Below are 65703 nucleotides of genomic sequence, written 5' to 3'. Positions count from 1 at the left end.
GAAAAATGGTTGCGTAGTTCTATAAACCCACGATATAAAAAAGTTTATAAGAATACTATAAGAACTGATGCTTTAAAAATTTTTTATTCATATAAACAAAATTTAGTTTCTTTGTTAGCAAATCTTAATTTTAAAGTTGCAATTACTTCGAATGTTCGGACATCCAAATTTAATATTAGTTGTATTTGTGTTACCTGCCATTTCATTTATGAAAATTGGCTTTTGAATAAAAGAATTTTTAAGTTTTACTAGGCTTGAATGGCCACATAGTAGCCTAGCTATAGCTACAAGTATTTTAAATACTTTGCATGCTTATAGAATAGAAAATAAATTATTTTCTATTAGTTTTGATAATGCTAGTAATAAAATCTCAATTAAGACCATGCTTAAATGGTAAATTATTTCATATTAAATGTGCATGCCACATCTTAAATTTATGTATTCAATATGTCTTGAATATTTCTACTCATATTTCAAAAATTAGAAATTGTACTATATATATAAAGTTCAGGGCAAGAAAACAAGAATTTAAATATTAATTTCAAAATTATGATGTAAAATATAAACATTTTATATTAGATGTAAAACATGGGTGGAATTCTACCTATGCTATGTTAGAAAGTTATATATCTCATAAACAAATTCTTTCTGATTTTTATAATTCAAAAATGCCTAATGATATGACATTTGAGGAAGACTGGGAAATGACAAAGAGATTTTTTAAAACATTTTTATGATGCAACTAATGAATTATCTATAATGTATTATCCAACTAGTTGTAATTTACTTTATCAATTAATGGTAATTAGTTATTGTTTTGCAAAATGTGTAAATAATCCACAATTTCAATGTATTATTGAAATAATGGAAAATAAATTTAAAAAATATTAGGAGAACATTTATCCCCTTTTATATTTAGCTACAATATTAGACCCTATGATTAGTAAAAATGGTTTAGATACTTTACTTTAATCATATTGTGAAAATATGAATATTGAGATAGGAAAGAAAAAAGAAGAAATTAATAATTTATTATTTGAAATGTACAATTTGTATGAATCTGAAGTTGTAAGAAATATTCCTACAACATGTTCATCATCTTCTTCTACCCGTAACCTTGAGCCCAGTAGTGGAAGAGAATAACTTTTTTATTTAATAAGTAGAAGGCAGAAATCTATTAGTTCTACAACAAGTTCATTTACTAAATTTAATTTTTATTAACAAGCAAATTTTTCTAATTTAGGTGAAGGCCTACTGTTTTTGAGAAATGTTTAAAAACTCCATTGTCGTTAATTTTCCATCACACTCTGTTCACATGTGGCATCACGTGAAAGTATTTTTTTTAATTCTTAAAATACCCTTACTATTCCTTATCTTCGCTCTAGCTTGCCCCAAACTACTCCCAATTGCCTTCCGCTGTTCTCCTTGGCTTGCCCCAAACCACTACTACAAAGGATTTTAAATCCAAGGAATTGAATGACTGAAGCCTCTTCTATCAATCCTCAACATATTCAGGGTAAAGGGACTCTTGCTCCCGCTTCCCAAATTCCATTGTTCATGGGGTACCTTTAATTAATCAAGTTTCAAGTTGGAACCCTCTCCTTGTGGCTAGTTGGTCTCCCAAAAATCGGAAAAAAAAATTAAGTCAGAGATTCAACCATGTTTCAAAGCAAACATTAATAAATATGACACAAAACATATTGGTTTACAAGGTCATTGAAACACTAAATATTATGATTTACAACCTATGCCTATGCTTCAACGCTTAATACCCTTTCTAGAGATGATCATGTTCAAAGATTACCTTGAAAAATTTACGACTATGCCCATACTTCAGTGCTTAAATATTAGGGTTTGCATTCACCATGGTGGCATTGGTAGATACAAAATGAGCAACACCTGGTTGCTTGATGGTAGGTGGGCCTACGGGTGTTACATCAGTGACAAAAGTGGACACAAGTGCCCTATTTGGGTCTACCGTTTCAACTAGATTGGATGCCTCTGATGCTACTGTCGGAAGGGGACAATTGTTCATCGAGGATTCAAGATGAGGTGGCACATGTGACAATGGGAGCTTGTAGTAGTAGGTAGGCAGCCTTCGGCGATCAATGAAGGAGAAGTTGGTATGGATTCCAATGAAGCCAAGAAGCTTAGGGTGGTCGACATTTCATCGGTTGGGTTTTATTTTGAAAATTTGAGGAATAGTGGAGGGCAAATTAGACATTCCATTTATTTTCATTAGCACTTACCGACAATGTCAATTGTTAGAAATAGTAAGGGTAATTTAAGACAATATGTAAACAGCAATGGTAGAGTTAGTTAATTAGCTAAACCATAAGGGTACTTCAAGAAATTTGCCCTTAATATTATAATGTATTTATAATGACAACTGAAGCAGCTTTTTCAAATTTCAATGTGTCACGTCACTTTAGTGATTCAAGAAACCCCTCCTTTCTCGAATCCCAGAGCTAATCATTGCAAAAATGTTATTTGAAAAATAGAATTGCCAAATGCGATTTTTTGTCGATTCCATTTAATTATTGATGTTACATGCATGACACATCAGCAAAAATGGAATGCTTGTGAAACATTTCGGTGTCAAACACTAGCCTAATGAGTTGAAATGCATAGTGATTTGGGATATGTTTGATTTCGTGGGCATTTATTGGAAAAACACCACCACTACATCAACACTACATAGGCGTTGGTGTTTATTGTTCATGAAACCACTATTTGATTTCAAAATTGATCAAATAATCAATGAAAAACAAAAATTCTTTAAGGCATTAGGAGAAACTTTAAATTATTGTTTCCCCCAATGCCCGTGCATTTATTGAAACTAAATGCTTACATGGCACACTTTAAGCTGAGGTGGAAAGTAACTTTATGGGATGTTACTGAAACACCCATAAAACGCCCAACCAAACAGCAAAAACAATAAGGGTAAAAGATTTAAACATACCTTGAGTTTTCATAAATTGACTTAAACATACCCTAAGTTTTTCAAAACGACTTAAATATACCTTGTGGGCTAATCCCACAGGACTTAAACAAACCCTCTATCATGAAAGGACTATTTAAAATTTTAAAAATCCTATTTTGCCCTTATAAGAAAAAAATGCCAATTAACCACAGAACCATCCCATGAAAATGAAGATGGAATATCTTCACTTATAAATTGATTGTTAATAAATGGCATTTCATAATCATCTCTCGCACAAGGTGGCACAGTAGCATTTTATGGAATAGAATTTAGGGGAAAACACGACAGTTTTAAGGAGTTATACCAAAACAACTAGGACAGACTTCATCAAATGGGATTAGAGGTGCCAACAAAGAATATAATGCTATATATGGTTTAATGATAAAGATTGGTGGAAAACTATTGTAGCAACAGCCGCAACTAAGACAACAACATTAATAGGTGGAGGAGGGGGATCGACGTGGCTAAGCAATGTAATTCTTCAATAGCAAAACAAGTATGATGATGGTAGTTGTTTACACTTACAAACCAATTCGGATTCGGTGACATTTGCCACTTTGAACCAATAGCAAAACAAGTACATTGGTTTTTGCCAGAATGCCTTCACAATACAAAACTAATATCTTGGATCAATACATCATCTGTGTATATTTTAAAATTTAAAAGTAAATGAAGGAGAAAAAAGTCATAAGGTATTTTTATGTATTTCTTTTAAATCCCATGGTATGTTTAAGCTAATTTATAAAAAACTCAAGATATGTTTAAATCTTTTACCCAAGCACTAAACATTTAAAGTAACATTTTTCAAATAAACATTTATGTAAGAGACACCCCTTCAATAAATGCTCACAGAACCAAACACATATTTGATCTCGAGATGCCATGAAAATCTACAAAATGTTATATAAATGGAAAGTTGTTTGCGATTTTCCTTTATTTAGAAATGAAAAATCATTTAGTATGGATAAATATTGAATAGGCATATAAGAAATTTTATATTGGAATCACATCTATAACATGCCACGTGATAGGCCAAGTAAGTGCCACATCATTTAAAATGCAACAGTTCCAATAGTTGTTGAAGGAAGCATTCATTTGATGTTTTCAACTGGTTTGCTTTTGTTGCATTGTAAGACTTGGCTCTTCTAACATCAAGCGGTCTAACTATAAGTGTTTAATTCACTTGAAAACGTGGAGCTAATAAGAACCCAAGAGAATCGCAATACCTTAATACAAAACATCCCCTAGTCAATGACCCAATGACCCAAAAGATGTATCTTAGACTCAAGGGTGCTAGTGGACCAGTTTTGGATTGAGTCTAATCCAAACCAAAGCTAGTCAAATCGGATTTGGATAGTCCAAAATATTGGCTCTTCTAACATCTAGTGGTCTAACTAAATGTGTTTTATTTCACTTGAAAACGTGGAGCTAATGTAAACCCAAGAGAATCGCAACACCTTAATACAAAATATCCCCTAATCAATGACCCAATGACCCAGAAGATGTATCTTAGACTCAAAGGTGCCAATGGACCAGTTTTGGATTGGGTATAATCCAAACGAAAGCTAGTCAAATCGGATTTGGATAGTCCAAAATAATTATTGAATTGGACCAAATTTAGTCCAACCCAACCTAAGTTTCAACATCTAGCATCCAAGCGGGTAGGTAGAAACCTGATCACATGGTTTAACATTAGATTACTCAATGATAATGGGCATAAACAAAATGAGAAAGAAGGGGAATGAGAATAAAAGAAACAATAACAACAAAGACAAGGTCTTTGGCATCAACAAAATGTTATGGGCACCTTTACACCCTAAAAACATGACAGTGAAATGAAAGTTATCAATTTATCAGTACATACTAGCCTATAAAGGAAAATGCTTGACAAAATCATACATAAGTAATTGAACAAAATATCATACATAAGCAAATAGAAGTTATTTCAATTTGATCCAATTTGTTGCATCATTTGCAAAGTTGCTTTAAACCTTAAAGAAGGGATAATACAAATACACAAACCAGTCTTAAGGGATATCTCTCATCTGCAAAGTGGTTAAAAGGCTAATAGGGATGTTAGGCTTGGATGATGATCATAATGACGATCAAGATGGTTTTCTAATATTCAAATTCTTGAGGATTTAGGGTTGTTTAGACAATAGTCATCAACAATCATTTCATTTCTAATATTACCAATGTAACAACTGTATGCTTTTTTTCTAGGGGAAAACTAATGAATTGTTAGTCAACCTCTAAGTATTGTGCCTAGTGGCGCCTATAAACTTTTTTTTTGTCACTCAATGTGTAGTTCTTAATCTTATCATAATGAAGTCAATTAATAGTGCAAGCCCACAAAAGTTGCATATTTGCATTGTAATTTTTATCATATCCTCAATTAATGAACATCTATTTAATATATCTCATGCTCATACATGTCTACTATCTTAGTGGGGATTTCCCAAGGTTGTTTCGAGCATCAAGATTATATTATCCTTATTTTAAGATGAACATTCAATTTCTTGTTTACAAACAATCTACTCTTTGAATTATTAAACTGCTCTCTAGGCAAATTGTTGTTTATTTTCAACTATCTGGTCTAATCAATTTTCATATTTCTGATTTTAACAATTAACCTCATATTGAAATTATTTACAAAGACCAGTTGCTTTGGACAACTTACAGATTCTTCCTTACTTTTGATTCTTATAGTCTTGATAGTGATGCTAAGTTTTAAATGTATTTGTGTTTTAGGCTTAAATTGGAATGAGTACAAATACATATATGTAGAGTGCAAAATTTGTATTTTGTATTACTTTGCATGTATTTGTATTGTACATATTTATATTTATACTCTTTCCAAATTGAGCCTTAAGGGTGAAATACACAAATGATGGGGCGTAAGCTTCTTTAATTGCTTGTGCAGAGAAGCGGAATTTATTAGTAGTTTTGTAACCTACTTATTCCATACTAGTAGTTTTGTGTTTTATATTTTCAGCAAAAGCTTATAAATATTGTGAAGCTTTCATATGATATATTTTTTTAAACTCAAAATGTTTTTTTCCAAATATATTAACAGGTTATAAGGTAACTATATTAGTAGTTATAGGTACTTGCACTTGTAACTTTGACCAAATTGCAGATATCACCCTTCAAATTAGGTAATTAATTTCCATCATTCCATAGAGAAACATAACAAATAAAAAGGACTGGTTGATGATGAACTTATATTTAAAGAAATAAACACACAAAGCCAAGACTTACAAAAAAAAATGATGATGATGTATAAACATGTTGGGTGGTGTTTGGGATTGATGTTGTTTCTCAAAAGGCATTTTCTCAAAAAAAAATGATGATGCATAAGCATGTTGTTTTCTTATAAAGCGTTTTCTATTTGGTACAAGTGTTGTTGTTGCCACATAGGCGTTTTTCAATGCCGCACCGACATTATTTCTAACAACAATAGAAAAAAATGGGAAAATACCAAAAAGGGCATTTCTCATACCATGCCTTTCCTAATTTCCAAAGCATGGTCTAAGAAAAAGTTTTATGGAAAAACAACTAACCAAATAGCAATTGTTTTCTCAGAAAACAGATTTCTTGTGTGGCATTGATGTGGCACTGTTTTCTGAGGAAATAACAAATATCCCAAACACCCACTTGAATGCTTGTCAAGTTCCTCACACATGTGTGCGTCTTACATGATGTGGTGATGAACTAATAATCGAAATAAAAAAAAAAGAAGAAGAAGAATTGCTAGTTGGCCAAACTTATCGAACCTCTAGTTGATTTGGTAATACCCTTAATTCATTCAAGGGTTGTGGTATGCACCAACGTTAGCCTTTGAGGCATATGGGGGTGCACCAATAAGTTACCATTCCTTGACGCATCCAATCTTTAAACACACAATGGTCTTCGCTAGTTGTTGCTTCATCATACTTGCACATGGCACTTCAACCTGGGCCCGATTCCTGATCTCATTATAATGAAAATTTGGTTATGAACTGTAATAAGTTTATGGTTTTGAAATTAGAGTTGCAACATTATGACTTAAGTAATAAATTGGATAATAGGAAATTGGATTGATAAAATATTGAATTAAAAGGGTTAAATGCCTATGTAATTGATGAAATTCTTATTCTCTCTCTCTGTATATATATATAAAGTTTAGCAAATGGACAAGAACTTACCCTAGTATTTGCTAAGGTACCCATATAGCTTCTAACAATGGACACAATCACCTTTTACCATCAACTCGCCGTTAATATCCTCCATCATGTGATTCCATGTGACACTTTTATTTTTCCAAAATGTTTAAACTATCATTTTATAGTCCAAATCCCCTTCAACCTTTGGTGACAATTTTTCTTCAAATACAAAAGGAGGAGAAGAAGAAAAAATCAAGCTTTGGAAGAGCAAAGGTTTGGCTTTTCAGTGAATTTCTCTACTCCAATTGTTATGGATACTCAGATCTATGGTGTTTCCAAGATATTCTACGGGCTTCTCCATTTCTTCATTTTTGGAGCCTTTACTACATTGCTGGAAAACCCCAATCGACTCAACTTTGAAGACCAATGTAAAAGGCTGCAACAAGATAATTGCCTTGTCGATTTGTTTTATGTTAAGGGTATTGTAGAAATCTTGAGTTTTTCCCCTTCTATTCTCAATAGTTAGTTGTAATTATATAGTTTAAAGGTAATATAAGATAATGGAGGAGCTAGAAGGTAGTAAGAGGTAGAGACTATATGCCACAAAAGGAGATGAATCTCAAAGCCTAGAAGGAGAAATACATAATTTGCTTAGTGGTTTACAAGATGATCTGCTTCACTATATCATGTCTTTCATGTCAATGAAAGTGATTATTCGGACTAGATTCTTTATCAATATGGTCAAGATACTTGTGGATAAATATCCCTTATTTGGATTTTATTATAAGGCCATCAAATGAAGAGGATAAACATACAAGAGAGTGTAGGGTTTTTTTTGTTAAAACTTTACTTTTCTGTCACAAGGGTTCCACAGTAAAAAATAATAATAATAATTGTGCACTAATGTAGATACTTACAACATCAACAAATCCCAAGTAGATTCATGGATTAATTATGCATTAGATGGTGATGCGGAAGAACTTGATCTAGATTTTTCTGATGAAGAATTTCAAGGAAATTATTTACCTTGAGATGAGTTATTATATGACTTACCTCCTATTATTTTTAGATGTGGAACATTGAAAAGGTAAAAATTGTACAGATTATGTACTACCACCTCATCCCAAAGTACCAGATGGAGGAGAGCATGTACAGTGTAGTGAAAAGATTCAGAGCCTTTGGAGGAAAAAAATGAAAACACATTATTCTTTACTTGTGGTCGTCGGGATTTGCAGCGGTCGGCGAAGATCTCATCAGGATTTGTAGTGGTCACCTTCTTTGGTGTGTTTTCTCTCTTCCAATGTGTTTCATAATCTTTACCACTTTATTTAACGGAAAGGCAACATGGTTATTTTATCTTTGTCAATATTTAATGATTTCATGCATTGTCAAAAACTATAGTGGTAGCTTAAGTATTTAATCTTGTGGGTTAGCAAATGGACAAAAACTTACCATACTATTTGAAAAATGACTTAAAAACCCTTAACTTTTTGACAATGGACAAAATCCTCTCCTACCATTATCATGTCGTTATAATTCACTCACATGTGAAGTCGTGCGACATATAATTTTTCTTAATTCCAAAACTTCACTTTGTGATTGATTTTGCTCTTTTATTGTTCTTTACATTTTTAAAACAAAACCTAACTTGCCGATGAATGAAAGAACCCTACAAAATTAGATTTTTTTTCCTTCTCTTTCTACTGTTTCCAATTGATTTCAAGTGAGAAACATAGGAAATTTGTGTTTCAAGTGAGAAGAGTCTTAAGAAATGCAAAAAAATTATGGTAATTTTAGATTTGGGCAGATCTGAAGTAGAAGTAGAGGATTTGGGCAGATCTAGTTTTTGGGACTTCGATCTAGAGTTGTTAGGGCAGATCTAGGTGGAGACCTGGTTAGCAATTATTTGACCGTGTAAGAGATAATAATATGAGAATAGAGTCGCAGATGTGTCAAACACGTTGGGATTTATACGAGATTGTCTTGTGTTATTATCTGATTGTTACTATCCCTTGTTATATGTTGTTATCTTTGATAAAGTCTATCTTATCTCTTATGTATCCTACTTCATGTCTAATTGTAATTACTTGATTATATAAATACATTTACCTAGGTCTCAATTACATATATGAGAACCTAGTATTTCATCCCATATCTATCTTCTTTCCTTCGTGTCCAATGGCTACCACCACTCAAACCAACTAAATCGAGCAGTCTAAAACCAAGCCTAGAATCCCATGAGTTCAAAAGATTCCATTCCATCTTTTCATACCACTACAATCACTACTATCCCAAATCACTCATTATCTTCCAGTAAAACTCAAGAGTGACAACTTTAACATATGGAGATCGCAACTCTTTTCGATCTTCAATACCCATGATCTCATGGGCCTAGTTAATGGTTCCATACCGTACTCACATTCCAAAATTCCAGATCCCGGAAATCCTACCAAGAAGATTGACAATCCTTTAGCAATCAATTAGCATAGGTTCGACCAACTTGTTTTAAGTTATTGGCTCATATTATTTTCGATCTTCAATACCCATGATATCATGGGCCTAGTTAATGGTTCCATATCGTGCTCACCTTCCAAAATTCCAGATCTCGAAAATCCTACCAAGAAGATTGACAATCCTTTAGCAATCAATTAGCATAGGTTCGACCAACTTGTTTTAAGTTATTGGCTCATATTATTTCATAGGTTGTGGGTCTTCCTACTTCAACAGCTGTGTGGCATGCTCTTGCCTAGTCATACGGTTCACCCTCTTGAGCTTGTATTCTTTAGCTTTGTTTGCAACTACAAACCATGAAGAAGGGTATCAACACGACAATGAATATGTCCAGAAGGCTAGAAGTGTATATGAATGCCTTGTTGTTGTGTCTAAACTAGTTCGGACAATGATATGTTTCTTTACATCTTGGTCGGTCTAGGACCAAAGTATGAATCGTTTGTTGCATTACATCACTCACAACCCGCATGGATATAGATATTGTTATTGTGGAGGATCTTCATGGACTACTCAGTCATGAGATCTGGCTTTATCAGCATTATCAGTCACCTCCTTTGGAGTCTTCCCCAATGGCTAATATGACACGTGTTGGCAACATATATTCTCAACAACTCGGTATTGGGAGTAGTGGTTCTCAATTTGGTGATCATGGGTCTAATAGAGGCAGAGGCCGTAGTTCCGGTATTGGGGGTCAAGGTAGAGGGAACTCATAGCACAACAGTGGACTTGTATGTCAACTTTGCAATCGTTTGGGTCATCCTATGTTAACATGTCGGCAACGATTTGATGCATCTTATCATGGAGAACCTCAGCCTAATAGCATGCAAGTTTATACAGCTAACAATACTTTCCCATAAGCAGCATCATATGGACACAACTTCAACCCCAATTGGTATTCTGACCCCAACACAATAAATCATATGACACCGGATGTCTCAAGCATTCACTCTCCGTCAGAATATTCAGGCAACAATCAAGTTCAAATCGGAAATGGTTCATGTTTGGTGATTAGTCATATTGGGCAGTCATCATTTGTTCATAATAATCGTTCTTTTTCTCCTTAAGAATTTTCTCAATGTTCCTTCACTCTCTAAAAATTTATTGTTTGTTTCTTAGTTCACACATGACAATAATCTTGTTTTTGAATTTCACTCATCTCATTTTGTTGTGAAGGATCCTACATCTGTGACGGTGGTTCTACAAGGGCCTAACATAAATGGTCTATATTGTTTTTCTCCTCTACCTATGTCTCAGTCATGTGTTATCCACACACCTCCTCAAGCTTTCAGCAGTGTTCGTGTCAATACCTCTTAGTGGCATATTTGGTTAGGTCACCCATCTCTTCAAGTAGTGTGTTGTGTTCTTGCTTCTATAAATCAACAAACAAGTACTAGTGATCTTGGCTCTCTTTGTTCTTTTTGTCAACATGCCAATAGTCACCGTTTACCATTTTCTTTTTCACAGTTTCAACCTTCTTCACCATTGGAATTAGTTAGTTCAGATGCATGGGGTCCTTTCGCTTACATGTCTAATAATGGGTATCATTATTATGTCATTTTTGTTGATCATTATACACGATTTACATGGATATTCCCTCTTGCCAATAAAGGTGATGTGTTCGATGTCTTTTTGAATTTTAAAAAAGAATGTTGAAAATGTATTTTCTTCCTCCATCAAATACTTTCAAAGTGATTGGGGAGGAGAATATCGACATCTCTCTCATTTTTTTCATGAGTGTGGTATCACCCATCGGTTGTCTTGTCCCAATACATCCCAACAAAATGGTACAACTGAGCGTAAACATCGTCACATTGTAGAGACGGCGTTGGCGCTCCTCAGTCATGCTTCTCTCCCTTTTCGTTTTTGGGATGATGTTGTATCATGCATCACTTTTCTTATTAATTGTCTCCCATCCCTAGACCTGTTCATGGGCCGGGCTTTTACTCATCATTAATGGAAATACGCTAGGCCCGAGCCCGAGCCTGGCCCGACCAACGGACCTATAACTTGGGCCCGAGCCCGGCCCTGATAAAAAGCCTGAAGTCCGAGCCCGAAGCCCGACCTAATAAAAAAAATTACAATTTTCCCTGTTCAAATTAGAATTAAAAATTTAGATGTTTTTTTTCCTATTTAAATGAACAATGAGCCTACAAGATGGTTTTTTCCCTTTCTTTTACGTTTTAAAACACAGTTTTACATTCTTAAATAAAAAAAATTATTCAAATGGACATAATCACATAACTCATTTTAAGTCTAATTTTAGGTCAGGTCGGGCCGGGCTATTTTGATAAAACCCGAGCCCGGCTCGAATTTATTGTGGGCTAGGCTTTTTGGCCTGAGTTTAAGCCCGCGGGCCTATAGCCTATAAACATATTCAAGCCCGTCCGGGGGCCGGGCCGGCCCATTGGGCCACCCAACCCATGAACAGGTCTACCCATCCCCTATTCTCAACGGTCTCTCCCCATTTGAAAAGCTTTTTAAACGCCCACCTGACTATGCCATGTTACGCACCTTTGGGTTTGCTTGTTACCCATAGTATGACCATACAACAAGCATAAGTTTCAATTCCAGACTAATCGTTGCATTTTTCTTGGTTATAGTGCTTCTCACAAAGGTTATAGATGCTTGGTACCATCTACTGGCAAGATAATCATCTCTTGTGATGTTCGGTTTGATGAGACATATTTTCCCTATACCGAAGTCTCTACACCATTAACTACTCCAAATTCAGGCACCTACATTACTGTGCCATTTTTTTCATAGCTTCCGATCATGAGCATCTCCTTCTATGGGATCATCCACTTCTGGGACGTTCCCTTTGCCTTTCGAACCTATTGTTCACAATAGTACTACTGTTGCCTCTTGCAGTTCTCCATATTTGCAAATTGGCCCAATTGGTCCCATTTGCAATAGGCATGCAATTACTGTTGATTTTGATGCAACTTCTATTGGTTCATTGAACCTAGGCCCACTAAACCTATTTCACATGTCTCAGATATAGATTTTGATGGTTCACCTCCACAGAAGGTCCTTCCCCTTGCTGATATCTTACAATAATCACTTGTAGTACCTACTCCACATTTTAGGCCACGTGGCAACCACTCACGCCATGCTCTTCTTGAAGCTCTCCTTGTTGAGGCTACCACCATCGAGCCAACTAGTTACTCCATTGCATCCAAGTTTCCAGAATGCTATGAGGCCATGCAATGAAAATATGATTTTCTCAAAAATGCCACATGGTCACTTGTTCCACCAACCTCCACAAGCAAATATTGTTGGTTGTAAATGGATCTTCAAATTAAAGAAGAATTTTGTTGGATCCTTGGTCCGTTACAAGGCCCATTTAGTAAAACAAGGTTTCACTCAAACTTATGGGCTTGACTATACTGAGACCTTTAGCCCAGTTGTTAACCCCGTCACAATACGAACAATACTCTCTCTTGTTGTGTCTCATCATTGGCCCATCAAACATTTGGAAGTTCATAATGCATTTCTCCATGGGTTTCTTTTTTAGAAGATTTATATGGCCCAACCGCTTCGTTTTGTGGACCCTTCTTGGCCTAAATTTGTCTACAAATTGGATAAGGCATTGTTTGGACTAAAAGAGGCCCTGCGGGCATGGTTCTATCGACTATATTCTCATCTCTTACACTTGGGCTTCCGTGTAGCTACATGTGATCCATCTCTATTCCTTTACACTTAAACTCAGGCCACTATTTACATATTGATTTACATTGATGACATCATCATCATTGGGAGTTGTGCCTCTTACATTGAGTCTATCATCTTCTCTCTCTCAAAGAGTTTTGCCATCAAGGACTTGGGGGGACCTAAACTTCTTCCTTAGAGTTCAAGTCTCACGTACACCCACATTCAACTTGTTGATGTCTTTACTAAATCCTTGCTTCCTCAGAGATTTCACCTGTTATGGGACAAGTTGAATGTGTTTACACCAGTTCAACTTGTGGGGGCATGTAAGAGACAACGATATGAGAATAGAGTCCCAAACGTGTCAAACATGTTGGGCTCTATATGGGATTATCTTGTGTTATTATCTGATTGTTACTATCCCTTGTTATCTGTTCTTATATTTGATGAACTCTATTTTATCTCTGATGTATCCTACTTCAAGTCCAACTGTAATTACTTGATTATATAAAAACATTTACATGGGTCTCAATTACATATACGAGAATCCAATATTTCATCCCATATCTATCATCTTTCTTTCTAATTACACTACCGCTGTATGAGGATGAATAAATTGCCAGTACTGAGAACACACTCAAGGGGTGTATGGCTCTCATTGATTTGGTATTGTTTAAAAACAATCTCTTTGGTGAAACTCTAGAATGTCTAATAGAGTTGTCATTGATTGCACTAGACATGCCACAGAGCAAATTTTTTTATTGTTTTCCTGAGAAGACTTGGTGCATTGTATATTTGCGAACTTGGGAGAAGAGGAAGCAAGAGAATCCCAGGAGTTTGCATACATGATAAGTACATATAAGGAGTGAGAAGGGTTGTAGAAGAGCGGATTTATCTTTAGTGAAGATCTCCATAAAACCACTGGTTGTGTACATCTCAGCAAGCTTGATTAGGTGAAGCTAGCATTGAGTTTATGAAGCTGCATATGGTTCTAATTTCTTTCCTCATTTCTATGGCCCACTAGTGTTCTATTCAAGTTGATACCTTACAAACGGGTTCGGCTATGATATGGAAAAGATATGATATCTGAAAAGCAATTGACCAATAAACTAGAATCATAAGCGTGATAGCGAATAAGGTATTATTTATCAAAATTCATGGGTGGGTTTTGATTGGTCAAAACTCTTCCCATATCATATATTTTCCGCATCATAGATTTTCCCCTTACAAAACCCTTTTATACCGCTTTCAAATTCGTTTATGTTGTTGAATTTCAAATACTTAAACTACCCTTACCGTTTAGCTAATTGACTACTCTACCCTTACTATTTACATATTGTCTTAGAGTACCCCTAAGTTTTCTAACAATTGACTAGCTCTACCCCTACCATTAACATTTGTTAATGTTCCATCAAAATCCGTACACATGTGACACCACATGATGTATACAATTTTTGTAAACCCAGTATTACCCTCTGTCCCTCTTCTGTAAATCAAGTAAAAATAACTACCTGTGAACGGGACTAGTACGACCATTGTTATGGTCTCCGCCGATTCTTTGTTGATGATCCCACACAATGAGAGATCTGTGCACTAATGCAACTCCAATTCTTGCAATGTTGGGCACTCGTCGGTGATACTCACCAACCCAGTCTCAGTGGCACATATTAGAACAAGCTTTTGAAGATTAGGGCGTCCATAGGCAATAACTTGTAGTCCTCAATCAATTGAAGTCTATAGGAGGAGAAGCAGAGGAGGAGAAGAAGACGAACTGGAGTTGCATAGACAGAGGGAGTAGAAGTGGTTGTTGGAGAATAAGAGCAGGAAGAGGAAGAAGAAGGATTGTATAGAGAGAGAGAGGTAGAGAAATCACATCTTGCTTCTCATTGATCCTCGTAGAGATCACATCTTGGTTGCTTTTGCTTCATAGCAACCAAGAGATGGAGCAGTTTTAGGGGCCAGAAATGACGCCAAGAGATGTGAAGCCAACCCCAGACACTGGAGTGGAGATTAGCCCCAAGAGGAAGTGGCTCAAGTAGAAGATGACACTAAGAATGAGAGCTTCGTATCTTAGAGATCATCTAGGAAGAAAATCCAACCTCTCACTTCAATCCTAACTGTTTGAAGCAAGGTTGCTTGTGGTATTGTTGACATATTACCTTATCAAGAAGGTTTTGGACAGCAACTTTACATGATGAGCCATTTCTGAACTTAACAAATGCAAGCCATGGGAGCTTCTTGGTATAATACATCATCTTCTACTACCCATCAAGTTCTAGTACTTGTATAAATAAAATTTCACACTGATTTTGAAGAACATGTTGTAGTGAAAGGGAATATGGGAGAGAAAGAGTGGTACTTCTTCGGCATCTAGGACCGAAAGTATCCAACTGGGCTTTGAACAAATAGATCTACGGAAGCTGGGTACTGGAAGGCCACCGGTAAGGACATTGAGGTCTACAGTTCAAAGACGTGTCCACTTGTGGGCAAGAAGAAGACTCTGGTGTTCTATCGAGGACAAGGAGATTTTTAGAGATAGATGATTGTTTATTTTCTATCATTTCATATGGATATTTTGTTTGGTTATATTTAGTAAATTAATTCAATTATTCATGCGACACCCCATGAACGTATAGGATGAGCGGGTGATCTCGTGGTGTTCCAGAAGACTGGTGGTGTTGGTGGGAGCAACGGTAATGGAGAGAGGAAGAATCGTATTTCTTGTGGAGCTAACCTCTATCCTAACGTTGGGTCTCTGTTGTCAACATAGCTTCCTCCGTTGATGGATTCATCTCCCTACATTGCCAACACCGAGGCCACTGACCGCGAGAGTTGCTTATACGAGAGCGAAAGCACAAGGGAGCACTATCTTGTTTCTCCACCATGGCTGTTGCTGCCGTTACAAACTTCAGTCACCAAGCATGGTACCAGTTGGCATCACCGACATCTATCGTGAATGTTGCAAACTATACCACCCGATTTGAAAGGAACAAAGGACTGTTGGCATTTCTGAGCTTGTCGTTGTAGGAGAATCTTCGGTTGCCTTTCTTCTCGTCCACGCTGCCGATGACAGTGATGTCTATCAAAAGCCCAAGGAACCCAATTTTGACATTGATTATGTAGATGCCATCTGGTAGCCGACAACTAACCCGTTACCTATAGCTGCAGTGGAAACATGTGTCCAAATGTTTCAGTTGACGAACAAAGGGCAGTACAATAATACAACAAAGGGCATTGTGCTTGATCGTATGAGAGGGCCGAAGGCAGAACGAAGTTTTAATTGGTTATCTAGTTATGGGATTGATGAGTCGTTAATCCAGTGAGTGATTCCATATTGACGGAAAACCAAGATGAAGACAGAGACATGAGACGAAAAACAGAGGCAGAGGCAAAGACAGAGACAGAGATGGAGCAGCGATTTCCTCTCTCTCTCAAATTTTTTATCAGCTGGGTTTATTTTGAAAATTTGAGGATTAGTAGAGGATAAATTTGACATTTTGTTATTCGTTAAACGATGATGTCAATTGTATGGTACTTTGAGACAATACATAAACAGTAAGGGTATAGTTAGTCAATTAACTAAACAGTAGAGGTAGTTTAAGAAATTCTCCATTTTCAAAATAAAAAATCCCCTTTGGTTCAAGAATTGGAATTTCATAACCACATCAATCTAGAAACTGTTTTCCCTCCTCATGGGTCCCATTTTTGTGTCTATTTTGCCGATGTTTTATTCATGTGGTTTACTGGCTCCATAAACTAGTTTTTGAAACAAGTTTAGGCCTCGGTTTTCATGTATTAACATTTCATAAGAAAACATTATAAGTTGGTATGTTCCACTTAATAGACATTTGGTCAGTTTCCTCCATAATGCTACATTTTGAAAATTTGAAGAAAAATCAAGGGTAAAGTAGTCTTTTCAATCTTTCCATTACCGGTTCCTAACGGTTATCTATTGTAGAAATTATAGGGGCACTTTAAGTGATTATGAAAACAGTAAGGTAAGTTATTGTCTATTTGCTAAATCATAGGGGTAGTTTAAGTATTTAGCTCTTCAATTTATTATTATCATAGTTCACCCTTTCATTTGACCACATACACACACACATAATAATGTAGAGCGGTTTGACCTTGATAGTCGAACCGGTGACCTATGACCTGAAGGCAAAAGCGGGTCGATTTTGAAAACATTGTTTATCATATTGATTATTGTTTAATATATCAAATATATGATGTTAAAAATGTTTCCATTTTTTTTAATTTCTATATTTTGTGTATTTTATTATTTAATTGTGCCAACATGGATTGGCCCATTTGGCCCAAATGGTTTAATTTCTTACCACCACCTAGATGAAAACACTATTTTTTGGAGATAAATATTAAAAGTGTAAATTTTTATATTATTGAAATTATTAATTTATTATCTATGGATTTAATTATAGAATTTAATGATGAAAAAAAACAAAAAAACCTTAAATATATGATTGAATGCAAATTAATATCTTAAATGTTAGATTTAATGAGAGAATTGAATGTATTAAATATCTTAAAATTACCTCTTTTCAACTCATTTAATATCAATACCAATTATCCTATTTACTCTCATTTTTTATCAATAAATTTAAATATAAAAAAGTAATTTTTCTCATTTAAAAATTTCATAAATATTCTTGAGACTATTGTACTTTTTAAAGTACTATAGATATAGATTATCAGGTTCACCCCTCTATTTGACCAAGGTCGAACCTCTATGTCGTGGTTCTCTCCCTTTTCCGTTTCGATTCTCGGTCCGGTTCTACGAACACTGCCGATAATGGAGTGTGTTGTGCAAGTACAGGAGATACGGTCCCGACGATGATATGTGGCAACGATTGTCAGAAGGCCCGACAACCTTGACATAACTCGCATAAGTAGAGCATGTGGGGATCGAAAAGAAAACAATAAGTAAAGAAAAGATGTTGGGTCTTGCCGCCACCACCACCACCACCGCCGCTAACACCGCGAACGCTGCCTACAATCGAGCTCTTTGCGTTGTCCAACTCTGCAACTCTCTACAGCCCAGCCACTTCTCTCAGCAGGTTCAGAATAAGAAAATAGACTTGGTGTCTATCTAAATATATGTGCTTCTTTTCGAAAGATAACTTTTTTTTTTTTTTCCTTTCTTTCTCGAAACTCTTAATGTTGGCCATCTAAAAATTTGTTCTTTTTGTTCTCATTTGCATTCAGCCTTCAGTAGTTTTCTTTCGTATTCCTTCTTCGTCTTTGCGCTCTAATATCAGACCAATCAGTGCGATGGCCGAGTCGGATACCGTATTGGTCTCGAAGTCAGAATCTTACTCTTCGAGTTCTGGTACCTTGCTTTCTCCCTGCTTTTTTTTTTTTTTTTTCAAATATCCTTCCTGCATCTTCAATAAGTTCTATTTGTGACATGAAATGGATGGTTATTTTTTGGCCATTTGGTTCATAGTTTTGCAATGGAAGGCATTATTTCTTCTATTTCTATTTTTTTTTAACGGTGGGGGTGAAAGAAAGCAAATGCCCACAATGTTGGGTCGTCCAATATTCAGAAAATGGAGCTGCAAGTTAATTGTCATGCTTTCACTTCTATTGTGTTTTATATTGCAAGTGTAAAGTGTAAATATTCATTTTATATTCAACCTCCCCATGTTGTAGTCATAGGAAAATCTATTCATATTATTTTTGCTAGGTAAGGTTCTTTTTTTTTTATTTTTATTTTTTTCCTTTTTGTAAGATCAATCAATTGTTTAGTCTTTAAGTTCGGAACATTGTTGTGCTCATAGTTTTCAAGGTGCCAAGGTGAGGCTATCTGAAAAAGGGGTGCCTTGTTGCCTAGTCACCTAGGCGATGGTTTTCTTTTTTTAAATAAAAACCATGAATACTAGGGTAATTTCCTAGGTTCCATAGCAAATTGGAGAAAATTTCAAGTTCTTGCTTGCTTATTGGTTCATGTTTTGAAGTCTTTGAGGGTTCAAGACAGCATACACAAACATGTGTATTGGTTGAACTCTAACAAATAAGAAAATAATAAAAATAAACTAGTATATAAACGGACAACATGATAATTTAGTTTAACAATGTCTATTACTATATCCTGATAGAAAATGAATGTGTTGAAGAGAGGAAAATGAACGGCAAGCCGGGAGTGATTGTAAAGCTAGACTTAGAAAAAGCGTACAGCAAAGTGGATTGGGAGTGTTTAACAGAAATCATGAGGCTAATGGGATTTGGAAGAAGATGAATTCAGTGGGTGGAGGGATGTATTAAATCCATGTGGTTTTCAGTCCTAATCAATGGGCAACCTAAAGGTTACTTCAAGGCTAGTAGGGGATTAAGACAAGGTTGCCCCCTCTCTCCCTTACTCTTTACTCTCGTAATGGAAATATTTTGTCAATTGGTGAAGAAGGCAAATCTGATAGGGTTGGTGAGAGGTTACGAAGTTGGCAGAGATTCAATTCAGATTAAGCACCTTCAATTTGCATACGACATTATGCTGTTTTTAGAGGCTGAAGAAGACAATGTTATTAATATGAAAAGGGTCATAATCTGCTTTGAATGGATTTTGGGGCTTAGTGTTAACTTCTCTAAGAGCAGTATTGCGGGGCTGAACATAGTAAATGCTCAGTCCCTAAACAGATTTAAGGAAATTTTGGGCTGTAAAGTTGAAAGTATTCCATTCTCCTATCTTGGAATGCCTCTTGGAGGGAATCTGAAGGCCCAAAGTTTTTGGGACCCAGTGATAGAAAAGTGTGAAAAAAATTGGCCACGTGGAAAAGAGATTACTTGTCCAAAGGTGGGAGACTCACCCTCATTAAAGCTTCTTTGGCAAACCTGCCCACATACTATCTCTCGACCTTTCGAATGCCAACCAAAATTGCCAACCGGCTTGAAAAGCTTTAAAGAAATTTTTTGTAGGAAGGAAGTGGGGAAAGGGATCTCATCTTGTGAATTGGTCCTAGGTGTGCAAATCTAAGGAGGATGGAGGCTTGGGAATAGGTCATTTGAGAGAAAAAAACACAGCTCTTCTAAGTAAATGGTTGTGGAGATATCCTCAGGAACTGAATACCCTATGAACTGAGATCATCACCAGCAAGTATGGGAAGCACGCCAATGGTTGGGATTGCAGTTTGCACTTGAACCGGATCAAGGACATAATCCCTTGGAAAGGTATACTCTCAACCTACCAAATTTTCATTTCCTATATCAGGTATAAAGCGGGAAATGGGGATAAAATAAAATTCTGGACTGATGTTTGGTGGGGTGACTCACCTTGGCTGCATCCTTTCCTCGCCTCTACAGCCTTACTCAAAACAAAGAAGCTCCCATTTCCTTTGTTTTATCCTTAAATCAATCTCATTTCAACTGGAACCTAGACTTTAGAAGACCTTTGAGAGAAAATGAACTTGATGAAATATCTAGATTCTTATACACTCTTAGAGAAGTGTACCTCTCCCCAAATACCCCCGACACTCGAGTCTGGACCGTGCACCCAGTAGGTAAGTTTTTGACTAAGTCCTGCTTCAGGGCTCTAATTAAGGAAGAACATACAACTGTACATTTCCCTTTCAAGACAGTTTGGTGCACACGCATTCCATCCAGAGTTTTTTTTTGTTGTGTGTGTTTGTGTGTTGGAAGCTAGTCTGAAGAAGGTCAGCACTTCTGATCTCCTCCAGAAAAAGAACCATGGAAGGTCCTATTTATCCCCACACGTATTCTGTTTTTGCTTAAAAGCTGGGGAATCAGCCAATCATATTCTGATCCACTGTGACAAAACTAGAAAATTCTGGTTTTTCTTTCTCAATCTGTTCAATTATAGTTTGACTTTCCTTGAACATGTGATAGACTGTATTAGACAATGGACAACAAGAGGGTTAAGCAAAAGAGGAAGGACTCTATGATTCTGTAGCACATGCTATCCTTTGGAGCATCTAGGAAGAGAGAAATAACCACATTTTCAACAACAGAAAAAGAAACTATGAGGAGCTCTTGTCTATCATTTCCTATAGAAGTTGCCTTTGGACTTCCAACTCAGAGTTTTTTAAAGGAGTTTCCTTTTCTGATCTTCAAAGAAATGCTGCAAACTTCTTGTTTTCTAAACTTCAATCCTTAATCACCCCCTCCCCCACTCTTCTGTTGCAGAAGGGGAGATAACCATGTACTTTGATGGAAGTGCAGAAGGGGAGATAATCTTTCCAGTTCTGATGTGAGACTTTGGTCTCCAAACCCAAACGGTTACTTCACATGTGCTTCCTTTTTCAAGTCCCTTTGCTCTCCCTCAGGACAAGTGGGGTTCCCAGCTAAGGAGATTTGGTCTAAACCTGTACCTCCTAAAATTACTATGTTCTGCTGGGAGGTTTTCTATAGGAAAATCAACACTTCAGATCTACTGCAAAAGAGAAGACCCTCTATGTGTTTGTCTCCTAATTGGTGTGTACTTTGCAGGGCTAATGGTGAGGATTGCTCTCACTTACTTTTAACTTGTCCCTTTTCTGATGCTATTTGGGGTTGGGTCTTTGCTTTGTTTGGTTGCAGATGGAATATGACCACAGCCATAGATCAAATCTTTGATCCTTCCTTCTTTGTGTGGCCCCCAAAAACTGGTAAAACAATGTGGAGAACCATTAGGGCTGCTGCTCTGTGGACAATTTGGGAAGAAAGAAATGCGAGGATATTCCAAGAGAAGGAGAGAAATGTTCAGAATGTAAAGGATTGTATTTTGACCAGGGCAATCCACTGGCTGAGATCATTAGATTCCTTCAAATCATACTATTTTGATGACATGTGGAGGAACTGGAGGGCTGTGGCTAGCAGCAGTAACAGAAAGAAAAGGGTACTAGATGTGTGGGTACCCCCTTTAGAAGACTTGACAAAGCTGAACTTTGATGGTAGCAGCCAAGGAAATCCGGGGCCTTCAGGGATTGGTGGGATGCTGAGAGATAAAGATAGTAACATTCCAGCTTTGTTCTCAGGCTCTGTGGGTATAGGAGACTCTATCAGAGCTGAGCTCCTAGCGGCAGTACAAGGCATTCAGGTTGCGGATCAGTTAGGAGTTCAGAATTTGATTATTGAAGGAGACTCCAAAGTTGTTGTGGGTTGGCTAAAAAATCCAGATTCAGTGATCTGGTGCTACAGGGGTATTATGAGGAAAGCTAAATGGTTCTCAAGGAACATGAATGTTATTTTTCAGTGGGTGGGTAGAACCAAGGTTCAAAGTATCGTTACGTATCGGCCCGTATCGTCCGATACGTATCGTTCCAGGACCCTTCCGATACGCCTCTACAGTGGGTGTATCGGGGGTTTGACCGGTTCAGGGGATGGAGGGGTCCTATATCGGCTCCCCTGAACCAGTTTTGAAAAAAAAAGGTAAAAAAACAAGTATCGAAACGCCCGATACGCCCCTACCGGCGTATCAGGCGTATCGATGTTTTGAACCTTGGGTAGAACAGCTAACACCATAGCGGATGGGCTAGCTAAACAAGGGGTATCAAGGGAACAGTTATTCTGGGCAGCTTTGTAAATTTTTTGTTACTAGTCTGAGGTAGTATATTGTTGCTATTGTGGAGAGGTACCAACTCGTGCCCCTCCTTTGGGAAGGCTGTATTGTAATATCCTATTGATTTTATTGATTAAAATTTTAATCATTTAACAAAAAAAAAAAATCCAGGTGCAGCAGGAATTGGTGGAATTTTTAGAAGAAGAGATGGTACAGTTAATTGGGTTTTCAGTGGACTGATTGGGATAGCCTCTTCAATAAAGGCTAAAATCATGGCAGCACTAACTGGAATCAGGATTGCAAGAGATCTGGGCTATCAGAACATTCTCATATAAGGAGATTCGGCAAATACCATCAAGTGGTTAGCTGACCCAGGCAGTGGTCAATGGGCTTTAGCTCATTTCTTGGCTGAAGCTAGAGATATCCTCTCTAACTTAAATGCACAGTTGGGTTGGATCCCTAGGGAGCTAAACTCTGATGCGGATGGCCTAGCAAAAGCTGGTGCTTACAGGGATTTCTTGTTTAGTGATGGTTTTCTTCCTACTTAGCCTTTTAATTGTAGTTTCTGTCTTTCTGTGTACATCTTCTTATGTACCTCCTGGTTCATTAATAAAGTTACTATCTTTTTCAAAAAACAATGTCTATTACTATAATCTCAAAAAATAAAAGGCCATTGCCCAATGTTGGTCCCAGGCCCAGCTATTTGGGGTCTCAGGAGGGGCAGACTGGGTACGGTCCTAACCTTTGGCATGTTTTTGCACAAGTTGGCCACCCTCAGACACAAACCTGTGTTCTCACACTTTCCGGCCTGAGGTTTTACCATTTCACCAAGTAATGGTTCCTTATGATATAAAAAAATAGAGAGTATAAAAAAATGTAGTGCCATGTAACTAGGTGTTTAAGAGAGGCAACCCTTCATGGGCGATTTGTCACCTCAGCATAACCTTAGTAATTCTTTCTATTTGAACTGTTTCTGACTTCAGTGTATGACTGCTCCTGCATTTTCTTATAAGATGCCGTTGGAATTGCTAATTGTTTGTTGAAATTACATCATTATCATTTTTCATCTTTTAACTTAGGATAGTTAGCTATAGAATGTATTTGGACAAAATTTATTTTCTTTACTTTATTTTCGGTTAACTGCTTTACTTTTTCATGCAACTACTGCAACATTTATTTCATGTCTTATTAATAGGAAAGAAGCAAGTTCTGATTTCATTGTCAGATAAGGGGGATCTGGCATCCCTTGGTAGTGGACTTCAAGCATTAGGGTGAGTTTGCAATCCCTTTGTTTTTTTAATTAATGTTTAGATGCACTTCTTTTAGAATGCTTACCCTATACTCTTTGTAGAATGAAAGTTGCTATTTCATTGGTGTTATATATCACACCTTTTGTGGGTCCGTTTGGTTCGTGGGAATAGGGCCCCGAAATTGGAATTGGAATGACACATTCTTTTTCCAACTGTTTGGTTGGGCAGAATCGGAATGTCCCCCCATTTGAGGGAATGGCCATTCCCTCCCCCTCTCTTGGGAATGAGAATTCCATTCCAGCCAATTCAGATTCCCATAATCCCATCTAACCAAAGTACCAAACAGGTGAGGGGAATAGACCATTCTGATTCCGACTATGAACCAAATGGTCCAAACGGGCTCTTTGTTTCTCACATCACCTTAAATTCTGATTTTATAATCATGCATGCTTGGCAAACAATATTTATAAGCTACTTATTTGCAGGGTTAAGGTTGCGTACACCTGTCCCTCCCCAGATCCTGCATTGGTGGGAGCCTTGTGCACTGGGCTGCCTTTTGCTTATAACTAGTAGTCGACATGTATTGGGACATAGATGTGTAACACTATTTCTGTCAACCTTAATTCACCTAGACTGTGTTGTTGATTCAATACATCAAGGGATATGTTTTAAATAGCTTAGCTTCCATAAGGTTGTAAGAGCAATGCTAATTTTATGATCCTTGTCCATCACAAAGTCCTCAAGTCAAAATGAACAAAATATAACATCCGATTATCTTGTAGATGAGGTGTTATGTTTTGTCCTTTTGCGATTTAAGGGCTCCATGGATAACCCTTTGTTTTTGATTGATGCTCCATGGACACCCTTTGATTCTAGCCTTGGTCAATTATGTTGTAGAGAAATTATTCATTTTGGTGAAATGATAAATAGATAAACTATATCAATAGTGCGATGATATCACAATAAATAGCTGCAAGCTATACATTAATTAATTAAGATTTGGCTTTGAATAAACTTATGTTCCAACAAAGTGCTCTGCAATCTGCCTCTGTTCAATGGACTTCACTCTGGTATCAAAGCAACAAAAGATAAAAAAGAGAGAATGTTTTCAAGAAAATGGAGTGTCCTTACATAGCTAAGGAGTCATCGTTGCAGGATATCCTGGTTATAGTTCATCTCCATGTTTGGTTGGTCACTTAACGTCCCTTTTGGCATAAGTTTCTTTGTTTTGTTTGTTAAGTTTTATGGGTTAATGCAGGTATACTATTGTTTCAACTGGAGGAACTGCATCTGCTTTAGAAGAAGCTGGGGTCTCTGTGACCAAAGTGGAACAATTGACCTGTTTCCCAGAAATGGTAGATGTGTTCTACTACTTTTCTTTGTTTTAGTTGCTCTTTCTGTATTCTAACTATGTGGACTTAATTTCTTATCCATTTAATTCAATTCTTTTCATATTTAAGTAAATGCAAAATATGCAGGTTTTCTTTTTCTGTTTTAATTTGAGACAGCATTCTCAAAATTGAACATAACAGTCTTTTGTTTTTTGATCAATAACTGCAACTTTCATTAAATTAGATCAATGTGTAAACAAATGTACAATCGCATTGGAGATAAAACATCTTATCTCCAATGCCACTATACACTGTGCCCAAAACATTTGGTCCCCTTCCACCCCTTGTTTTGCTAAGGAATTGGCCATGCTATTAGCTGTCCTTTGCACCGATTGAAGTATTACATCCATATTCCTGTCTCGCCATTTGAATTTTTGAATCATTTTTTGTATGCTCATAAAGCATTTTCATTGTTCTGTTTCCATTTGATTGCCAATTGTAAGTCTCCTTCAATGATCAGTTTATGCACATTTAGCTCCTTTGCTCTATTTACTCCCGCCATTATTTTCATTATTTCTGCCTTTAATGAGTCACTGATGACAATCAGACTTGAGTAAAGTGCCAGAACATGACCTGACCCATTTCTGAAAACTCCTCCCACACCTTAAGGGCCTGAGTTCTCTCTACCACTCCCATCAAAATTGAGCTTTGTGAACCCATCAATCACCGGTGGTGCCCATTCCCCATCGACCAAAATTTTCCTTGACAATGTGTTACCACTTCCTTTCAGTTCCTAATGATATCAGCCACTGAGAAAACTGAAAACTTCTCAAGAAATTTTAGCCAATGAGCCACTCTTATGGTTATACATTCGATTATTGCCTCCTTACTCTATCTTTCTTTGAAAGTTCTCGTATTTCTCTCTTCCCAAATTGTCCAAGTTAATGCATCCCCTAGAGTTCTCTATATGATCCTTCCCCTCTTATTCGTTTAAGCAAATGAGGTGGGATCAAAAAAGCTTGACATGTTGGCTGGAGAGTTCCACTAGAATCCAAATCAAGCAAGACACCAATCCCAAATGCTATTAGCAAATGGACAGGAGATTAGTAAGTGAAAACAAAATTCACCATTTACTTTTCAGAGAACAAACTAATGAGGAGATAAGCAGGAAAAAAAGTTTCCTTTTCTTTAGCAACTCACAAGTGTTAACTTTCTCATGTAAACATCCCAATTAAAAGCTCCTTCTCTAGGCAAAATGGGTATAATGGTCTTCTTCCAGGCTGTTCTTGGTTTGAATTGCTTTACTTGTCGAACATATAAATTGAAAAAAATAAACATCTTCTTTACCAAGTAACATTGAATTTCATCTCAAAATTTGGCAAATCATCATATCTAAAAGATAATATTGATTTTAAATCTACTAATTTCAATTATTTCAAATGCAAAATTATAATACAATAAGTATTTAACAGAAGAATTGCATGCGAAAAATCCTAATAAAAAATTAATAATGAATAACAAAAGGGAAAAATGGGGGGAGGGGGAAGCTATTTAATGCAAGAGAGTAATTGCAGGAAAAAGAAATATCTTTTTTTTTTTTCTCTCTTCTTTCCTTGTTTCGTCTTGTTGCTGTTGGATCTTATTGTTTCGGCAATAAAGCCTTAAAAGAAAGCATAGTTAAGGAATTACTTTCACAAAATGGTGTCAATGTAAAAGGCTATTATCCAATCTTGGTCCCAGCTATCTAGGGTCTTGGAAGGGGTTAGACTATATATGGTCCTAACCTTTGGCATTTTGTTTTCACAATGTGTCTGTTCTCGGATTTGAACCTATGTTCTCATGCTTGCCAGCCTACAAGGTGGCTGTTCTCAGATTTGAACCTTTGGCATTTTGTTCAACATTATGGCCTCTACAAAATAGTATCCATGTCTGTAGTTCTTTCGAATCTATGTAAAATAATATCATGATAAGGAAATAAACTGCACATGGTGTATTAGAATTTATGTGCTGTCAGCCAAGAAAAAAGTCTCACCATTGCCCTTTTTCTTGATCTGGTCCCCATTTGCAGCCTTGTTCTGAAACACTCTCTCGCTTCTTTCCCCTCAAATTACCCAAATAATTACCAGTGGGATTGCTCTCCATAGTATGATAGTACTTTTCCTTGATCATTAAGACCTCTCATGTACCGTTCAGCCAAAAGATCCACTATATTCTTGGGATGCACCACTTATAGTTCTCCAGGCCACAAAAAAATAAGAAAACAAGCTTGATTTGGGTGGACAATGCAGAAACAGGTAATTTCTTGTCTCCACCTATTCATTGCAAAATTTGCACCTAGGAGCAAGAATGGGCAGACCTCTTGAGATCAGTTAAACCTTGAAAGGCACCTGTCTTTGGGGGCTTCTGTTGTAATTTGCTGTTCTATTAATAAAATTCTACTTTACCTTTTCTCCAAAAAAAAAAAAACCCTTGAAAGGCACTTGTTTTAATGCTTCTGTCTACACCATAAAAGATGGCGCAAAGGTGACCGGATTACCTTGTGTGGAAAATTCCCTGCTGTTTCTGGATTAAGGCTGTGGAAAGATGATTTGACTGTAAACTTTGGCAGATTTGTCCCAACACCATTCTTGACTGTCTTCCTTGTTAGGTGTAGGCTTTCAGGAACTTGGCAAGGCTAATTGGTCAGCAAACTCACTGATCTCTTAGTCATTTAAAAAAGGGTCTCCTTAATGTAGGAGACCACACTACATTACCTTTTATCATATCATTATTGATCTTTTGCAGTGGCTTCCTTGTTTTTGGGCTATCAGAAATAAGAAAGGAAATAAGTCCATGAGTGCCCTGTTATCACACCACAAGTCCAGCCAAAATCACCAATCTCCCAGTCATTAAAGCTTCACACCATTAATGAAATCCAGATAACAACCAGGGATTAAAATTTCACAATGTATCGGTGGGTCACCAATACGTGAACTAATAGGTATTTTGGGGTTTGACCTGTTTCATGGGGTAGATAAGCCTTATACCAAACCCCCTCCCCTGAACAGGTTTGAAAAAAAAAATTTAAAAAGCGCCCTGATACAAAGTCCATACGCCCCATCTGGTGTATCAGATTGTATCGATATTTAGAACCTTGGTAACAACCTTCTATTACCCTTCTACACTGAGCAACCTATAATTGCACTCTATCCCTGTCTCCCAGTTTAGGCTCCTGACTGCAAATTTTTCTGCTATTAGTCTGGACTGGTTTGCAGCTGTGGGAGGTGGTCATCTAATCAGCAAAAACATGAAATAACGTTGTGTGTGCCTGTGTGGTCAAAATGTCATATTGTGATATTACGATTTTAAATGTATAGCATAAAGTAAATTCTAGTTTTGTGGGTACTCTTAACCGGTTCTCCCTTACCACAGGCACTAATAACAAATAATGATAATGAACAAAAATAATTTCTGACAAAAGCTGGTTATAGATACTGTGTTTGGAGGGGGTCGGGTTGGGAGATGGCGATGCTTTGTGCAGGTGAAAGGGAGGTTGAAAACAATGGCAATGTCTGTAGTAGCTTTTAGTGAGTAGCATTCTTCAGTTCTTCTATCCTTGTCTTACAGAGAGACTTGTCTTAGCGGCACTTCGGGTAAAAGAGAGAGAGAGTTGGGTTGTTGCCTCTTTGTGGGATGGTGATGTGAGTCCAAGTTGGTAGCTAAGAATTTTGAGCGGGGAAAATTCTGTTAGTCATAGATATTCATGATATGCTATATTTGGTAACTGGGTTCATGAATTATGGTCAACAAACAGTATAAGTTGCAAGGTATATTGGTCAAAGTTTTATGATTACCTTATACCACACAAACCATTTATCTGTATTTGTTCAATATCCCTGTTTTCACTCTAAATCTGTAAAAGAGAAGATTAGGAGGAAGGAAGAAGAAGAGAAGAGGAGAAAAGAGAAGAGAATGATTGGAAGGCTCGAAAAACTTGGGTTGGCGGGTATGGACAGCATTACAATAAAAAGAAAGAATTATGTGCAGGAGACTTCGTCCAGAGTGATTTGGCTACAGGAAACAAATCTGAAGATTTTAATGTTGGTCAGAAGAAAGAGATATGGGGTAGGAACATGGCATAGTTGTCAAGGTGACGCCTAGGCGACAAGGCGCCCTTTGAGGCCTGCCTCGCCCAATCGCCTAACAGTTTTCTACTTCCTACTATAAAATACTTTTTTATTCATTCTTTTTTGAGATTATAATTATAAAATAGACATTATTAAACTAAAATAATCATTTTGTGTGTTTATATACTAATTTCTTTTCATTATTTTCTTGTTTATTAGGGTTTAATCAACACAAACATTGCTAAATGCTGTATTGAACCCTCAAAGACTTAAAAACCTGAACCAATAAGTAAGGAAGAACTAAAAATTTTATCTAATCAGCACATTTTCCTCTTCCATATATTCTTCTTCTTCTTCTTCTTCTTCTTGTTCTTGTTCTTGTTCTTGTTCTTGTTCTTCTACTACTACTACTACTACTACCACCAATACTTTTTATTTTCTTCTTTTCCTATAACAAAAATAAGGGTTCAGCCCCTATATTTTTTGAATTTTATTTTCCTTCTTCCTTTTCTTTTCATGAATATGTTGATTTTCTATACTTTAATATGAAATTTGTACTTTTCTTATGAAAACCATGAATAATTATTAAAGAAATATGGTTATGGTACCTAGGGAACTACTCTAGGATCTATTTTTTAGCATAAAAAAATCCATCGCCTAGGCGACTAGGCGCCTCCAGTCGCCTAGCCTCGCCTTGGCACCTTGAAAACTATGGAACATGGGGTATTGGTTGGAACTGGAGGCTTGAAGGGCTGTCAGGTGGGTTAATTTCATCCTGGGATTTAGGGGCATTTAGAAAGGTTGGCGAAAAGGTGGTAAGTCTGCAATTTTAGTATGCCTGAAGGAAGTGAATGAGGACTGGTTATGGGGTGTAACAGAGGTCTATGGGCTAAACACAGAAGGGGAAAGGATAAAAAAAGAAGAAAATCATTTCCTTTGCAGTATGTTGTTGGGTCCAAGGGAAAGAAGGAAACAGCAGACTCTTTGAAGACAATCAGAAAACATTGAAACTCTATTAGTTTAGTTTGGATTTGGGTGCTACCAGCAGGAAGCCGGTAGCGGTAGCGGTTTGGATTTGGGTGCTACCAGTTTTTGTTCAAATCAGCAGTTTAGAGTTGGGGAATATTTATGGAATGTTCTTGAATTCAGTTGATGTAATTTGGTTTAGTTTTTGCTTGCAATCAGGTTTTGTTCTGATGAGTGTAATGAGGTGCCATCTTGTCATCTATTGGGTTGTAATTTCTTTTTTTGTTTAATGAATTTTCATTTATTCTTTGAAAAAAACGAAAAGAAAGAATTACATAGATACCCCTGCAGCATAGACTAATAATAAAAGAAAGCAGAAAAAAAAAGGCTAACAACTCTAACAACAATCCCAATGAAAAATTAATCACATCAGAGTGTTTCTGTTGTTGAATCCACTTTGAATTTGTTCAATGCATTGCTTGTGAAGTATGTATTCATGTATGTCCTATAATGTCGCTCTAGGCAGAATTGCACATTGGGCTTAGATGTGAAGAATTCAAGGGAATTACAATGGATGACCTATTCTGCGGCTGCAGGCCATTGCTGGACTCTCCATTAGAAGACAGCGAAGAATTGTGCAACAGAGAGCTCTTGAAACAAGTACAAGGAAATTCAACCTTGGTAGTTGCAATATCAAGCATAGGGGGAACTGTTAGAGATGATAAGCGAAACAAATTAATTTCTAGGGGCCAGTGGGTTTTGGCAATTCTTCAAATGAAAATTTGTTAGCTCTCGTTCAGGGCTTGAAATTTGCATTCATGACTGGCAGGACATATATGCTCGTTGGAGGTGACTGTCAAGTTGTTATCTATGGGATAAAATCAGGGGAAGAGACTACCAATCAAATTAAAATAAAATAAAATACATAAAAAAAGAGAGTTCAGCGGAAGAGATTCCTTTGGTGTTCAGGTTTCTAGTTAGAGAAGTAAGAGCACTGGCCTGTAGCTGAAACTGCTCATTCAGGTGGGTTCTTAGGGATGCTAACAGTTTGGCAGACTTACAAGAGAGAATCTATAGGGAACTCCCAGACCTGGGGATGTTTTGTAAAGAATTTTACATGACTGTCATGATCAGCTTTTGTATGTTTGTATTTGTACTCTACTATCCATCTTTTTGATAACAATAAAATCCTATTTTAACTGTTGACTATCAAGAAAGGGTCATGGATTTGGTGGATTCAACACTCCTAGAACCACACCCAGTTAATGAGGGTGGCTATTTCATTCTTTTTTTTGTTTTTCTTTCGAGGGGTAGGAGGTTGGATTGATGGATTTTTTTGGGATGTGGTGGTGGTCCATGGATGTTAGGTTTGTTAAAATAAGGTCTCTGTTTTTGAGGATCTGTTGGTGTATCAGGGGTGGGCAGTGGGTTTTCTTCCATCTGTCTTTTGTTAGGTTTCACTTTTAGGTTGGTCTTAATTTCAGTTTGGTTTTGTTTGTGCTTTGTGTTCTCTTGTATATGTGAGGCTTTGGGGTCTCTTCTTGGGTGTTAGGAGGCTTGGAGGTCTTGTGTGTGTATACTGTCCGTATATTTCATATACAACTTTAGTTATTGATAAAAATGTTTTGGATTTTCTTCTATTAGCATGTGTATACCATATTCCTATAGTCCTGTATTCTTTTATTGTATCATATAATTCTTTGTTAGTTTTTTATATAGGAATGTTGTAGTTACTGAACTCTACAATTTATTTTTATGTTTTACAGCTGGATGGTCGTGTAAAAACTTTACATCCTAATATTCATGGGGGTATTCTTGCTAGAAGAGACCAAAAGCATCACATGGAAGCTCTAAATGAGCATGGGATTGGTGAGTTCTAGTTTTACTTTTAGTACTCTCTGCATATTGTGCCTACCTATAAAGGCTTGCAGAGAAACATGTCAATGTCCTATAATTCTTTTTCTTGGTAGATTGGATCTAGTACGTATGTGCATGTCAGATTACTAATTTTATTGTTGACACTGTTTACTTTACAGGGACATTCGATGTAGTGGTGGTGAACCTGTATCCTTTTTATGACAAGGTTTCTGCTGCTGGTGGAATATCATTTGAGGATGGAATAGAAAACATTGACATTGGTGGCCCTACCATGATCAGAGCCGCTGCAAAGGTTGTTTTCCGAGACACAATAATGACATTATATTGGAGAGCTAAGTTAATGATCTATGAATTTTCCTATAGGCACGACATATATGCTCTATAACTGATAAATCACCCACTCCTTAACCAACAAAACTCAATGGTCCATTTTACAAGTAGGAATTCCTGGACTGTATTTTCCAGAAGGTTAGATTTATTCTATCAGGTTGATTTTGGGGCAAGATCTCCTAGTTGACGCTCATCAAGATGGAGTCCATGTTGATGTGTTCAACCATCTGCAAAATGGATTGTACATATTTATACTATGTAGTCTATACTATCCTCCTAGTTTTTGATGTCAATTCTTTAATGTATTTATTTTCAACAGAATCACAAGGATGTTTTGGTGGTCGTTGACTCAAGTGACTATCCTGCACTTTTGGAATTTCTGAAAGGAAACCAAGATGACCAACAATTCCGCAGGAAACTTGCTTGGAAGGCCTTTCAGCATGTTGCTTCTTATGATTCTGCAGTTTCTGAGTGGATGTGGAAGCAGACCGTTGGAGGTAAAACTTGGATTCTTTCTTGCCTTTCCTTTTTCTCATTTTTGTCTGCCCAATTATACCTCAAACTCTTCCTTTTTTTCTTTCCCTTTTTTTGTAGACTAAGTCTGCTAGTTGTTTTTACTGATAAAAAATTGAGCTAATTATTTTTAATTTACTTTGGTTGGAAGATAAATTTCCTCCCAGTTTAACAGTCCCTCTCTCTCTGAAAAGTTCTCTTCGTTATGGTGAAAATCCTCATCAGAAAGCTGCATTTTATGTTGACAAGAGTCTTTCTGAGGTTAACACTGGTGGTATTGCTACTGCTATACAGCACCATGGAAAGGTGAGGAGATTTCATGACTTTCGTAGCCAGGCTCATTCTCTGAATTAACTAATATTTGTATTCACATTTTAAAATACGCTCATCATTCTCTGATTCCATTGATATATTTTATTACTATTTTTGAATATGTGGTATATGCCTGATAACATGATTTAGTATTTTCTGTTTAAGAAGTTTGCCTTTTTCCCCTCATAGTGGCTTTCCCTATGATTGTGTATTATGATGAGTGTAAGGTGATTTTCAAAGTTGTAGGAAATAAGAAAGCCTAAGGATGTTCTCTTTCTAACTTCTCTTCAGGATAGTTATGATATCAAGTTCTTAACAGAATATTAAACCAAAGCTTTTTCACTGGGTGAATCAACTTGTACTTTGGAATATTCTTAATTTGATTGATGGATGCCTACATGAAACAGAAAATTGGTGGTCTTGAGGGAAATTTGACAAATTTTGTAGCTAATATTGATAAGATATGTATTTGATGTAGTTAATTAGTTATTTTTTCCTTTTTTTTGTGAAATCCCTTTGCCTCCTTTTATATTGCCATAAAAATCTTTCTTTCTTTATTGAAATCTTATCTTACTACTAATAAAAGAAAAAGAAGCTGGTAAGAAAGAGTAGAGGTATCAAGAGCAACTTTCACTTTTGTAGTGCTGGCATAAGCATTCAACTGTATTGCTACTTAAATGATTCAATTACTTGGCAAATGACAAAAATTAGATTATCTTGTTTCAATTAAATAATTCCTTTTGCTAAGTAGATTATGATAGTGTTGAAGCATGTTAGATACATTATATTGGCTCTTATAGTGAGTGCACTATGTTGGTTAGTTGTTACATCTTATCAACCTGGTTTTCAGGGTTGTGTTTTTGTAATTTCTAAGTAAGATAAACTCTTTGATGGTGACTTTGATTTTTCTCTTTGCATTTTCCTATTTTGGTGTTGTTCTGTCTTGTCAACAGTTATGGTTACATTTGTAAGTCTGCTTTGCTGTTTTATATACTGTTGTTGTATCCTTATGGATACCTATTTATATCTATTTCTTCCTTGAACAGGAGATGTCTTATAATAACTATCTAGATGCCGATGCAGCTTGGAACTGTGTCTGTGAATTTAAAAACCCTACATGTGTAGTTGTTAAGCATACAAATCCTTGTGGTGTTGCTTCACGGGATGATATCCTTGAAGCATATAGGCTTGCTGTGAAAGCAGACCCAGTAAGTGCATTTGGTGGGATAGTGGCCTTCAATGTAGAAGTTGATGAGGTGAGTTACCGATAATTCGAAACAGAATTATCTAACAGACAATTTCTGCTTTGTACATTGAGTTTTTCATGTTGCTATATTTGCAGGCTCTTGCAAAAGAAATCAGAGAATTTAGAAGCCCAACTGATGGTGAAACACGGATGTTTTATGAGATAGTGGTTGCACCTAAGTACTCAAAGAAGGGTCTTGAGATCCTCCGTGGCAAGTCAAAGACTCTGAGGATTCTTGAGGCAAAAAAGAATGAGAAAGGAAAACTCTCACTTAGACAAGTTGGTGGAGGCTGGCTAGCCCAGGACTCCGATGATTTAATCCCTGAAGACATACAATTTAATGTAGTCTCAGAGAAATCTCCACAAGAAAGCGAGCTTCATGATGCAGAGTTTGCATGGTTATGTGTCAAGCATGTAAAGAGCAATGCTATTGTAATAGCTAAGGTTTGAATTTTCTTAACTCTAACCTTTGATACCGTATGCAAAGAATGAGCAGTGCCACCTTTCTCTTTCACAGCTTGAAAGAGGGAGATTATAAAGATATCTGACCTTTCATAATACATTTCTTTCATCTACAGAATAACTGTATGTTAGGGATGGGGAGCGGCCAGCCAAACCGCTTGGAGAGTCTTCGGATAGCTTTCAGAAAAGCAGGAGAAGATGCCAAAGGAGCAGCGTTGGCCAGTGATGCTTTCTTCCCATTTGGTAATAGATTGATTCTCATAGTGCTAACTGCTATCCTTAAGTCTGTTTAGTTTGAAAGTAAAGGTAGGGAAACCTGTAAAAGGTTTGTACAGGTTTTCCTACCTTTTATAAACACAGCCTAAATTGATTTAATCATGTTCCTACACATTTGATTTTTTTTACGTGTATTTTTAACTGTTTATGGTCTGTCTCATGTTAATGCATGGTCTTTATTCAATGTTTTTTTCTCCATCTCTAAATCAATCACTACGATGACCTTGAATTTGCTATATACCAGATTTTTCACCAAAGTATGAACCTAAACAATGTGTTTTATCTATTTATTTATTTAAATCAATCAATCACCAATAGAAGACCATCTGCAGCACCTGTAAGAAGTGATCTGTTGCAAGTTGAAGGTCCTAGAAGAACTAGGGGCAGACCAAAAAGGACATGGGTTGAAGTAGTAACTAATGATTTAAGCACTCATAATTTACAATGGATATGGCACTAAACAGAATGGAATGGCAAAACAGGATTCATGTTGACGAATCCCATATGGCTGGGATAAGGCTTAGATGATAATGATGAATGAATGAATCACCAAGGTTGACCACAATTACAAAAAGCAGAGTAGAATACTCAGACCATTAAAATAACCTGTTGAATACTTTTGAACATTATTTATCAAAAAAAAAAAAACTTTGGAACATTTTTTGATGAGTAAAATACTTTGAAACATTGGTTTGCTACTTCATCCAAAGTTAGACCATTCAAATTATTGGATATTTGATGTAGATTTGACTTTTCCAGTGCCAAATTGATGTAGGAATGACCATATTGATACAAAATGTAGGATCAATGTGATCCAAAGATGAGTCTGGGAGGATAAAGATGGGCTAAGAAGGGTTTAGAGATAACCTTAGGACTAAAGGAAAATATTATTAGGGTTTAGTTACCAATCAAAAGAAGAAAATTATTAGAGGTTGAAAAGGTTTTAGGTTAAATCGCAAATTGGATTATGAGCAATAGAAAATTCAAAAACTGTGCAGGGTTAAATTTTTTTGGTAAGGCATTGTAGAGGTGTTTGAGTTGATGGGTTCCATGGGGTGGTTTAATTTGAAAGCATTTTGAGCAGGTTTTCTACAAAATGAGGAAACTCCCCTTCATGAAAAAAAATGTTAAAATTTTGGAAACTAAGGATTTAGATGGAGTTTTTGGGTGAAATTTGGTAGAATGAAGTCACATAGGTTAGGGGACTCTAAGCTGTTAATTGGTTGGATGCAGTCAAAAAGCATGGGGGTCTGGACACAGAGACAGTTTGGGAGGGAAATCAATTGCATAGCAAGGGAGGTTGGGGTATATCAAGTGGATTAGAAGGTCAGCTAATGGATTAGCCAATACCTTGGCAAAGCAAGGGATATTCAGGGACAATTTGTTTTGGGCTGTTTTGTAACTTTGAGACATTTTGTGGGGTCAACACCACTGCTTTGGGTGTTTTTTTTGATCAAAAACAGAAAACTTTCATTAAGAATTAAAGAAGTGATTACAAGGAAAGAAGGGGAGAGGTAAACCCTCTTGACCCTCCCCTAGGGAAAACAAAAAAGAATTTACAACATAGCCCAGAACATTTGCTCTCTTCCCACCCCTTGCTTAGCAAGAGTATCCGCAAAGGAGTTGGCATTTCTCTCTTTCTGCAGCCAGCCAACAACCAGTTTTGAATCCCTTTCAACAATAAGCTTGTGACAATTCAACTCCTTGGCCTTCTTCATTCCTTCTATCACTGCCAAGATCTCAGCCCGAAGTGAGTCACTTATACCAATAGTACCAGAAAATAGAGCAATGACCTTTTCCTGTTCATCGCTAAAGGTTCTGCCATGCTAGATGGCCCCAGGTTACTTTCACTACTTCCATCAAAGTCAAGTTTAACGAACCCAGAAGCTGGTGGAGACCAAAGGGGAATAACCTTGGTTTTTGCAGGGGCTGAATCAGCCACATCCTTCCAATTCCTTCTGATCTTATCTGTGGAAACACCTTTAAACATTCTTAGAGACTGCACCTACTTATCACTCTAATAGTAACTGCTTCAATAACAGCCTCCTTACTCCTTTCCTTGTCAGAAAAAAATTCTTCAGTTCCTTTCTTCCCAAATTGTCCAGCATATTGCAGCCCTAACACATATTCATAGATTTTTACCCCTCTTCTCTGGCCATCTGAAGCCAAAAGAGGCAAACAAGTTTTGTACATTTAGGGGGGGGGGGGGGGAGGGGGGGTCACCTGCAATCAAACAACGGGAAAAACCAAATCCAAATATCTGAAACAAAGGGCAAGATATTAATAAGTGATAGCAGTTTTCACCATTAGCCTTACAAAGCATACACCAGTTGGGAGGTAAGCACCAGTTATAACTGTTATACCTTCCCAACAAAAATCCCCAACCTAGGAGGAATCGGTTTACCCCAAACTTCAAAGACTGGAAAATTATTCCCCAGGCTATCAGAAGGATGCACCAAGGCTTTGGAAAAAGAGGCACATGAAAACACACCAGAGGTGGTCAAGGTCCATATCCTGCTATCCCTTCTCCCCGGATCCAAAACCACCCCTCCCAAGATCTGAATTAGAGCTGAAACATTATGGACTTCTCCCTAATGCCCCTTCTAAAACCCAAATCCCAACACTGTTCTGGGTGATTGACAGTTGTATTGTGTTTTTTTCTAAATTAATGAAAGTCACCATTTCCAATCCAAAAAAAAGGTAAGATGAAGGGTGATGAAAACTTACAGGCAGCAACCTAATATGAGAGCATTCAGAGATGGTTTGACACAAGGAAGAAAATGGCTGAAATAGGAAAATTTCAAGTTTTAATGTAAATTAAATAAAAATGTAACTGGATGTTGTTCTAAGATTTTCTGGGGTAGCCAAGGCTACTCAAGATGTTGTAAATTATTCTTCTAATTAATAAAGCTATGTTTTCTGTTGCTGATAAAAAAATGTAACCAGATCAATTTTATCTTTTAGGGATGTTGAGTGAACTTCTTAAACGATGAATTTGTGAGTGTCCAATCCTACTAAAACTTAGAAAAAAGGAAATTGCAGAATTACCACTATCATAACATGACTCAGAAATAATTTCTATGTTATTTTAACATGTAAAAATGGCCCAAATACCCCTGTTATCTAAAAATGTAAGAATTGCATAAAAAAATCAGAAAATTCTTTACCCGACCACTGTGCTTTTGTATTAAAATTGCTTAGCTACTCTAAATTGAAGGTTCCATAAACTAGTTGAGAAATTCAAAAAAAGTAGCTGATAAATTTTGGTGGATGTGCAATGTACAGCATTCCTTGTGCACATTTATGTAGGTGCATAAAAGCACTGAATTATGTTTTGAACCAATTTCTGACCTTGTGACTGTTAATATGTGGCAGCTTGGAATGATGCAGTGGAAGAAGCATGCCAGAATGGGATTGGTGTTATTGCAGAACCAGGTGGGAGCATCAGAGATGGGGATGCCATAGATTGTTGCAACAAGTACGGGGTTTCTCTCCTTTTCACAAATGTGCGACACTTCAGACACTAGGTGACCGAAAAATAATGCTCTTACCATCACATTTGAGTTCCCTTCTGGGTCAAATAAAAGGGCTGAAAGAGTTCTGTGAAGGATGGAAATGGGCAGGAGTATGTGATCTGCCTTTGATTGTAGAAACCCTGAGATATTTTAATGGACCTTCCAAAAAAAAATTTGCTTCCAGCATAATTTAATTGGTTGTACTTATCCTTGTTGATCCAAATCGGACGTACAAGCCAAATTCTGCAAAAATTTAAATATGTTTACCCTGCACTTATTGCATGTTACTCTTGCTACATTGATGAAAAGGAGAATTGCAACAGATGGTGCAAATCAGATGTACAAGCCAAACATAGTGACTACTGAGTACTGACTAGTGGGTTATATCGTTTCTGTTTAGGGCAAAACAGCCACACAACATCCCATTTGTTGGTTGTGTGGCTAGTGGCTATTTCTAGCATATTAGGGGTGTTCATAGTTTGGTTGGGTGCGTTTTGGAGAATATTTCAGACCAGATCAGTAAATTACGGTTTGAGAAGTTTTTAAATCGAACTAAACCGTTTTGGTATAGAAATCAAATTAAACCAAACTGTTTTATTATGGTTTGGTGCGGTTTCTAATACGGTTTGGGGACTTTGGACCATTTTATAGTTCTTTTGGGCTTTTAACCCAATTAGAAAGCCTAAGTAACTCTCCTAAAAATTAAAACTTAAAAACTTTTATTTATTATTTTATTATAAAATAAAGAGTTCATTATATATTTATAATTTTATGCATTCTATTTAGATATATTATATATAAAATTTATATATCATATATTCATATTATATATATGTATATAAAATTTTGGTTTACGGTTTACGATTTGATTTGATTTATAAAATTCAATAAATCAAACCAAAATCATAAATTGCAATTTAGAAAATTCTTCAACCCGAACGGAACCATTTATAGGTATAAATCGAATCAAACCACAAATTTGGTTTGATTTTACGGTTTAAACCGTATAATGAACACCCCTAAGCATAATCTTGTTTGGTTCATGTGTTGAAGTGTTACAGTTGTTGATTCCATAGTTTTTAAAACCGAACCGGTCAGGGGTTTGGTTAATGGCCGGCCCGTTTTGACAAAAAAATAAAAAAAACTGAAAAATGTCAAAATCGTTTGAACGGTTCAAATGATTAACCGGCCGGTTCAGCAGTTTGCTGGCCAAAATCAACGATTTTGGGGAAAAAAACGGTTTTGGGAAAAAACAGAACCGGTCAGGTGACCGGTTTTCGGTTTTTCTGGTCCGGTCCATTTTGAAAGCCATGGTTGATTCTGTACAAACATGAGTAATGAATGGGTTCATACTTGCTCGGTTTATTCTCATCCATGGATACACTTAGCTAAACTTCTGCAACATTTGGCTTGTACATCCGATATGGAAGCACATCTGTCTGAACAGTAGAATTGAGTTCTTTTGATAAAAATCATTCAGAAGTCATTTTCTTTATCAAGAACATTTATAAAGGCCAAAGGTACAATTATTGTCATCATCCTTGTCTCAGCTATATGGAGTCGGTTACATGAAACTTGTTTGTCATTCCAATCTCAGTCCGCCGGTCCCAAAGATGGCATGTTGAATTTTTTTCCTCTCCTAGCAAAACCCTGTCAAAGCCAAATTAATATATCAGAGTGATGGGTAATGATCATTTTAAATCATTTAAGCTCCATTTGTTTTGTAGTGTAAGTGATTTCGGTTACGTTTGGTTCAGTTTTACTTTATACTATTATTTTTGTTTTTTAGGAGTAAAATAGAAGAAATGATATGGACTCCATTTTAATATAACAGAAAATTAAGGTGGGAAGTGAGTTTATATCCTATCCTTGGTTAAGGACGCATGCCTTCAAATCATTCTTCTATAGATATAATCAAGTTGAATTCTGGTTATTTGTGAGTTTTACATTGAGGCCAGAACCTTTAGAGACTATTGGAACGCCTCAAGCCATGCTTTTTAATATTTAGGATTATAACATAGCACCATGCTTTCAAAGCCGATGTCTAGGTGGTTTCACTCTAGGCAGTTCTTGCTCTGGCGCCAAATAGCCTTCTCTACGACCAGGGCAGCAACTTGGGCCGGGTTAAGCTGAACCCAGTCAGAAAAAACTTGGGTTGGGTTGAAAAGTATGAACTGGCTTAACTTTGGGTAGTGCTAGGGTTGAGGTTTTGACCAATCTGACCCAATTTGAAGTTTTGAACCCGACATAATATTCTCATGTATTAATACTATGTGAATATGTATTTATGCATGTAAGTACTTGTGCATATATGTATTCTAAAAATGGCAACAGTGTGGGGCAGGGAGGAGGAGCCACTCCATTCCTGTCCCCATAAAAAAAAAACCCATCCCCATCCCAGTACCCACCGACGAGGACAGAGATTTCCCATCCTCGTCTCCACAAGGGATATCCATCTTACCAGGGATCTCGCTCCCCACCATTTTTATGATGTCAAGTTCACTTTATTTTTTTCTATTCCATTCCAAAAAAAAATTAAAAACAAAATAGTTATGATTTATAGTCCTATCAAAATAGACCCGAATATAGTCAAACATGTTCAATCATATTTTAAAAAATATTAACACAAATCCATTTATTAATTCATGAGAAAAACAGAAATACTTATCATAAATCCCAAGTTTTGGACTTTAAGGCCTAAAACCCATTTATTAAAATCCTAAATATCTCTAGTTTGAAGTTATACTTATGGGGTGGGGTGGGGATTGAGGACCCTGGGGGCAGGGAGTGTTCTCCCCATTCCTGCCCTATCCCCAACAAGGATGAAAAATCATCTCCATTCCCATCCCATTCAGGACAGATTTCCATTGGAATCGAGAAAATGGGGAAAATTGCTATCCCTAGCATATTCACTATTTATGCATATGCAACCGTGCACCCATAAATGTATATATTTATGTATTTTTTTTATTCAAGTATTTATGTATATATACATTTATCTCTACATGTATGCATGTGTATTGTATGTCAGAATTTTAAGTTTAAAGGCAATTTTTTTCTAAACCATGATAACTATGTTCCTTTATACATAGTAGTGCCAATATTGAACTCACATGAACCCTTGAGATCTAGGAAATAAGTACATTGGTTAAAAGAAAATAGAGAAGTCAGGCCAATTCGAGACCAACCCAAGCTCAACCTGATTCTAACCGAGCATGAAGTTATGGGGTTGAGGGTTCAACAACTTGAGCTGGGTTAGGGTTGACTTCAACCCAACCTAAACCAGCCCAATTTGCACCCGTATTTATGATTGCTTACATTCTGGTGAAGAAAGGAAGGAAAAGGTAAGGAAATCTATACAAGTTTGTTAAAGTTTTTTTTTTTTTTTTAATTTTTTCCTTCCTTTCCCTACCTTTTTCTTCAAACTAAACATAACCTTAGCGGCTTTCAGCTTTTGATCAAGTGCTCACGTATCACTGATATTTATTATTATATATCTATTTATTTAATGAAGCTTGATTTTGAATAGTTGTACTTTATGGACCCAAGAATCCACTCAATATAGGCTGCGTTTGGTAAGAGTACAAAGCGGGGATGTATTGAGACAAATGCAAATTTGTTGAGCCGCCCATCATGCAGAAAGCGGTTCAGTTTTGAATTCACCATTTTCATGAGTGCGTTTGGATCTCAATGAATCAACCGTGAATGTATTTGAGGGTGTGTGTGGAGATGCCAATAGGTCGGGTTAAATGCTAAATCCAGCTTGATATAGGGTTGGGTTAGGATCAAATATATTCGGTTTTGCAGAGAAAACAAATACAATTGAAACACTGTAGGATTTCCAATAGCATACCTATATCACCTACTCATGCTTTACATTGGCTTAAAACATACTCACGGTGAACAGTTAAAAATTACCATTTTAAGAAATAGGATATAGAAAAAACAATGCTAAGACTTATGATCTGCCCATTCTTGAATATGGTCATGGCCCCCTCCACTATCTATATATGTATGAACTTAGCACTATGAAAGCAATTCAACAAATTACAACTTGTATGGGATAAGCAGAAGCCACTGCAATTCAAATTTTTTCTTGGGAGACGAGGCCGAGGTGAAAGGATGAAGGCGTGCATTAAGATAATAATGAGTTTGTCAAATTAATTGATATTTATATTTATTTTTTTATATTAAATAAAAATTCTAATATAATTAAGCATAAATAATAATAATAAAAAAAAATAAAGAGATAATTAATATACATTTCGATTAGTGAAATTAAATTCCAAAGATCTCTTGCAATTAATAACAATTTAGTTATTAATGCCTTTTTGTTAATTACTTTTATGTTTTAAAAATAAAAAAAATACAGAAAATTGAGGGGTGTGGGAGAAAGGAGAAGGGCTGATGTAGATTTAATTAATCAAACATGTATGCCCCAAAAGTCAATGAATCATTTGGGTAAAATTTCTCGTGAACAAGTTGGAATGACACGAGTGTCATGGAGTGCATCACTGACCCAGATATGCCTTTTTTTGGTAGAATGACACAAGATTTTCTAAATCAAAGATAGGAGGTTGGTCGTTTTTTCAATTCTTTTTCTACTGGGCAAAAGAGGTTGGTGGGGTTGAACTTGAATTTGTTCCTCACAAAGTTCTCTTCACACCATCCTCATGGAACATCGTAGCCCTGCATTCGAAACATCTCTATATAAATGACAAGATACATGTATGAGAGATTTTCTCAAAGAAGGGTAGAGGTGTAAAACACCCGCCTACGGCTCGCGGGCCGTCTTGGGAAATGCCACTCTCCCAGGGATAGTTTGGGGGGTTGGCCTGGCAAGACCCACATCCTAAGCCCGTGTGGGCCCGTGTTGTGTCGCAGGTCATGCTGGGCTAGGCCACAAGCCGGGCCTTGGGTGTGGGCCAAATTGGGTTAACTGTCTTTTTTTTTTGTTTTTTTGACATTTGTTGTCTTTTTATTTCTTTGTTAAGTAAAATTAAAATATTTAACTTTCCTTTGAGAATTATTTGAAAAAATAAGAATTCTAACAAAGAAATGAAACAAAAAATACTTAATCAAATAAGAAGTCAAAGAGACAAAAATTTAAAGTGAATAACAAATTAGAAAAAAATAGGAATTTTATTTCATTTAAATTTGAATGATACAAAGCATATAATGGTTGGATGAATGAAAAACATGAAAATTGGAAAATGGAATAAAATATAAAAATACATTATAATTACAAATTGAAAATAAAAAATCATGTTATTAAAAATATCAAATAAATTAAATAAAATTAAAACAAAATTTACAATAATTTGAAAAAAATGCTATACAACTATTAAGTATCCAAAAAATATTGTAAAGTTATTTATCACTTTATCCAAAATGCCCCCCCAAACTAGCTATTGTATAGCTGTTGGGGGGCATTTGTGTCATTCTTTCTCCCCCCAAAACCAAAATATATAAATACCCCCTATATAATTATGTATAGTTGTTTGGGGTATTTTTATAAAAAAACCCCAAAAAGCTAAAACTAGCCGTTGAGGACCCCCAATCGCTAGTTCATCAAGTGGGCCGAGCACGACCTGCTACGGACCCATGGGCTACAGTTGACACAGCATGCATAGTGTAGTAAGGTTGGTGTGAGGAATAGGAATGGCAATGGGGCGGGGATCATATTCCCTGTCCTTGACCCTAATTTTGAAATTAACCCTCATCTCTGTCCCCGATCCCCGTCGGGGATAAAATTTGTCCTCCATCTGATCCCCGACGGGATGGGTTCCTCGTGGGTACCCGAATCTCTGATTTTTTAGATAGTAGTATTTTTTTGAAAAATAAATTTACTTAAAATAAATAAATTATTTAAGTTATAAATAATGTTTTAAATATATCTTAATATATAGAAATAATATAATATATATTTAATATAAATAACATTTAATCTCTCTCTCTCTCTCTCTCTCTATATATATATATATAGGGCAGGGCGAGAACCTCAATCCCCATCCCCGACCCCGATCCTGATCGGGGATTTCTATTAATTCCTATTCCATTTTCACTCCACCAAAACAATCTCCATCCCGACTCCATTAGATTAAGAAAGTCGAGTCACCATCGGAGATTTCTATTAATTCCTATTCCGTCTTCACTCCACCAAATACAATCCCCATCCTCGACTTCATCGGATCGAAAAAATCGGATTACCGTCGGAAGTGGAGAAAATTGCCATCCATGGCGAAGAAAGCTCTATAAAAATAAATTTGGATTTCGGTGGACGGAGGGGTTAAGTGAGCTTAAAACAGGTTGTCATGTTAAAGCTTTTGGGTGGTTGACTTGGTTCTATATGCATGCCCTTAGGTAGGTTGGATGTTCTCACTCCCTAAATTCAAACTTATTATTGCCTTTTTTTTTTCAATTATAAAAAGGATTTAATTTTGCATCTTCTGGTTACATAAAAGGAATCAGGAACATTAGTTGTAAAACCCATCTTTCTTATATCAAGTACATACGGTTGGAGTTTCATACAAAATAAATAAATTAATATTAAATTCACTCAAGCTTTTATTTTATTTAACTACCACTTATTTATTTACTCATTATTGTTTTCTTTATATTTTATTAATTGTTTTATACTAATGCGTGCGTCGCATCACACGAATCTCATTATACTAGACGGTTGAAAAAAATTGCTCTTTTTTATTTAAAAAAACAGACAATGACAACTAATCAACAATATTAGCTTGTTGCTAATCAAATCTCTTTCTGTATGATTATTTGCTACATACATTGACATTCATTCTCTATTTTATTCAATCTCTTGTCCCACTTCCCACTTCTCTGGTCTCATGAATCCCAAGAGTCACTCTCAAATTACAATTAAAATAAGCTAAAGGTAAAAGTAAAAACACACTTTCTGCCTTCTTTATTTCCTCCTATGCATGTGAGATCTATCACCATCAATAAACTGCAGCTCTCATACAAAAGGGTTCATCAGGTCATTGATCTTATCTTCTTAACCATCCACCATCCACCATCCACCATCCAATTTTAGGTCCATGTGCTAAAATCTTTTCCATTCCATCCCATTCCATTAAAAGGCTAAATTGTGATACCGTTTTTATCATGGTTTTTAAAAATGAATCAGTGATCGAATTGGTTAGGGGTCTAGTTACCGGTTCAAATAGTCTGATCATTCAATCTGAATGGCCGGTCTGTTCTAACAAAAAAATAAAAAAATTTACAAAAAATTAAAAAATTAGAAAACAGTCAAAACCGTTCAAACGGTTTAAACAATTAACTGGCCGATTCAACGGTTTACTGACCAAAATTACGATTTTAGGGCCAAAAACAGTTTTGAAGGAAAACAGAACCGATCAAGTGGCCGGTTCCTATTTTTCCGGTCCGACCATTCGGTCCAATCCGGTTTTGAAAACAGTAGTTTTCATACGAGCATTGGCCGTTGGTACGTAGCCTTGGTAGTCCCAGAAATGATGTGATTTTAAGCCCGAGCCTGTTATCGGTTCCTACCGTCACACCTTTGAGAATAGTTATTATTGTTAGAAAAATGCTGTACTATGCTAAGAAAAATGAAAATCCGAACCCGTATGGAGGGCGAAAGGTGATGATTCAATACCAAAAATACCCCAAAAAAACGAAGGCATCTGGTGTGATTTGAAATGGCTAGAAAAAGTTAAAGCTAAAAAAAAAAAAAGTAAAATAAGAATGGAGTTTTTTTTGTTCAAACAACGTTATAGATCTTTATGAATTTATAATTTTTTTTGGGTATTTTATGAATTTACACATTTGAGAACAGTAACAAAGTGTGGAAATCCAAGAATAATGTAACATAGTTAGAGATTGGATTCAGTCCTCACAAACCATTTTCACACCGTGCTCATAACCTTTTGCAGCCGTGCATCAAAAACCTCTCTCTATTTATATATTTTTATCATGGGAAGATATTCCTAATGCACAGCTACAAGTGACCTTGAACACTAAAATTTTTAAAAGACCAATTTTGTGATGATTGCAGCCGTGGACGATCTTATGATCATTGAATCCAATTTTGCATTAGGAGTTTAGGATCCACTAAAATTTCTAAGGGAAAGTAGAGCATATATTTTCCAAGAATATACGCAAAAATGCCTTTATAAACGACTGCAAACACGATCATTGTTAAGATTAAGAATACAATATGTTCCTCACACAATCATTGTTAAGAATACCGATATGCTGCTCCTCACACCAACATCACACCACATCTCAGCCAGTCAGCCCCCATCTCCCTTATTAGGCTTTGTTTGGTTTGTGAAAAGATTTGGGTGGGATGGGAAAGTGTAAAAATTTAACTTTCCATTGTTTGGTTTTATTGGAATGGGATGGGATGGGAAAGTATAAAAGGGGACCAAAATGGCATTGTTCACCTTCCTCCTTTGTTCAAGACGAACATAGGCGAGTTAGGCGACGGCTACCCCCTTCATCTCTCACCTCTGAAATGGCACCATTCACCTTCCTCCTTCGTTCAAGACGAACAGAGGCGAGTCGCAATGGCTACCCCCTTCATTTCCCACCTCTTCCACTCTCTTTCTCTTCTCTTCTTCTTTTTTTTCTTCTTTTTTTTTTCTCGTTTCAACCTCTTTGTTTATTCCCTATTGCCACTGTAACTTGTATGGCCTTGAGGCTGCACTGATGTCGATATCGAATGGTCACTATCGGCGACATTATTACCTGAACTTTCGAATGGTCACGATCGACGATGTTGATTGCCATTGTAACTTCTTCTTCTTCGTCTCGAATGATCTTCCTGAAAGTTATTACTTGAACTTTCGAATGGTTGCGATTGATGACGTTGATGTCATCGTCGCTGCCGCCTTCGACATGGTCGTGCTCTTCTAATTCTAACAACGACGATCCCACCGACATGGTCATGCTCTGACATTGTTGCCGCCTTACGAGAGGAGGAAGGGAGAAGGGAGATCGTAACTCAAGTTTTCCCACCGGGAGGTGCAACCCTGAATCCACAATTTTGAGATCTCTCATCTCACTTTTTTCTTATCCCATCCCTTTCTTTCCCTCAAAACAAATATTTTTGTAATATTCTCTTTTTCTCATCCGATCCCAAAGACCAAAGAGAGCCTTAATATATTTTATTTCATGAAAGATGTTACCAATATAAGGTGAAATGTAAGTTGTATGGAGCCTTCTAGCCCATTTGTGTTAAAATAAAAACTGGGTGTATGTTGGCCAAATTGGGCCTATGCATTGGGAACATTTTCCGTACTTACTAATTCTTATTCATAGGAGATGTTCCCAAGTGGATATGCATGTGAGGCGCCCATTAGTGTGGAGCAGATCCCGTCTCTATTACACTACCCCCACCAACCAGATCTTTAATTGAAGGTGGGGCCCATTTAAGGTTGGTTCGACGGCCTAAAATTCAGATGATACTACTGCACGGCATTATTGCTCTTTCGTCCTTATGCGAATTATGGAAAATTGTTCGATAAGTTGATCATGACATCCAACGGCTAAAATGATAAAATCCATTGTGCTACTGTATTAAGCCGCGCCGAGAAATCTTCCTGTTTGAGTCACATGTCTCAAATCTCTGGCAAGCCAAGTTGGTACCTTTATTTCGGAACCACGTGTTCGGTATTCCTACTTCCTATGTTCCGCCTCCCCATCTAACATAGAACTCTCACGACCGTGACCGTGAGAGCGCCTGCGTCTCCACCACGCACCCCTCCGAATATTCCAGAAGAATAATAAGACCGTTGAGCCACGGAAACAGAGGTTGACACGTGGAATGTCCAAAATGGGACCCATTTTTCTCGCGTGTTGGTCCGCTTCTAGCTTCATCAGATGGCTAGAATGGTTTTAGGTGGGACCGGTTCACATGCGGCACGAGCTCTCACGACGGTAAGGAACTGTGGCGTTGACAACTGGACAGTGCGTTGTAGAGCAGACTAGCAGAGGGAAAACGAAAACCCTAAATGCCGTACGTAGCCCCACCGAACGTGGAGAGAGAGAAATATCTAAAAAAGTGTGACGTGGGTATCAGAAGCCTTGTCACAGTGCGCCAGCTCATCACAAACAGACAAAATACTGTACGAGAGAAACGGAGCGAGAGCCTGAAAGGTTCTTTCTTACGTACCTAACCCTTCATAGGCATAGTCTCTCTCTCTCTCTCGTGAAAGCAAGCGTCATACGGAGCTCCGTCACGGCGCACACTATGCCTATTTAAAAAGCATTTCTCGATGGTCGTCTCGGTCTCTTTGCTCTCGCCTCTGAATTTCTTTCCTCTTTAGGGTTTCGGCTTCTACAGTCGGTCTCGGGAGCGAAGGTTGATTCGTGATGGCGTTCTCGACTCTCATCAGATCTGTGACTCCTGTTACCCAAGGATCTCTCTGCGAGGTTTCGCAGATTGATTGCAGAGCTCGGGCCCCTGGCCAGGTGAGGGTTGGATTTTTTCAGTTTTTCTTTCTTCTTACTTGATTCCATTTGGCTATTGTCGTTGTATACTGTTGTTGTTCTTGTGAGAAATGCCGTCTTTTTTTGGCTTTACGCTTATATATATATTTTTCTTTTTGTCGATAGGAGTCTTTGCCTCTGTTTTTCCAAGGATTTTAATTTTAAAGTGAAAATGATCTATACATTTTTCATTTTTTGTAAAATGTTTGGGTATATCTGATCATCGTTCTTCCCTTTCTTACGTTATGATTGAAGTGCTTTCGTTTTTTTTTTTTTTTTTTTCCCTTGAATCCCGGTCTATCTGTGAGTTTCGGATTAGTCTTTATTAATCCATAAGCAGATTGGCGTAAAAAAATCCATAAGCGGATCAGATTTCTTCTGATATCTCTATTTTCTATACATATATGTTATTTCCGTGCTTTCCTCCACTCCAGGTGTCTTGTGCTGGTGTTAATCGCAATCTGAATTCCGCTAGAATTCAAACAAGCCTTTTTGGTACTGCAGTTCCTGGTGAATCTTCTTCTCTACAGTTAAGTATTAATGGTTCCATTTTCTTTTTCTTCGGGGTACAAGAGAGCTGTTCACTCATGTTGTAATTTAATGCTAAGACCTTTCTTTCCAACCGGCCCTGACAGGAAATGCAGTGTCAGAAGTATACAGCCTATCAGAGCAACGGCTACCGAGATACCTCCTGCAATTCAAAGTAAGATCTATTTATGAAGGAATATTGCTTATTAATTTTTTTATGTTTGACAATGTGTTGCATTTTCTGACTCTCATTTTAATTTGTTTTTACTTTATTTAGAATCACGGAGCGGAGGCAAGACAAGGATTGGAATCAATGGTATGAATTTTTATGCTTTAATATTGTCTATTATTTGCATTTGATTTGAGCTATTTCTCCTTTTATTTTACGTTTCTTTGTCCACATCTTTTTTCATTGAAATTTCTTCTTGAATATGTTGACTTTTATACAAGAACTGTTACTTGGTTATGGTTCTCATATTTTGTTTTGTTCTCATCTGTTTTTCTTTCTAGTAAGGCTTTAGGATTAAGTGGTCTTTGTCGATGTTGATGAACTTTTTCTTTTCACCACTTTTTAGCTCCTTGGTATATGAGTTTGGCTTTTATCCTTGTATGATGAAGTTGGTTTCTGAGGAGGTGATTATGGACATTTATTGATAAATGTTTTATCCTCTATGCAGGTTTTGGTCGGATTGGAAGATTAGTTTTACGTGTAGCTTCATCTAGGGATGATATCGAGGTGGTAGCAGTCAATGATCCTTTTATTGATGCAAAGTACATGGTAAGGAAGTGCGAGTTGTTATTTTGTTCTTGCTTTTCATGGTGCTGGTGGAATTAGGCTTTCTTTAAGGCTATGTTCAAGGTTCGAAGTATTGCCCCTGTTTATTGGCAGAGGTGTATCGAACTAAAAAGCAAGTTTTATTTTTATTTTTCAAAAATTAGTTTTTGGGTAGGTTTATATATATATATATATATTATTAAAAAGGGGGTTCCTGAAACACATGCAAACAGGTGTTTTGGAACCCAAAAGATAAGCCCGATACGTATCGAGTCAAAATTTTGATCCTTGACCATGTTTGGTTTGAAAGAAAATAAGAGAGAGACACAAAATTGAGGGAAATTCTTCACAAAATTTGTGGAATTCCCCAAGGGCTTTCCCTCAACTTTCTGCTTCTCTCTTATTTTCTTTCAAACCAAAAAGGGGGTTCCTGAAACACATGCAAACAGGTGTTTTGGAACCCAAAAGATAAGCCCGATACATATCGAGTCAAAATTTTGATCCTTGACCATGTTTGGTTTGAAAGAAAATAAGAGAGAGACACAAAATCGAGGGAAATTCTTCACAAAATTTGTGGAATTCCCCAAGGTCTTTCCCCTCAACTTTCTGCTTCTCTCTTATTTTCTTTCAAACCAAACACAGCCTAAACATGTACATAGATGATGATTTTGCATTTATGAACCCTTTTCACCCAAAAAAAACGAAAGAAATCTTTTACTAGTATATTTAGTAAAATGAAGTGTTTAGAACAACGTTTGGCTGGGAGAATACCTTTGTGGAAGTGCTGTTAAATTCTTATGGTTAACGATTTGAATAATGAATCCAAGGGTTTCTATTTGAATCCTATGCCTGAATCCTTTTATCTTATGATATTTTGAATCCTATGCTTACAAATCATACAAGCGACAAGCGGCAAACTCTATTACTTTAGGTATATATATATTGGTAGGTTTAGACTAAGGGTAGGGTCAAATAATCCATATTTAATGGCCCTTTAACCTATATATGGTAGGTTTAGATTATTTATTGTTCGAGGGGTTCTCTTTTGCTCTCTCTTTGTTTTGTAATCATTGAATTTCTTTGTTGTTCTGTTAGGTGGGTTTTATCTTAACACCTTGATGATGTTTGTAATCAGCTCCAATTTCTTTTTACTTTTCAAAAAAAGGAATAACCTAAATAATCTATTTTTATAACAAGTCTCCCTTGAGAAAACTAAATAGAAACAAAGAAATGACAAGGAGAACTCATTGTCAAATTAATTGACAATAAGTTTCTTGAAAGGTAAAATGAATTTGTATTAAAGCAGGGAGAGCTTCCCTTAAGCAAAAACAATTACATGATGTATATCAGTATATATCATAGATGTGTGAGCTTTATAAAATGTGTTATACTACAAAAATTATTGTCCCATATGATTCTATTCCAGTTGTAAGATTTATAGATCGTAGTATTTATATTGGAATCCTTGGGATTCATAATTCAAATCAAGAATTGTATTGTTTGGTAATTGTAACTTGTGTACTAGGTATTGCATATTACTGAGTGTCCTTGATTTGATCATCATCATCATCATCATCTAAGTCTTGTCCCAACTACATGGGGTAGGTCCTCTGTTTTGATTATGAGTGCAATATAAAATTGGCATGTGTTTTTGGACCTGTGTCTATATCCATCCAATTTCTTTATGGTAATATTTTAGAAGTAAGTTGCCTCATGTATTTTGTTTCTCTTTAACATTTTTTTTTTTTGCGTATACATAGGTTGCTGCTCAAAGTTATTTTTTAGATTTGAGGTTTTGACTTGGGCACTCTATTTAGGGCTTTTAGTTTCACCTTTAGATTTTACAATGCATCTTCTCTCTTTCTCCTTTCCAGGCTTACATGTTCAAGTATGACTCAACACATGGTGTTTTCAAGGGAACCATCAGGGTTGTAGATGATTCCACTTTGGAAATCAATGGAAAACAAATTAAAATAACGTGCAAAAGGTAGTGCTTTATGCAACAGTGTTTTCTATTTATCATTATTTGTTTTTTTTTTTTAATTTTTTCCTGATACTAGATGAACAGCTTTTGTGTCAGTTATGCAGTAGTTATTTGTATGCTTATTGTTACCAAAGAAAATGTATGCTTATCTTTCTGTACCTAGATTAGTTATGGGGTATCAATATCTACATGTTCTCTTTTCAGAGATCCAGCAGAGATCCCTTGGGGTGATTACGGGGCTGACTATGTTGTTGAATCTTCTGGGGTTTTTACAACACTGCAAAAGGCATCAGCTCACATGAAGGTTGGTTATGATCTGATTTAGGTTCTTCTGCTTATGGTAAGTTCTTTTAGTGACCTAACAAAACAAAAACTGGATAATATTTCTTTCTTTCTGTTTCCTCAGGGTGGTGCCAAGAAGGTGGTCATATCGGCTCCATCAGCTGATGCACCTATGTTTGTGGTTGGAGTAAATGAGAAGACGTACAAATCCAACATGGACATTGTTTCTAATGCCAGCTGTACGACAAATTGTCTTGCTCCTCTTGCCAAGGTGTGATTAGACACCAAGTATTTTGGATCTCTTTTCTGTACAATTGGGTTAACTAAAATAAACTTGGTTAGGATTTGCTCTACTGTTTCTCTGGAACTTTCATTTGCAAAACTGTCTGTTATGATCCTCTGTGTCACGGTTATTCTGATCTACAAAATCTCTTGTGATTGTTGCTTGTTGTGTAAAGCATGCCATTAACTTAGAAGTGTAATGTATGTTAATTGCATATTGTAGGTGGTCCATGAAGAGTTTGGTATTGTTGAAGGTTTAATGACAACAGTCCATGCAACTACAGGTCTCTCTCTCTCTCTCTCTCTCTCTTCTTCCCACCCACCCACCCACCCACACACACATTTTTGACAGAATGCATGCATGTACACTCACAGATACATGCACACACTGGTCTAAGCACACAAGTGCAGAGGCTTACAATCCCATGCATTACCCGGAAAACATCTTATATGCATAATTTTATTGTCTATCCACTCATTAGTACTGTACAGAAATTACTATGGTAACACATATGTTTTCATCTTCAGCAACCCAGAAGACTGTAGATGGTCCTTCAATGAAGGACTGGCGAGGGGGCCGTGGAGCTGGGCAAAATATCATCCCCAGTTCGACTGGAGCAGCAAAGGTATGTCTTGAAATAACCTGAAAATGTTCAGTCTCGCCTATGGGAATATGACTTGCTTCTGGGATTATAGGCTGTTGGCAAAGTTCTTCCAGATCTCAATGGCAAGCTTACTGGAATGGCCTTCCGCATCCCAACACCAAATGTTTCTGTTGTGGACCTAACCTGTCGACTTGAGAAGAGTTCTTCTTATGAAGATGTCAAAGCAGCCATAAAGTATGTTGGCTACCACTTCAATTATTTTCAATAACTTGGTCATTGTCTTTGATTGTTTTAATTGTTACACATTTTTTCCTGTAAGTAGACAGTTAACCAACCTTAAAAATCTTTGCTCAGGTATGCATCAGAGGGGCCACTGAAGGGAATTCTTGGATACACTGAAGAAGATGTTGTCTCTAATGATTTTGTTGGTGACTCAAGGTAGGTTGCACTCTTTATGCATTTTCATCGTCTGCCCTGTCATCTAGGTTCAAATATGTTGTAGATTTTTCCTTGGATTCCCATGTCTAGAAGCTATGAATCAGGTTGTCTTGCCACTTTATGCGCTAGTCCACAAGATTTAGCCTGGTTGAACCCAACCCACATCCACATACTACTTACCTTCTCATGCACTGGGATCAGGGGTTTTGTAGTGTTTGGAGGATGGGCGTCCCCCTAATTTACAGCCCTATTTGCTTAGCTGAATTAAAAAAAACCCAAACTAGTACAGGTATTGTCTCCTTTTGACATGCAATCCGTAAGCTGTAAAGGATTTAAAGTTTCTTTGGAAGTGTATATCTATATCCATCAATATGCCCCGTCTCACCGGTCATTGTACTCTAGTCTTAGCTGTATTAAAATGATTATTTGGTTGTCTGTTTTATTAATTCATTGACAATTGCTGTTAAGATCATTTGGCTGATGGATTTGTGTGGAATTTGCAATATTATATAGACACCCAATTTGGTCCCAATTGTTTTAAGTATACTAAATAAATGACTTTTTTGATGTTTTGTAAAATATATCTAGAAACATTACTGACTTTTTTGAATGTTTGCAAAATGTTGGAAAAGTTTTCATTGTAGAAGGATAGAAATAATATCTGAGGTATTATATTCTGAGATTTTATAGAGAAAGATAGTCATTTTTGGTAGCTTCTCCCTCCCATTTTGAGCAATACAAAAGTATGCTTTAGAAATTCTCTAATGGTGGTAAGTGGCGCAAATGGCCATAACTAAATGAGTTTGACTGTGGAACGTATATTGAATAACATAATTCGCTACCATGTGCCTAGTTCATACTTCTGTACAGAAATGATTGACATGTATCTGCATTAGGTGTTCGATAAACTATGATTCTTTTTTCCTTTTGCTCCACTAGTGGGGGATATGGTGAATGCATGTTTTCTTTAGGTCCATTGAGATCAATCTGTGTCATTTGGTCTTTTGTCTGGGCATTCTATCCTGCCACTTTTGCTTATCGACTTTTTGTTGATTTTACTACGATTTTCTGGCGTCATTATTTTTCAGATCAAGTATATTTGATGCAAAGGCAGGCATAGGATTGAGTGCTTCCTTCATGAAGCTTGTTTCATGGTACGACAACGAATGGGGTTACAGGTACTCTCTCTCTCTCTCTCTCTCTCTGTCACGCGTGCACACACATACACATTCACAATTTCGATGTCTGAAACTTGTGTGATTCATTGTGCAGCAACCGAGTGTTGGACCTGATTGAGCACATGGCATTGGTGGCCGCCCACAACTGAAATGGGTAGTTGGGGGTGGTCTACATTACATACAACATAGGTCCAGAGTCAAAGTCGGGTTAGGTGGTGCTGCTTGCTTTTTCCTTTTGGGCGAAAAGAGGTAAAGAAACGATGGTTGGCAGATTTTCTTAAGAGCTGGCATTTTTGACGAATTGAATGGCCTGGTGTTTTCGTACTCCGGCGATATCCCTTGTTGGGGTTGGGTGGGGGGTGTAAAAACTGCAGATGAGATTCGAATGTCTTCTTACCTAATTGATATTGAACACCTTAACAGGCCTTCATGTTTTAATAATGTAACTGCTGCTATGTAACAGTTAACTGATCCGTCCATGTGAGCGGGGCCTGTTTCACCTACATTTATGTACTCCCAACTCCATTAACGAGTTGGACATCTTTTTGTTTTTCTCTTTATAAATAAGTTTTGGAGCCAATTCGGGTGACACCGTCTCCTCCGTTAATGATCTCGGATCTTCTACCCAGTCTGTTCCCACATCCCTACCCATACCCACGGCCCATTACAGGCTGCGCAATGGGAGTACCTCTCTCTTTCTGTCATTCATGGGAGATTTACCAATACACGGCGGTGATGTTCTGACTGGGGTAGGATGTGGGAACAATTTGTGGGTGGCAGATGCCGTGTGTGATCTTGTCTTGGGTCCCCATGGTGCTACTTCTATTTGATTAAGAATTCCTGTTAATCTCTCTTGGCGTGCCTCCCATCCCTTCAAGGGAGCTGTTAGATTTGGTTCAATTTTTACAGGTGAAATATTTGAAAAAAAAAGCTTTCCTATTTCCCACGAACAAAGCCAAATCCAAAAGCCATATTCTCTTTTATGTTCCTCTACCTCGTTTCTAATTCTTCCCTCTCTCTGCAAGACTGCAACTCCTCACTTGTACGAGAGATCATCACTGGAATTAGGGGTGTTCACAAGAATCAAACCGACCAAACTGATCTGATCCAACCCGATCTGGTTGGTATCTCAACTTTTGGTCGGTCTCGGTTTTTAAATATAAATAATCAGACTGGTCGGGTTGGTTTTGGTTTTTCAATCTGAATACTGAAACCAATCCGAACCGAACCGACTATGGATAGTAGAAGTCTGATACTTTTTACAAATATAAATAGTTTGGACTCCACTTTAATTATTACTTTTTTTACATTAGTCTTAAAAGTGGAGAGTCCCATTGTTTCTATACCAAAACCAGAAGTATCAGACTTCTACTATCCATAGTCGGTTCGGTTTGGGTTGGTTTCAGTTTTCAGTTTTCAGATTGAAAAACCGAAACCAATCCGACTAGTCGGGTTGTTTATATTTAAAAACTGAGACCGACCAAAAGTTTTGAGAAATTGACCAGATCGGGTTGGATCGGATTGGTTTGGTCGGTTTGATTCTTCTTGTGAATACCCTTACTAGCTACCTGAATTTGAGAATGACCTGACCCGACCCGGCATGGAGAAAACTGGGTTGGGTTGGGTCATGGTTTAATCCGCTGACCCATGACCCAATTGTTAGGCCTAATTGGGATTATTTATACATTGTTAGAAGTTTTCACTCTTTAATTTTTACTATTTAATCGTTATTCTATTATTTACTCTTTGAATTGTTAAATGTTTAAGTTATTTTATTTTATTTTTGGTATTTTAAGGTTAATTTCTTTAATTTTGGTATTTTTATGTATTTTTTTCTTTATTTTTTAAATTTCAATTATTTTTTAGGATGACCTGAATTGACCCATGGGTCAACCTTAACCTGAACATTTAGAGTTAAGGTCTAACATTTGACAACACAACCCGAAGTTCAACCTGACCCAAAATCAATTCAAAGTGTCTTGACCCAACCCTAACCTGACCCACCCAACTCAATTGCCAGGTCTAGGGTCATGGCATCTCAAACATTGAATTATAATTTTTGTTGATTTTTTCTTTCTATTTGGGTCTTGGTACTTCACTTTCTCTAGGCTCCCATGTGATGTCGATTATTTTCTGGTTTGTGAGTGAATTGGGGATGGGAAGGACGGAAGGAACATCGGATAGGATGTGCAGTTTGGGATTGGGTTCGTGAGAAAAAGGAAAGTATTTTTTCTTTTAATATTTTACAAGTCAAAATTGAAGTCAATTATTAATATCAATGTTAATACTAGATCTGAAATGCGTCAACCGTTGGAGAATTCCTAAGACCACCATTATTATCAGATCTTGAGTGCGTTATTAGGTAGGAATTCACCTGCTTACTTTATTTTACATGGATACAGGACAAGTGCCCATTGGAGATCTGGAGTGCTGTTTTATATTTACATACATACATATATGCATACATATTTGCTTAAATGTAGGAGTTCAATAGCCCAGGCCCAACAGCCCAAGTCCAACCTGTACATTAAATTTCAAGACATGTTGGGCCTGAGTTGAAAAGATCAGACTTGAACTACAGGCCTTGGGCCTAAATTTTAGGCATCGGCCTGAGTTGACTATAAATCCTGCCCAGCCTGCCTGATTTGCACCCCTAACTACTACTTGATCTGTTCATGGGCTTGTACTTGTCTTTTGCCATAATTTGAATGAGCCCAGCCGGAAGTCTGAGCCTGAAACAGGGTAAAGGTGGGCCTAAAGCCTGGACCGTGAACAGGTCTAATTACTACTACAACAACTACTACTGTTACTATAAACCGTTTTCTCTGTATGGCATAATGGGTCCAATTGCTATGAGACTGAGATAAGAGAGAGAGAGAGAGGAAAGAAGTTCAAGTGGTAATGGTTTTGAAATGAAAAAGAGAATAGGAAACCAAGTGACCGTTGGAGTGTAGTGATTGGTCATGTGGTAAAATAATAGGGGAAAACAGAAACGCACAAAAAACAGTGTACACGCACACACACACAGCTCTGAGTTTTGCATTTTTTTTGAAAATTTCAAAAAATTGTGGGAAGTATCACAAAATTGTGAGTTTAGCTTCGCTGAAACATCCTTCTGAGCACTTCATTGAACTTCCTCCTTCAACGAAGGATATAATTTTCTCCATAAGGGAGTTTTAACTTTTTGTAATTGGAAACAAATTAGGAAAGTTGGATTGCAGCGACTAGAAATTTGGTAGAAAAAAAAACAAAGAAATAGGAAAAGAAATCTCATCTGAAAGTTAAACGTTACTGTAGGAGGTGGTGGTTTGTACTTTGTAGGATTCTGAGAGTCTGAGGTTTGGCTCGGGTGAGGTTTTGGTTGGCATTGGGTCGAAGTAGGGGGTGTCAATTGGACTGGATTTGGTCCAATCCGATCCAGTCTAATGTGAGTCCATTATAAATGGACCAGGTCCAATCCAATCTAATGAATGTTTTGGATCAATTTGGACCGGTCCAATTCAATGTCTGGACCATCCAATCTGTACAAATTTATTTTGATTTAGATTGGTTTCAACCCAAACCCAGTCCATTGATGCATATATTCTTATCTTATATCAATGGACTAGATATTGGCTTAATCCAACCCAACTCAATATAAATTTGGTATGGACGGGTCAGGTCTGATCCAATCTAATAAATATTTTGGACTGGATTGGTCCAATCCAATATATCTTGTTGGTCCATCCAATCTGTCCAAATTGATTTTGGACTGGACGGGGTCCAATCCAAGACCGGTCCATTGACACCCTTAGGTAGAAGAGTGAAAGTAGTTGGAATCCAAGAAATCATTATATAATCACATCTCTAACAAGGATCAAAGTATCAATATCAATTACTATATCAAACAATTTGAATACAAATACACTTTAGAGATGCATGGATATTGATGAAAAATATGGAAATGATTGGATATATTAAGGAAACACATACAAATTTCATAAATATATTAATAACACTAAATTACTAAATTAAAGGTTAAATAGCCATAAATAATATATAAATACATTAAAAATGTATATTTTAATGATATATATGAAAAAATATATTACAATTAATATAGTGGGATCAAGAGTCCAAGATCCAAAACATAAACACCTATTATATTTTGATTATTATATCAATTATTTTCTGTTTTGTTATTTTACTTTCTTACTTTAACAAAAAGTCAACCAAATATTAAATTCTCAACTGTAAATTAAAATGTCAATTAATACATACATACATATTCCAAGAAGAGTATTATTAATACATACATAAAATGTCAATTAAATTCTTACTATATATATATATTATTAATACATACATACATACTGATGGAGGTAGATTTGGCCCGACCCCTTGGCTGTGCGACACGTGGAAGAAACCGGGTGTGACCTGGTAGGAACGCCAGCTCGACACAGTGACATAGCAACAACCATATCCCAAGAAGAGGCCCGAGCTTCCCGAGCTCTCCAAGAAGAGGCCCGAGCTTCCTGAGATCCCCAAGAAGAGGCCCGAGCTTCTTGAGCTCCCCAAGAAGAGGCTTGAGCTCCCCAAAAGGAACCCACACTTCCCGAGAGGGGAAACCCGAAGCTCTCCCTAAGAACCCCGAGGCTAACAAGGAAATCCGCAAGGGGCAAAGCTCGGACTAGCCCACCTCGGGTCAGTTCGGGCCACACCCCGACACCTCGGGACAGTGGGCCATACTCTCATCCGAACTCAAGACTTCACCTCGTGCACCACTCCGGCACCTCGGTCCCAGGTCGTGCAACTGTAAAAACGTGCCTGACAGGTCCGTACTCTGAGGTAGCACGCTTGACTGGACAGGATCAGACAGATGATAATCACACTGTAACGGCCACCTGCTACCGCCATCTCAGTTGTTGCAGGGACGACCCTGACAAAGAGGACAGTGGCAGTTATGTCTGCCCCCCACAGAGGCGGTTACACCTGACCTGGCAGAAGCTTGGAAGTGAATGCACTAGGTGGTTATAAAAGACTTTCTTCCCCCAAGAAAAGAGGTATGCGATATTTGTGCTTTCTGGTCTTAAAATCCCTTATTTTCCTTGCCTTCTCAAGAGTATTAACTTGAGCTTCGGAGTATCCCCACCGGGTTCCTCCCTGAAAATCTCTTATTTCTTCCTTGTTTCAGGCATCTTCAGCTCCGTCAGAGGCAAGGTTACCGTCAGATAAGACCGACCGAATCGTGCATCATCAATTGGCGTCGTCTGTGGGAACGCTTCAAAAAGCCTCCCCCAACCTTTAACTCTCTTCCAAAAGAAACTTAGCATTCATGACTTCCTCCGGTAGTGATAGACGTAATGCCGACCTGAATGCTGTAGGGGAACACCCTCAGCCCGCCATTGTATGCATCGGACAGTTCACCGTCCCCCTCTCGGCGGACAGAATCCCTAGTGGCGCCTATGAATGTTCCCCTTCCCCCCTCTATTGAGACAACCTTCGCCGAACCGACCGTTGTCCCTTTGGCAACCAGCCAGAACCAGTTTGATGACTTGATGCAATGCATGCGAGCCATGCAAGCCCAAATGCAACAGTTTTAACAACACCAACTCCATCAGCAGCAAGTACTACACCACATTTCTCAATACCACTACCAGCAGCAGTTCCCCCAACTGCCTCAAAACCAGCCACAACTCCCACCTCAGCACCCTACTGTCAGGCAAGTCAAGCCCTCTCCTCAGGGCGGGCGCCTTCACCGAGGGGAAGCTTCCCAGGCTCAGAACCCCTCCAGAAGCCAGGCCTCATCCCCTGGCAGGAGGGAAAGACTAACTACCCCCGCTTCGCAGCTCGCTGGCGGATCGGGAACCTCCCAGCCAACCAAGTCAGTGCCACCTCGGCGTTCTAAGTTCGGGCTCCCGCTCGCGGAGAACCAGTTCGGCACCCTGGCCGCAGACTACCACCAGCAGTCCAGACCCATTGAGCTCGGCAACACCGAAGCAAGCAGCGCCAATACCGGACCTTCCAAGCAGCAGCGGAGGCATCGACGAAGTCGTCGAACTACCACCCGTGTCCTGCCCGAGCTCCGAGGTAAAGAAGAAGCAAGCTCGGACGAGGTAAAGGTTGCTCCTATTCTTTCAGTCCCTTCCCCCTGTCATCAGAACTCCTCGCTGTTCCCATGCCCAAAGATTTCAAACTCCCCCCGCTAGACAAATATGATGGGTCCTTCGACCCCAGTGATCATGTTGATGCCTTCCAGTCCCATATGCACCTGGCGAGGGCCAGCGAGTCCTGCATGTGTGTGGCCTTCACTACCACCTTCAGGGGAGTGGCCCGCACCTGGTATAGGAACCTGGCCCCCGGGTCGATAAGGAGCTGGACCCGGTTTGTGCAAGTCTTCACCGCGCACTTTGTCACTAGCAAGCGGTGCCCCCGAACCGAGGAAAGCCTCATCGGGATAGTCTAGAAGGAAGGAGAGTCCATCCGGGGCTATATCAAGCGGTTCAACGATGCGTGCTTACAGATACCACGTCTAGACCCCGTAGTACAGCTCGCGGTGGCCAAGAGGGGTGTGACGCACAAGGAATTCAAATGGCACATGGTGGTCAACCAGCCCGCGGCCATCGCTGAATTCCTCAAGCTCGCGGATAGATTCATAAGAACGGAGGAGGAGATCAACCAAAGAACTGAGGGCGGGTTTGAAAAAAGGTAGAGGGAAGGCGAACCTCCCAACCAAGACGACAGGAGGAAGAAAGACTCAGCTCGGGGGGCGAAGCCAAGCTAGCCGTTCCGAGCTCCCATGGCAGATCGGGAGGACTACATGCCCTTGAACGCAAAGCGGGCTAAGATCCTGATGACGATCAAGGACGCCCTGTACGTGAAGTGGCCACCTCGTCTGAAAGGGAACCCGAATGAGAGGAATAAAAACTTGTACTACAGCTTTCATAGAGACCACGGTCATAGCACCGAACATTGTAAGAATCTCCGCGACGAGATAGAGGAACTTATCCGTCGTGAGTACCTAAGAAATTTGTACAACTTGGGGAGCACGGCAGAGATGCCCCCGAATCCAGCAACCGACCAGCAGAATAGTCACAGAAGCAGCCCCCGGAGGAAAGGCCATTTTGGGGAACAATCCATGTGATCGTTGGAGGATCGATTGTAGCAAGATGCACCTCGGCAGTAGCTTGGGCGTCAACCCGTGAGGCCGCCAGAGAAGAACAAAATCCTCCAAAGCGGCCGAGAATGGAAGACCCCATATTCTTCCCTGAGGACGATGCGCACGGGGTTCACTACCCCCACGACGACGCGCTCGTCATAAAGGTAAAGATCAATGACTTCGAATTCTGGCGCGTACTTATCGACTCCGGCAGTTCGACATACATCCTTTTTAAAGCGGCCTTCGACAAACTCCAGTTCCGAGAGAGTGACTTGAAGCCCGCGAACACCCCGCTGGTCGGCTTCAGCGGAGAGGAGGTCAGACCCCTGGGAAAGGTCACAGTACCTGTGGAAGTCGGCACGTGGCCTAGCACGGTAAGACTCAAGCACGACTTTTTGGTGGTTGCGACCCCCTCCCCATACAATGCCATAGTAGGTCGGCTGATCACCCACACTCTAAAGGCTGTGGTGTCCACTTACTATTTATCCATGAAGTTCTCCACGGACTTTGGCATTGGGGTAGTGCGGGGCGACCAACTCGAGTCCCGCAAGTGCTACGTCGCCGCCCTCAAGGGAAAGGCCAAGGTGACCAACGACCTGGAGCTGGAGCGACCTGTGGAACAGAACGAGGAGCGAGTTGCGCCCATGGAAGAGACAGTTCCCATCCCTGTCTCGGCAGAGGACCCAGCTAGATCGCTTTAGGTCGGTGCATCCCTGGAGGAGCTCTTGCGATCCGAACTGGTACGCTTTTTACTCGATAACTTAGTTAGGCCCATTAGACAGAAGAAACGCAACCTAGCCCCAGAACGATGGAGGGCGGTCGATGAGGAGGTCGAGAAGCTCCTCGCAGCAGACTTCATAAGGGAAGTTCATTACCCGAGCTGGGTAGCCAACCCCGTTCTGGTAAAAAAGGCAAACGGCAAGTGGCGCATGTGCGTCGACTACACCGACTTGAACTGAGCTTGCCCGAAAGATTGCTTCCCCCTCCCTAGGATCGACCGCCTAGTGGACGCGACCTCGGGGCACGAGTTGCTAAGCTTCCTGGATGCATACTCGGCTACAACCAAATTAGGATGGATCCGGCCGACGACGAAAAAACCGCCTTCATAACCGAGTTCGGCCTATACTGCTACAAGGTTATGCCCTTTAGACTGAAAAATGCTGGGGCAACCTTTCAAAGGCTTGTGAATAAGCTGTTTCAACCCTTAATTGGTACTAAGATAGAATGTTATGTAGACGACATGGTCGTTAAGACACAATTTTCGCATTAATTAATACAAGATTTGCATTATGTCTTCCAAATTCTGCGCCAAATTAGCGTGAAACTAAACCCAAATAAATGTGTCTTCGGTGTCACCTCGGGTAAGTTCGTAGGGTACATTGTCAACCGGCGCGGTATTAAGGCCAACCTGAACAAAATAAAGGCCATCCTAGATATGAGACCGCCCCAAAAAGTAAAAGAGATTCAGAGCGACAGAATAGCCGCTCTGAGTCATTTTATGTCCAAATCGGCAGACCGCTGCCTGCCCTTCTTCAAGGCAAAGAAAAGCAAAGGGTTCGAATGGAACCCAGGATGCTAGCTCGCGTTTAATGAGCTCAAAAGATACCTTGCCAGTATCCTAGTTTTGACCCGGCCCGAAGAGGGTGATGTCCTAGAACTATATATTTTAGCAAGCGACGAAGTGGTCAACTCGGTAATAATAAAGGTAGTAGATCGGGTCCAACGACCTATCTACTATGTTAGTAAAGTGTTGCAGGGAGCAGAGACAAGATATCCAGAAATAGAAAAACTGGCCTATGCGCTGGTCATTGCGGCCCGCAAACTCCGACCGTACTTCCAAGCCCATACCATTATCGTTCTCACCGACAAACCCTTGAGGCAAGTATTGCTCAGGCCCGAGGTCTCCGGTCGATTGACGAAGTGGGCCCTCGAGCTTAGTGAGTACGACGTCCAGTACAAGCCACGAACTGCCATTAAAGCCCAAGCCTTGGCAGATTTTTGTTGCGGAATGCAGATTCAGCTCCGAGGTCCATAGCCCGGTTGAGCACGAGGCCCCTAGTCCAGGTGAGCTTAGTGCTCCCAGGCCGGTTTAGTCCGAGCACCGCGAGGTCGCACCCAGTTTGGTATCTCTCCTGGTTAGGCCAAGCGCGAACTGGGATGAAGAGCCCTGGATCCTTCACGTAGATGGCTCCTCAAATCAGTAGGGCAGCGGAGCCGGTGTAGTTCTTCATGGTCCGAGTGGCACAAAACTGGAGTACGCACTACGCTTCGAGTTCGCAACATCCAACAATGAGGCGAAATACGAGGTGTTGATAGCCGGGCAAGCCCTGACACAAGAGGTAAAAGCAAAACACATAGTTATCTGCAGCGATTCCCAATTTGTGGTCAACCAGGTTACAGGCGAATACAAAGCCCGCGAACAGACTATGATCGCCTACTTAGCAAAAGTAAAGGAGGCTCTACTTAACTCCAGTCACACTTCATCAGGCAAATCCCGAGGTCAGAGAACGCTGAGGCCGATGCCCTGTCCCGGTTAGCCAGCACCAGTGACAACACCATGAGAACTATGTACATAGAGGACTTACCTCGGCCTAGCATTCTTGGGGGGGGGGGGAGCAGAGGAGGTCGCTCCTGTCGCCCAAGCAAAGCCGAGCTGGATCGATCCGCTCGCAAGCTTCCTGCTACATGGAACCCTCCCCGCAGACTGCAACGCTGCCAGGAGGGTAAAGCGCCAGGTAGCCAAATACGTCATAATAGATGGACGGTTGTACCGAAGATCCTACACGCTCCCCTACCTGCGCTGCTTGCGACCTCCCGAAGTCGAGCTTGTACTCCACGACATTCATGAAGGCCTGTGTGGCGGACACCTGGGGGGCAGGGCCCTAGCCCAAAAAGCACTACGACATGGGTACTATTGGCCAACAATGAAAGCGGACGCTGTTGAGTTAGTCAGGAAATGCGATAAGTGCTAGAAGCATGCCAATATTCACCACCAGCCCGCCGCCGACCTCAAGTATCTCCCCAGCTCATGGCCCTT

General features: G+C 38.2%; 2 protein-coding genes across 2 annotated transcripts; both read left to right on the top strand.

Annotated features, from left to right (window-relative positions):
- Positions 1-18181: 18181 nt before the first annotated feature.
- LOC104611013 (AICARFT/IMPCHase bienzyme family protein) lies at positions 18182-39253 on the top strand. The gene is made up of 12 exons (XM_010277919.3): positions 18182-18362; positions 18511-18634; positions 23991-24066; positions 25304-25400; positions 32215-32317; positions 32485-32618; positions 32976-33153; positions 33321-33475; positions 34528-34737; positions 34824-35171; positions 35306-35432; positions 38841-39253. The coding sequence occupies exons 1-12, from the start codon at positions 18240-18242 to the stop codon at positions 38990-38992; spliced, it is 1827 nt and encodes a 608-aa protein (XP_010276221.1). The 5' UTR covers positions 18182-18239; the 3' UTR covers positions 38993-39253.
- Positions 39254-49148: 9895 nt separating this feature from the next.
- On the top strand, positions 49149-56108 carry LOC104611012 (glyceraldehyde-3-phosphate dehydrogenase GAPCP1, chloroplastic-like). Its single transcript, XM_010277918.3, has 14 exons — positions 49149-49438; positions 49891-49985; positions 50092-50159; positions 50262-50300; positions 50662-50762; positions 52634-52746; positions 52948-53047; positions 53150-53296; positions 53531-53591; positions 53836-53933; positions 54004-54146; positions 54267-54350; positions 55439-55528; positions 55623-56108. Exons 1-14 carry the CDS (start codon positions 49340-49342, stop codon positions 55675-55677), a joined length of 1293 nt encoding a protein of 430 aa, XP_010276220.1. The 5' UTR covers positions 49149-49339; the 3' UTR covers positions 55678-56108.
- Positions 56109-65703: the final 9595 nt, after the last annotated feature.

This window comes from Nelumbo nucifera, chromosome 7 (assembly GCF_055504915.1).
Source record: "Nelumbo nucifera cultivar China Antique chromosome 7, China Antique-T2T, whole genome shotgun sequence".
NCBI classification, from domain to species: Eukaryota; Viridiplantae; Streptophyta; class Magnoliopsida; order Proteales; family Nelumbonaceae; genus Nelumbo; species Nelumbo nucifera.
Note: the sequence above shows the minus strand (reverse complement) of the source record. Positions and strands in the feature narration are given on the sequence as shown.

What these genes read in the sequence shown, in the direction of transcription:
- LOC104611013 (XM_010277919.3), top strand. Translation starts at nt 18,240, where the DNA reads ATGTTGGGTCTTGCCGCCACCACCACCACCACCGCCGCTAACACCGCG. An exon ending in AGTGGACTTCAAGCATTAGG is followed by an intron (nt 24,067 to 25,303) that starts GTGAGTTTGCAA and finishes GGGTTAATGCAG; the next exon opens with GTATACTATTGTTTCAACTG. An exon ending in TCTAAATGAGCATGGGATTG is followed by an intron (nt 32,318 to 32,484) that starts GTGAGTTCTAGT and finishes TTTACTTTACAG; the next exon opens with GGACATTCGATGTAGTGGTG.
- LOC104611012 (XM_010277918.3), top strand. Translation starts at nt 49,340, where the DNA reads ATGGCGTTCTCGACTCTCATCAGATCTGTGACTCCTGTTACCCAAGGA. An exon ending in GACAAGGATTGGAATCAATG is followed by an intron (nt 50,301 to 50,661) that starts GTATGAATTTTT and finishes TCCTCTATGCAG; the next exon opens with GTTTTGGTCGGATTGGAAGA. An exon ending in GACAACGAATGGGGTTACAG is followed by an intron (nt 55,529 to 55,622) that starts GTACTCTCTCTC and finishes TTCATTGTGCAG; the next exon opens with CAACCGAGTGTTGGACCTGA.